We start from the raw sequence: 72,089 nt of genomic DNA, 5'->3' as shown, positions 1-72,089 counted from the left end.
AAAGTGTCTTCATCCCTTTCTCGCTCATATGGCCAAGCCTTTGGTGCCATAGGTTTGATTTTCCATCAGCATCTGCTACTGTAATGATATTATCTAAATTTGAGGTTATATAGAGAGTATCAGTTTTCTTACCACGAGCAATGACGAGTGCTCATTTAGTAATCTTCCATTCACAGCCTGAAAATGTTGTGCTAAATCCTTCACCATCAAGTTGTTCTACAGAAATCAAATTTCTTTTGAGGCCAGGAATATGTCTCACTCCTTTCAGCGTCCAGGTGGTCTGGTTTGGCAACTTTAATCGGATGTCTCCTTTTCCGACGATCTTCAAGGTTTCATCATCGGCTAGATGAACCTTCCCAAAATCACCACTGACATAGTTCTCCATGATTTCTCGGCATGGGGTGGAGTGGAAAGATGCCTCTGAATCCAAGATCCAGGATTCAATCGGACTGTTGACGCTTAGAATCATGGCATCATCTGTCTCCTCTGTCATGTTTACAGATTACTGTGCGCCGGTAACTTTCTTCAGTGCTCGGCAATCCCTTTTAAATTGACCCTTCTTGCCACAATTATAACAGGTAAAATCTTTCTTTCCCGTTCTTGATTTTCCCCGTCTGGATTTCGATCTGCCACGATTTGAATTTCTTTATGAAGTTCTCCCTCTGGAGTCCGTGTGCAAGGCTGAGGAGGTTGATGCTTCACCCGATTCTCTCCTTTGAATTTCTTCGCTCAGTACCAGATCCCGAACATCGTCGAATTTTAATTTACTATTTTTCGACAAGCTGCTAACTGCTGTAACAGTAGCATTCCAACTGTCTGGTAGAGATGATAAGAGAATTAAAGCTCGAACTTCATCATCGAATTCAATTTCCACGGAACTCAACTGGGTTGTGATTGTGTTGAGTTCATTCAAGTGTTGAGCCACTGATGCCCCTTCCGTCATCCGCAAATTGAATAATCGCCTCATCAAATGAACTTTGTTTGAGGCTGATGGCTTCTCATACATACTGGAGAGAGCCGCCATAAGACCTGCCGTGGTCTTTTCCTTTGCTATGTTGAAAGCAGCATTTCGAGACAATGTCAGTCGGATAACTCCGAGGGCTTGTCGGTCGAGAAGAGCCCAGTCTTCATTTTTTTATGCCCTCTGGTTGCTTTCCTGAGAGTGGTTGATATAGATTTTTCTGGTACAAAAAATCTTCGATCTGCATCTTCCAAAAGCCAAAGTCCGCACCATCGAACTTTTCAATTTTTACCTTCCCTTCGTCTGCAACCATCGCTCCCACTCGAATCTAGATTCGTTTGGATCGTTTCTGACAATTCTTGTAAACCACCGTATATTAGAACACCTCCGTCGACAAATTCGTATAGCCGACAAAATTTCACTATTCACGAAATTTACTATTCATGTGAACAGTAATGAATAGTAACTCGAAAAAAATTGACAAAATTCACAACTAAAAGCTCTTATTACCAGTTGTTGGGAAATAAACGAGTAACAAGTAATTTCCCTATAGCCATATTAGTGAGAATACGAAATAAAAGCGGAAAAAATAATACCCGAAAAATTGATAACGGAGTTCAACCAATTTGCTTACGTCTCCGGAATGCTGCAGATCTTTTACTAAAGAGAAAAAGTTACAGGTGTTTACAAAACACACTTGAGAGAGAACTAGAAGATTTTAGGATGATTTTGAAGCTAAATGAGCTAGGGTATTTATAGTTGAAGCTTAGGGACTAATCTTTGAAAATACCCTAAAATGCAATGACTAAAATTGCATTTTCCCCATTTTTATTTTAATAAAAAATTGGCTAATTTTGACCATTTAGCCGCCCATGCATTGTTTAGCCGCCCCACTTGTTTTCAACCGCCCATGCATTGATTTTCAACACTAAGTGGAAAGGTAAATCACTCATAACGTCTATATTGAAGATTGCTTGGTGTTCTTTCATCTACATCGTTTGGGAGGAAAGAAATAAGAGGATTTTTCAAGGAAGAACTCGTACTGTGGATGAAATATTACGGTCCATTAAGGGTATTGTTAGCACTCAGCTTAGCAATAGGGACTTCAATAGAATTGATAATATCAATTCTCTTCTTTGTAACAATTGGGGTATAGGCTAACTATTTTTTTGTTGTATATAGTTTCTTGATCCTTGATTGGGTGTTGTAATGAACGTTTACTTGGATAATAAAAATTTACTTATCCAAAAAAAAACATCTATTCGATAATTTAAAATGATTAGAATTCATAATTCTTTTTAATTATAAATAACCTACAACTACATTTGCTTAAACTCTAAATTAAAAAAAACAATATTATTTTCTTTAAATCTAATAATATGCTTCAAGAGAGTGTTGGGTGCTTTCTCATGTGATGACTAACTGAAGGTAATTTTGAGAATGTAAATTATTTTAAATATGATTGTTGAGAAAGTTATAGTATGTTCATTAAAATTATGAGAAAAATATGTCGATATGTTTGATTCATTAAATATATATGCGAATAGGACATAATTTTTAAAATTAAAATAAAATATTATATTTTAATATTTATTATTGCTTAAATATCGATATTTCAACATTTTCAATTTAATTTAAAAATTAAATTGAAAACAAAAAGCTTTTGGTCCGTCTTGTAAGCTTCTACTTTAAACAAGATGACCAAATTCCTTCCATGGAAGCCAAAGCTAACACTTATTATTCTCCTAGCCGACGTAAGGGCTAATAAGATGATCAGTGGTTTTTTGTCATAATATATATAGGGTAAATTATCTATTTGATCACCATTCTATTAATTAGTTTTATTTTGGTCATTCAACTATTTTTTTTTTTTGTAAAATGAGTACTTTGAATTAAACGTTCCAAAGTACACCACCCAAGATTTCGTTAAAAAACCTCTCTAAACCTAAGTAGAGAAAAAAGAGTGAACCTTGAGGTGGAAAGAATGATGACAAATGAAACAGAGCCGAAAATTACGCCACTAGTACAACACGTAACCAACTACAAGAGTATAGCAACGAACTACACCTAAGAGGGAAACTACACACGACACCAGAGGGAAACTACACACGACACCAGAGGGAAAACTGACAAAGGAGACTAAACATAGCCCCACAGACCACACAGCCCATACAAAGCGTAGCCCAAGCTTGAACAGAAGCACTACATTCGACAACAAAAATCTGTGCAGAGTGGAGCCAAAATCAAATAAGAGAGCACCCGAACCGAGCAGTCGTCATAAGGACCAACGAGAAACAGCTGAATCACTGCTACAATAAAACAGTGCAAAAAACCTTCAAAGGCAGGAGTAGTACAGAAAGCCTGATTCAACCATTAATATCTTTGTCAAAACCATTCGTAACATTATGTTTCAATCACTCGCTTTTAAGAAAATTAATTGTGATGCTAACATGATATTTTTTAATACTGGCATGACATTATCTTATGGTGATACATCATCATTATTTAATTTTAATTTTTTACGGACGAATTATCAAAATAGAATCGAAACGTAAAATTAGGTATATTTTTAAAAGGAAAAACAAGTTAAGTGACCAAAGGAGAAACTAAGTAATATGTGGTGATCAAATAGTTAGTTTACCCTAATATATATGTCCCAAGATGTTTAATATCTCTTCTCGCTTCCAAGTTCCAAATTAAATAACCAACGGCAGTCGTTCTCGAGATCAACCGGTGAAAGCTGTATGCGGCGGTAGCGGCCAAATACCGCCATCACTGTCGCTAGTCACGTAAGACAGGCATGACAATGGCACTAGACATAGACCTCGACTTTTGAGATCCCGCTGTGCTGCATCATCTTCATCCTCCATCGTTGAACCCTAAAGATCATTGAAACAAATTACATGAAAAAGTTATTTTCCGTTGGCAATAGTTTGTAGATAGTTTTCACTTACCACTTGTTTGGATCTGGATGCTTTGTTACGAGATGACTTCATATACGGAACGCTTAATGTCTGCCAAAAAGCAAATACATTCATCATTCAGTACAGATCTGAAAGTAAGGGCTGAGCTCTCAGTTTGTTCAGTGGAAAACAACCCTGGCAACTATTTTGCCTGAATATTTTAGGGTTAACTTCTCTTTGCAGTACCCCACAAGTGGCCGTTTCCATTGGATCACATATTGAGGTGGAAATAATATTCTAAGAATGCGTCAGAGAGTAGTAAAAATATAATAATCGAAAAATTCAAGGAGAATGTTTTGGGAAGGTGATAGTGATACTGAAGGTACCTCAACTTGATTTTGAAGGAATTTGATGTATCCAATAGCCTCCATTAGTACGGACGCTGTATCTGTCTGTGGTATTCTCCCCCACCACCACCGCATGCAAAAATAACCTCGTCATTTTCCACTAAACAAATCAAAAACCTTAAACAGACTAGTTCTATTACTAATAAATAGAATCCTTTTATCAGTATATGCAGCTACCGGTAGTAGCTTATTATTGTGTTTCTTTCCTCTTTTACCTTGCCAAAGGGGGCAACCAATTGTTGTAGAGCTGCAATTCTGTCCCTTAGTTTCTCTTTACTAACCTGTTGATGCAAAACCAAACATAATACTTCAGGTCGGAAAACATGTACATTAACAATCAATAGTATCAAAGTCTAAGGTTGTTGATCACCTTATTAAAGGGACTACAGGAGGCGCGTGACTCCAAACGAGATTTCTTGGCTGCTGTCGCCGCCGCCTTTGCTTCCGATAAAATACCGGATCTCTTTGCCTCTGTTATTTCAGTGGGGAAGGGTGACATCTTTCATGGAGTGCAAAGAGTAAAGATCAGTTGAATGATCATCCAAAAAGAACAAAATAAATAATTAAGGCATAAAGCTCTGGTAAAGATATAAGCATACATTGATTAAAGCTGAAGGGTGCCCCTATATTTGCTTTAGTAGGCATGGTTTTGATGGTATTCTTAGTTCGTACTTATGAATAAATGTTTTCAACTTTTCAAATCTTTTTCCTAAGAATCATTTAAGAAAATGTTTCACCAATTAATCATATTCTACTTATTATTCTTGTTAACTAATTCAGTATTAGATTGTATTATAGGGATGTTATAACTTGCTGAACACTTGTAAATACTGAACATCTAGCTAGTTGATCTTATAATGGTTTCGCCCAATCCTCTCTCAACGGAACTCCATGATTTATGTTCAATGCATTAAGTGAAAAAAAATAGCATTCTCTCTCTATATATATATATATGTCAGAGCCATGGCAGTGGAGTGTCGGAATTACAATAATGTTTTGTAGTTGAGGCATGGTTTGTAGTAGAAAATGAATGATGCTACAAGAAAGAATAGGGACTAGGGAACACTTACTTGACTAGGGGAATAAGCTGCTGACCTTTGATTTGACTGCTGCAAATTATGGTGGTGATGGAGACCAAAATAAGGGCTCATCTCTTTGTATATACCAAGACTATCATGATGATCATCTGATGGATAACTAAATCTACTGCTTCTTTTAAATCTCGCAGGATTTAAGAAATCCAAGGCCTCCAAATTCATGTCAAAGGAGCTTGGGATATTTCGGGGAGAAGAAACTTGGTTCAAACTTGAAATATTTATACTAGGATAAATCTGGCTGAAACTCCCTCTACTAGGTGAAGAACTATTACCAGGGAGAGAACAGTTCTGGGAACTTGAGTAAAGATTCGGGTCTGCAGAAAACATTGGGAAACCAGAAGATATTGTCTTGAAAAATAGTTTCTGGTTGAGATCATTCAAATCCATTTGCTCCTTATTCTCCAAGTAGTTTGCTTGAGGCAGCAGACGAGAATATCCAAATCTTGAGGAACTGTTAGCCCAGTCTCGGATCATGGAACTGTTTTGAGGAGATGCTAGCATGTTCTTTTTCGGCCTTGAGTGCAAGCTTTCCTCAGTATGATTTGGATTAAACTCACTGGAGTTCCTAGGAATAAAAGAGTGTGTATAAATTAGTAAAAAGGAAGAATATATGAAATACTATACTATACTTGGTGAAACGACAAGTTCTAGGAATCCAAAAACAATGCAAGAAAAAGAAAATATTCTCTCGAGGAAAAAAGCTGCCGATAAATAAGAAAATTTTGAATACATAATTCTGATTGATGCACATCAAATCAGAAGGGAGTTTAAGTTCATAATGGCTCGTGAAGTATGAAGACACACCTATTTGTAGAAAGCTTCATAAGAGAGAGAGATAGAGAGAAATGACAGCTTACAAAGTAATATTTGGGGTCCAAGAATGGGAGCTTGAAACTCCATGACGGGGTGAGATAGATAAAGAAGAAGATGGCCCAACAAGGTGGTCCTGAAGCTGGTGTTGGTGATGGGGATTTTCCGACTCCATAATGATAAATTTAAAAGGAACAAAAAAGAGCTTGAAAATCCCAAGATTTAGTAATTAAAATTTCACTACACTGCTAGCTTCCAGGAATCTCACTCTGATCAAAGAAAACAGTTCAGGTGACACCCACATATACACCTTGTACTTTTAACTATGCAACTTTTTCCATTTTTTCCTCTCTTTCCAATTTCCTCTTTCAGGTGTTCATCTTAAAGCAGTCTTTAAAAGAAAGAAAAGAGAGCGAGAGGAGCTTCAACAATTCCTTCTCCCTCGCCCCTTTAATTATTTATTTTTCTTTTCATCCACACGCACTTTTTTGCAGCTATCCCTCGATACACGATTTTGCTTAAAAAACACTCACTCACTCACTTTGTTTTTATTTAAGAAAAGGTCACTGCAATTACAGGCAGATGATTAATACTTCCTCAAGGCCATGATTAAGATCCCTGCCTTCAATCCCAAGACTTTCAACAAAGGTCTGAGAAGAGAAATGATAACAACCATGCTCTCTCTTAAGATATACATCTCTCATCTCCGCATGTCCAAAGTTCACCCCGCAACCACCCTTTTTATATATAGAATGCTTCTATTGTTATCTTCTATATATACTATGAACAAATATTATCATTTCTTCCCACAAACAATCACCTGTGGAATATGATATAAACTTATAAATTCTTCATCAGTTACATGATTGACAGACCTCACGTTATTTTTCTTTTGCGTCTCTTTGTGCTGTGGTTACTGGTTTTGTCTGAATTTTATCCCAAAAAGTTCATAGTTTGCCCCATAAAAGTATTACTTGGGCTATGATAAATAACATACATTTCTTTTGTTTTTTTTATATAAATAAGTATTTTAGACATGAAGTTATGCTTTGAACTTTGGCCTGCCCAATGCAGGTGGGATTGCACCTTTTTACACTGCCATTAATGGTTGAAGGAGGTGTTGCTTCAGATAGATATGTCCTTGTGATGCAGAGATGATCAGAACAAACCGTGTATAGTATAGAAATAGATATGGTTTTAGTGAAAACTAGCAACAGTCGGTGGCAAATTTCCCAAGTGAGAGGGGCCTCCCCATCCCAAAAACCGTATACATATATGGCTTGGTTTTTTTTTTTTTTTGACAAAACACATATGGCTTGGTGATTAAAAGATAAGAGGGTCTTATAATCCTTCCCATTTCATTATATATTGATTGAAAAAAAAATGAAAATATCCCTTTCCCTTAAAGGCTGCCTTCTCATTAAACTAGCGACAGTCGGTGGCAAATTTCCCAGGTGAGAGGGTTTTTTATTTGAGGGGAAAGAATAGGAAAATGAAGGGGAACGGAATGGATTTCTCTTGGTGTGTTATCATGATGATCATATATTAACCCATAAAGAATCATTAATTTGCTATTATTCCATGCTCCAACAAATGCCGCTTACTAAAGCTTACCCATGTATATACATGAAAGTTCATTACCTTCCAAGATTCATTTCAAAAGCTGCTTATACATGAAATTTCACTGGTAATATTTTATATATACACCATTTATGTGATTGAACATAAAAGATGAGCTACCACCACTTCCAAACTCTTCAAACTTGGTCAATATTCAAAAGCATTATTTGTAGTTAGATTTCACACACTCATGTAATTAGTATTCGAGTTTTAATAATTCATGAAGTTTTGTTAACTTCTCTTTACATATGAAACGAGTTGTTGTTTTGCATAAAAAAAAAGTTGTAGTCCTTTGAAAAGCAATTTTGGGCTATGATTAATAACTTTTTAGGGGTCCATCATCCTTTCTTGTTTTTTAAAGCTGAAGTTGCCCTTTCGAGACTAGGAAGTAAGGGTCAAACATCCCCTCCCTATATTATGCAGTATAAATTTATCCAAACTTTCACATAGTATTGGATTTTGTGATTCTAACTTTTCTTTTAATTCATGGAAATATTAATCCTAATTCCATGATAGTAAATAATTTTTTTAAAAATGTTTCATGCTCCAAAATTTCGCATTTAAAACGAAGAAACTCTATTTAGAAAACAATACCAAGATTATCCTCAATATTAATTATGTATATCATAATGTCCTAACTTGGAAGAATTACCATGAACACTGTTGATACATACCTATCTAATGAAAAAGCATCCAAGATCTTCCCACCCTATAAGGGTTTGCCTTTTCTTGACATGCAATCTAACATCATACTAAATGATTCACTATTATTATTATTATAATTATAAGAATTCATTTTTTCTTAAAATATAATCTAATATTATGTATGATGATGATGAATAATAGTTTAATTGAATGTTTGTAAAATCTGATTTTGATATATAACATCATATTAAATGATTCATTATTGTGGTTTCTTTTATTATTATGATGATAGCTTGATTCAATAACTGTATAATATGACTTTAGTATGATCATGAATCAATCTTGTATGTACGTAAGTAATACAAAAGTTGAGCACTCCCCTTCCTTCTTTAGAATTCTCCATTCTCCATTCTCCCTTTCTTTAGGTAGGACTGGAATATTAATCCTAATACTGGAAATTTTTTCCCCATTTCTTGTTTAACCTCATGTGTTGCTTATGATTTTCCACCGTCAATATTTATTTTCATACATGTATTGGAACTTTTTTTTAGTAAAAAAATTTAAAAAAAAATGGCAAAGCCCTTAAAAGGGGGTCTAAAGTTTTTTGTATGATTTAAAGGTATTGTCATAAGAAGACAAAGACATTGTCATAGCAGAATATATGCTTTCTATCACCCCCACCCACTTAACCCCATATCATCATCACATTTACATAGTTGATTTCTCTTGTCTTCATCCCTTTCTTTTCCAATAATAATGGTGCAGATTCTGCACAAGTTCTCTATCTTTGTTAAATATACATCAGCCAGTCGGCCCAATGATTCACACACTTTAGCTTGTACATGTGTCTGTTTCCATCTATGAACAGACCACTTTGATCAAAGTTTTATCGTTTGATTCTTCCAATATGAAATCTTTGATGGATCATGTTCTCCATTAACTAATGGTGCAGATTCTGCACAAGTTCTCTATCTTTGTTAAATATACATCAGCCAGTCGGCCCAATGATTCACACACTTTAGCTCGTACATGTTTCTGTTTCCATCTATGAACAGACCACTTTGATCAAAGTTTTATCCTTTGATTCTTCCAATATGAAATCTTTGATGGATCATGTTCTCCATTAAGTAATGAAACAAATATAGAAAAGAAAGGAGCTTTGTTTTAAGGATCTCAAATCTGAAACATATAAGACAGTTTTGACCAGATTCCTTTTTCTTTCAGCATATATCTTTTCCAGGGTAAAATTAAAGGCCACATAACTGTAGTTGTTGAGGAACTTGAAACAACACCCACATGGCTGCTGCCCGGGGGCTTTGGTGGGTTAAGAGCTTTATGTGCTTGCTTTTCACGGCAATTGGGGGTTCCACTCCCATCCCCACACTAAAAAGATTAGTGCTTCAATGTTTCTCTGCTTCTTGCTTGTGACCAGATTAAGTTCAACCAACTTATTTCTTACACAAGAATATTTAGCAATGGAAAAAAGGTTAAAAAGGAAGAACGATGGTTTCAGCTATAAATTCATTCAGTAGAACTAAGACCCATCAGAGGAAGTAAGTTATCGAAAAGAGACTTTCCCATCATAAATTTCAAAAAACAATGTTCATCCTTCTTTATGAACGACTTGTATTAAACGTAAAACACTGCTTTCTTTCTTTTGTTTCATTTTCCTTCATCTTATATATACGTATAGTTATATACATATATATATATATATATATATAATATTTCCATGCATATGCATGTACACCTACAGAAATGAGATACTACTTTCAGATGAAGAGGAAAAAGTTAGAAATTTACGCCAAAAGCAAAAGGCACAAAATTTTTCAGCCAAATTAAGAAAGACTCCATGTTTTCTTAAACTAATTCCAGTTTATAGATAATTTTCATAGCCCACAACAATAACATCCTGCAACAAGCGTGGTGTTTCCTCGATTTTTAAATAAATTAAACAACACGATAAATTAACAAACAATATAAATAATTACATACAAAAAAATATATAAATAATTGTGAGTCAATTTTAATAAAAATATATTTTTAAGGACTAAATTGAACAAACAATAAATTACATACAAAATAATTAAATAAATTAAACAACACAAATGTATGAGGCATCAAATCGAAATATAAATAAGTATGGGCCAATTTCATAGACAAATATAATTTTAATGACTAGATTGAAATAAATTACAAAAATATAAATAAGTATGAGCCGATTTAATATACAAATATAATTTTAAGCACTAAATTAAACAAATATGAAATTACAAATTAAAATTTAAATAAATTACACAGCATGTAGGGACCACATCCAAAATAATTGTAAAATGTGAAACTGAAACTAATATAAAAATGGACTGAATTGAATTTATTTTAAAAGTTAAGGACAAAATTAAATCAATTTTAAAAAATATATATATATATATATAATGTTATGCATACAATATAAGTATATACTTATATAAATATATAATATATATAACAATACATTATACTTATAAGTATATAATAAAAGTATATATATACTTATACATATGTATACTTATACCTATATATATAATTATACACACATACACACACACACATATATATATATATAAGTAACTATATATAGGTATGTATATAAATATATATAAGTATAAAGTATAATATATAAGTATATATATATATATATATAAGTATATAAGTAACTATATATATATATCATTAAACATAAGTGACTATAATAAAAGATTCTAAAATTAATATTCACATTTAATAATTGTGCACATTAAAAAGAAGAAGGAAAAATTAAAAGTAATTAGAATGTATACAATACTAAATTGCATTGAATTGAAAAATTCAAGAAAATATCCAAATTACAAAATAGAAAACCAGTGATTATTAGATGACCGCATTTCTAATTAACCCAAAACATCTACTGGGAATTAAAAAAGTACCAACATTGTAAAAAAAAAATCTCTTCCCTTTTTTAAATTCCCAACAAATCAATTTTTTCCTCTTCTCTCTTCTAAATTCTCAAAAAAATCAATTTTCCCTCTTTTAAATTTTGGCAAAAAAAATTCAATTTGTCAAAATTTGACAATTCTCTCTTCTAAATTTCTAGACAATCAATTTTTCCCTCAAAAACAATCTTTAATTTTAAAAGTTATCCCACCACTCATGTGAATATATATATTATTTATTTTAAATTGATGATTAAATTTTAAATTTTAAAATATTTAATATCAAGTAAATTAATCTTTTATATATTTTCTAAAATTTTAAGTTAAATTATTAATTAATAAATAAATATAAATAAATTTAACTTATAAATATTTAAATTAATTTTATATAATCTAATAAAATAATGTTCAATAAATAAATTATTTCATGAAATTAATTTACTGTTTATAATTAAGATTTATAATATAAGGATTATAATTAATATAGAAAATAATTTATTAATTTAATTATCATAATTAACAATTTATATTAACTTTTAAAGAGTAATCATATTAGTTATCATAGTTTATTTAATTGTCAAAAAAATTATCATAACTAACAATTTGTTTTAACTTTTAAAAAGTAATCATACTAATTATCATAGTTTATTATAAATTAAAAATCTCACAACTTCATCAATGGTAACTTATAAGTCAAGTAAATATCAATTCAATTTAATAATAGGTCGGATCATTTACATATTGAGTCAATTACATATCAGGTTTATTATAGGCCAAGTTGATAACAGGTAGAGTAATATCAGTTATTTATTGTGTTAATATTGGGTTCATGTTCATATCAGGTCGGGTTTGATTATCACATTATCAAGTTCAATTCGGGTTCAAGTCGTTCTCAGTTCAGGTGCAGGTCGTAAATTTTCAGGTCCAACTCGGGTTAAGGTCAACATCAGTTCGAACTCGAATTGATTTCGGACCACCACAACCTCGGGTCATAAACAGTTTTGACTCAAATCGATTTCAATCAGTTTTGCAGGTCGGGGTCAATTTTTTACATCCCTAACAACATCATAGCCTAGAATAGTTTATAGGAAAATCGGGTTAAAAGGAATTTGGAAACAAAAAAGTTACTTTCATTGAAAGTTGAACTCAAGACCTCTCTTAGTAATAAGATTACTATCAAAGTTTCAAGACTAAAATTAGACAATTTTTACAAACACTTGCAGGTCGTTTCAATGGAAAACCAATAAACGCAAAATTAAAGGGAGAGGAGAATCGGTTTGTCATGTCTTCGCTTTGCATCAACAGAGTTAAGAGCAGTATCGATCACTTTTATCAAGGCTTGATCTTCCTTCACTTATGGAACAATCATTTTCTCATTAAACTTTAAAATATCAACATCGTTGTATTTCTCATATACCCAAGCCTTCATTTCGTTGGGCACGACCTCCGATTTGGTTGCTTCAGTTACAGAAGCAGCTTGAGACTCACACTGAACTTTAGCGGAAATCGAGCGAAAGAAGGCAGTGATGTGCCTTTTGGGATAAAGGTGGTGCTCGGAGATTTTCTTTTGGTATCCGGGAAACCTAACGAGGATTTAAAAGAAGAGGGGAAGAACTGGAAGTGCGGCTCTCAATTTTTTTCAATGCCCTCCATGTCATTAAACCACGTGGAAATTTGAAAATATAAAATAATTTCACAAAAGTCATTCCGTTAAGATTGTAATGATGAAATATTAAAATAAAATAAAAAGTAAACGTTAAGTATTTTGAAAATAAAAATAAAAATATAGGTACTAAAACAGGCAAAAGTGATAGTTCAAGTATTAATCCTGTAGTTTACCCATTATGAAAAGCGTAGCTTGACAGCTAATTGTGCGCGTGAAGTGCGTTATCTGAGCGCGTGCTTTTGGTATCCAAGTTGGGTATCTAATCTAAGGCTATGTCGTGCATCCTAGAGTTCAATGGATTCTAATTTTTTTTTTTTGGATAAGTAAAGTTTTTTCATCTAAAGAGAGTAGCATAGCTGTTACAAGAGACATTTACAAACAACTAAAAGAGCCCAGCTGATTGATCTCCAATGCTTTAACCTGTATAGGTAACAATTAAGTACATAATTTATTAAGGGTTATTTAATGGTAGGGTTTAGGGAGAAACAAAACATATTCTAGGCTTTCAGGCACTAATGCACTGGCATAATATTGCAAATATGACTAATGGATCTGGTATGGTTATGCATTTTGTGGTTCGGCTTTATGCTGCATTTTGTTGAGTTTACTTTAACGGCATGAGAAGGCCAACTTACAAGCTGGCTCCTTTTTTTAACCCACCTTTATCTTTTGCTTTATGAGGGAGGGGCCACGTCCTATGAGACAAATGCTCCACTGAATCTAACCTCCAATATCCAAATGATGAAATTCCCAAATACGTATTATTGTTCCTCAGTAAAGCTTCACGTCCCATACAATACTTTGAGTGTGTGTCTCACTTTTACTTTTCTTCTTTGAAAATAATGTAAAATAACCTAGCTACTCTTTAAATATTATGAAGCGGATACTGGTGGATTGACTCGACATTTATTTCCGGGAAGAATTAGTTCTCTGTGGCTCTGTTTGGCACTCGGAAGAACTGAATTAAGTAAATATAGGACCAACAAAAAAGCATCTAATCGATTGATTGATATAATGATTCTTCCATGCCAACTTGTTTACAATAATCTTCTTTAGAAACCCTTATTCTTTAGGAGCAAATCAAATGACAGATTATGTGAACCTTTGAACTAACATTCTTTTGGGAGATATATGGGACAACATTAATGGGATGCAGATATGATAAGATTGCACTGTAAAAAGGGTAAAGGTTTATGGATTCTTTGTAAGCTAATGCAACCGGAACCATTTTTTCTTTCAAGGAATTTATCCACATGCCTATATTAATTAAAGAAATAACAGTTAGGCTGCATTAATTGACTTGTCTTTTTGGGTTTTCAGGCGGCAGCTTGACTGTAGTGAGGTTTGAGAAATGTATGAATTCGATTCCTTGCTCTTCTTTAAATTGAATTTTGTATTCTATATTCATTAGAAGCACACTTTGAATGCGATTCTCCTAATAATAAAAACAATTATTCTGTATGACATTTTAAATCAAGTAAAACAAAGAGAGTTGGTTTTTGGGTTCCATTCCCACTGTGATATCCTGTCATGTAGACATAATTATGACAATATTTCTAAGAAAGCATGCTTCTAGAAGACAATGGCTTAAAGTTTAAATCCCTTGTCTACTTTATCTCCCATCTCGGGGCAAGTGGAAAATTAATTAGCACTAAAATTTTGTCTAATCGTCTTTCTGTCAACTGTTTGGTTCTAGATTTTGTCAATACATATATCTAATGTGACATTATATCTATAATAATAATAAAATTTACTTGAGAATATCTGAAATAAAAAATATGAATGTTTCACCAAATATAGAAATATCATTCTCGGGTGCCTTCATGCTGAAGGCAGATTCATTCCAGATTCTGGAGTTGGATTAAAAGCATTGTTTTGAAAATCGGACTAGACCGGCCGGTTCAATCGGAAACCGTTGCTTAGTTCAGTTCAATTTACACCGGTTGAACCACTACTAGTAAATCGGTCGGAACCGCTGAACCATTTGAACCGGACCGGCTGAAAACAAAAAAAAACCGCCAATTTTTTTTTAATTAAACCAAACGACATCGTTTGTTAAACGAGCCAAGTCGAACTCGAGTATTGTTGAGCTCGACTCGAACTTGAAAACTTTAAAAGTAAGCTCAACTCGACTCAAACTCACGAGCTAAAAATTATCAAGTTCAACTCGAACTCGAAAAGGCTGAACTAAAAAAAATTAGAAGCTCAATTGAAGCCTAAATTCGAGCTTGATTAAAGTGAAAAAAATAGTTCACTAAATGCTCACCAAAAAGCTCCATGATTTTGAATGTCAAATTACCTCTATTATTTATAGAAGTTAGTTGTGATACTCTTCTATGTTTCTTAGCCATGTGAGATTGTTTTGTTCTCATATTTTTACTCTTTAGACTTTTGGGATGCTCTTCTATGTTTCTTAGCCATGTGAGATTGTTTTTATAAAAAAAATTAAACCAAACAATATCATTTTTTTTATGATTTTTAGCCCCAAAATTATTTTTTAATTATAGTTATATAATTATATTTATTATTTAATATATTTTACGTTAAATATTATGTTGTAGTTAATTTGAAACATTTTGTTTCACTTGATTTTATGGTTTTTAACTTATATATGTTATGATTTGCTTTGAATATGACTTGTGATATAAAAAAAATATTTTTTATTAAATATTTTTGATATTTTTATTTAATTTTTTAAATAATTATGACTTTGTCCGGTTCTTCTGACCGATCGAACCGATTAAACTAGTGAATCGATAGCATGATCGGTTCTCGTTCGGTTGTGAAAACCATGATAAAAAGAAGCCTCTGGATAGGCTATCAGGCATGAAGTTGGTACGGAACTGGACCAAGAATAGGTGACACCACAGCATCACCTATACTATTCCTCCCCTGCACGTACGATTGAGCGTGACTGGTTATAGGCAACCCCATGTCTGCTTTTTCTTCGTTTTTGAGAGAGGTTGGTGCCGTAAAGATGATAATTTTGAAGGTGGCATGTTCCCTTTTCACCTTTGAGAGGGTAAGCATTTGGGAGAGAGAAAATAAATTTTGCAGCAAAGCATGGGATTGGATGTTGTCATTTTCAATCTGACATGGGATCAACTATTGTAACAGAAAGGTAAAACCTGATGACATCAATTAGGGATGATTAAAACACAGCTTTGAAATTAAAACAGAAACAAAAGTTAAACATTTCTGTCAATTTCCCCTTGTCTTTATTAACAAACAAACTACAGAAATGGGTAATTTTAGTTTCTTTGGTGCTTGGTGACAGTGAAGTTTATTATTTTTTAAATTAGTACAATAATATTTGTGCATTAAAATTAAAAATTACTCCATTTTCCGTATTAATATCTAAACTCTTTCCAGTTTACATATTAGTATTTGAACTTGCCTATTTTTTCTACATCAGTACTTAACTTTTCTTCCTGATATTTTTCTATAAGATTTTAAAAGGGATGATGTGATATTTCGAGATTGTATCATAATCATCATTTAAAAATTAAGATTTATAAAAAGAAAGTAAGAATTTTCAAAAATTATAAAAAATTAAAACTGGTACACAAATGTTAGTTATCAACGTAAAAAGATAAGCAAGTTCATATATCAATATGACCTAAAAAAAAGATAATGATATGAAAAATAAACAAACTTAGGGATTAAAATGACTAAACGCTTAAAGTTAAGACCATAATAGGTAATTGTGCATATTTTGTATGGTGGTGACGCAGCCTAAATTGGAGGTGCTGCAAATTTCGTCTCATCTCCCTCCAACAACTCCAAAGAAGATTCTCCAATGCTCTTTTCATTTTTATTCGCATTTTAATTTCCCTATTACCTATTTTTTCCTGACTAAACTCACGATATAATGCTTTCAAAATAAATAATTCACGATCTAATGCACTCTCTATATTATTTGCTGAAATAGGGTGAAATTGTAACACCCCCAACCCGTACCCGACCTGGATTCGAGTCCGAGGTGTCACATTGACTTTTTCAAAACATTTATTTGTATAAAATAGTGAGTAATTTAAAACTTTTATACATGTAGCTTATTCAAAAGATTTCCAGAACTATTCAGAGCTTAAATGTTTTTGCAAAACCGTTCAGTGCATATACAATTCAGACATTTATTTACATGCCAACCATTTTCAATGTACAGTATACATCTAATTCAAAACATCTTTTCTGATCTGATCTTCGGTAAGAAGTAACTGACCTGTCTTGCTCCACATTGCTCTCTATATTCTTCTCGAACCTACGTGTGAAACAATCACACGCTAAGTCGATGACTTAGTGAGGCAAATAAAACATATAATAGAAATCATAAAACATTCCATATAACAAAACACATGAACATTTAATATTAACTTATCATACAAAATCATATACCTTTTTATATAACAAAGACACTCATATACATATATCATCATCTACTTTCTTAGCTTTATCATATATATTATTATCATTATCTCTATCATTATCATCGAATTATTTATCACATAATCTTGTACTTATCATTTCTGTATATCATATCACTCATATATCATTTCACCAAAAGCATATACATTATATATATTGTATTTATGTTATCTCTTTGATTAGCCCATGGTACACTTGTGAGAACTATCGATATGTGAGTCTATAGAGGTTGTGCACTAATGCTGTCACCACAGCTCGTATCATTGCACCGAAGTGCACGTAGAATTGCACCGTAGTGCCATATAATAATGTCCATAAGGACCACATATCATTCCTTAAGAATCATATACATATACTAAGGATCAAGTATGTGTCTTACAAGACTTCACACATGTTCCACAGAATATATATATATCCCGAAGGACCGCGTAGAATTGCACCGTAGTGCCATATAATAATGTCCATAAGGACCACATATCATTCCTTAAGAATCATATACATATACTAAGGACCAAGTATGTGCCTCAAAGACCTCATAAATGTTCCAAAGAATATACATATGTCCCGAAGGACCGCGTAGACCCTCGACTCTTGGCATGCCAACTATACCCCTAGCTCTCATGACACATAACATGGGCATTATCATTTATTTCATTTCAAATATTCACATAAACATGCAATTCACTTTCACATATCACGTATCACATAGTTTCTTTTCATATTATCACATAGTCACATAGTTCACTTACACGTAGATCATTTCCATATAATTCACATGTCACATATATCATGTTCTTGTATTCATATAACATATAATCACATAGATTACTTTCACATCACATAATTCATAGTTATGATTTCATATATTTACCTAATTACAAAGCTAATTCACATATACATGTTTTCATATAATTTCTATCATTTCTCACCCAATCACATTTATTCATGTAAACATACTTATCATATCTTGTTCACATATGATCATATACTACCTATAACATATATAAACACCTATAACACTTTCACATAGCTTATATCGTATTTCTAAATATATATATCATTTAATAGTATTTTTATTTAGGTAATAATTTAATCTATTTATTTAATTCAATTTCATAATTTCATTATAATCTTTTCATATATCTCCATAGATATTTAGCATATAACTTATCTTGCATATTCGTATCGTCCCTTTATATTCAAGTTTCCTAATTGATATATTATTCCCATTTCATTCTATAATTCGATCTTATTTAGTTCCCTTAACTCTCATTAAATCAAAAGCTCTATTATACTAATTCACATGATGGATCATATCACTATGTACTTGTCCAACTCATGTTTACCTAGTTCATATCACTTCTCATGAACTCACTCTCATCATCTTTTCCTATTCTTACATATTTTATCTCATAACCATGTATTCACATAGCCTTATATTTCATTATCATATTACTTATATTTGTTCTCCTATGACTCTTTATAAACATCTATTTTCATTTCCCTACAACTCTTGACTTATCTTCTATATTCATATAATTTCATAACTTATTTTATATTCTCTCATTAACACTTAACTGTATTTTTACATAAACCACATAGCACATACAAAACAAAACCTATCAATTCATATAATCGAACATACATACACTTCATATTGTTAACATACTTATAATCAAGACTTAATGAGCTATTACTATAGGAATAGACTTATCACACAAGTCCAATTTCCATATAATCTTATACAATAAGATGCACTCACCTGGGCCTCATTGTTTGAATCAATCCTAATCCTTAGTTTGTTCTGGAACAAGCTTTCATTCTATATCTACATAATAATACATTAATACTTATCAGTATACTGATTGATATATTCGAATCTATCACTCCTTAGGCTCAAAGAAAAGCCAATTTCATCTTTTAATGAAGGTATGCATCGATGCACTACTGATGCATCGGTGCATAAAATGCATTCGATGTTGTATTATTACTGAGATGCATGCCTTATGCATCGATGCACTAATTGCATTCGATGTTTCTATTTTAAAAGAGTGCATCGATGCATTACCAATGCATCGATACACCTTCAAATAATTTCTGAGTTTTAACCTTGATGCATCGATGCACTATGAATGTGCATCGATGCACTCTGCCCAGAATCCTCTTTTATGCCCGAAAATCCACTCTTTTCAGCTTAATACTTTATATATCATCCCATTTCTTATTTTTAACTTACATACTCATATTCAAACTCATTCCTATTCATTAATCACCTCTTTAACATCAAAATCCTATTCTCCATATGAAATTCAAGAATTACACTAAATTTTCAACATGTTCCAAATTCAATTCTATTGCTTCTAGCTTCTTAATTATACCCTTGACAAGTCAAATCCATCTTTAGAACTTCAAAAACCTTTCTATAACAAAATTTCATTTCTACACCCTTCATATCATTTCCTTTCTAATTCTCTATTCTTGATGTTTAAAGCTTATATAAGCTTTCCTTAAGCTTATATAATACTCCAAGAATCAAAATCAACTTATAAATCCAAGAATTAAACAGCTGAAATTAAACTCACCTTTAAATGAGGCTTACGGGGAGAAGAAGAAGCTGGAGAAGAAGACTCTGGATAATACTCTCCTTTCCCACGTGTTTTATAACCCTAAAAGAAAGATAAAAATCTTTCTGGTCAAATGACCAATTTACCCTTTATTTTCTTTAATAATTACTGAATAACCTTCATCATATTTCTAATAAATCATTGAACTATTCAATTATCCTACTTTAATCACCAATTTCTGAAACTTTATAATTTGGTCACTAACCCGGTATTGAGAATGTTACAAATCTCCCCTCCTTTAAAGAAAATTCGTCCTCGAATTTTCACTGAACAAATCAATAAGAACATATCTTCTATTGTTCTCATGTTACCTCATTTACTTACTTTTTCCTTCATGTATTTCTTCAATTATCTTTTTCCTTTATACATTTATTTTCTGTTACTTATCATAAACACAGTAACTCATAACCTCAATCCATTTCATTTCTTTATTCCATTTCTCCTTTATTTATTCCTTATGCATAAATCATATGTTTCCTTTCATGTTCACATACTCTTGTCTAATCACTTATACTCATCTTTATGTACCAATCTTCATTGCATCCTCATTACTCTGATAACCCATTTCTTATACATAACTTCATTTTTTATTATTTCTTATACTTGTATTTTCCTTCCTGAAGGTTCCATGCAAATACTTATCTCTGTTTCTACATCATAGCTATCTGCTCAGAATATACAACTACATTCAAATTCACATCATAATCAATTAACTCAACTTTATCTTTTCCTTCAATCTTATAACTCTATCACCTTTACTATAACAACTAGTCAATAACATATGTTCAATCTAGGGTACAAACCCTAATCAACCAAACACATACATCCCTTCAAATCGAAATTATCTTAAAATTCGTTTATTTAACTTGTCAATTTCACCTCCATTCTCATACATCCTGTACTTTTCGTTATTCAAACTAAACGTTCTGACTTCCTTTGTCTTATAAATTGATCATTGATATACCCATTCTTAAACTCTTCTTATCAATCCTCAGCTTTACTCAAATATACAACTGTATCCAGATTCATTTCATATTTGGTTATCATATCCTGAAAATATATTATAATCTTATACTTCCAGTATATTCCCATCATATATTCTTGTTAGCCAACGCTAACTTTTTCCTTCTAGAATGCAAAACAGTATCTACATCACTTGATCCATTTAAAATACTTCTTATTCTTCACTTTATATAATTTCTAGCAAAACTCTGAATTCATTCCTCCACTTTTATATATATATCTTTAACTTTTCATTCAATTATCCAGAACCAGACTCTACTACTTAAATGAGTCTGACTTTCCTCCAATTGATCTTTTATCTTGAAATACCACCAATTTCAATCAAGTTTGTAGTTGAAAATCATAATCTCTATCTCTCTTTGGTAGTGCTAATTTATGAAATACTAGTTCCCTTAATCATTCTGAGTTTTCTCCAAAACCTTAACACAATAACCACTTTTTGAAAAGGGACCCATTTCAACACCTACAACACTCCTTTTAGTCCAGGCACCAGCCCTCTACACATCACTTGCATGCATCATTTACATTTAAATTAGCTTCACAACCTTTCACTCTACTCATCAAACTATACTCTTGTTCATACACATTACGATTTCCCCCTGTATCAAACTCATAAACTCTAGCGTCATATACCTTATACACTTGTCACTGATGCACTTATCCTGGAACTCTTTTTCAATTCTCACTGCATCATTTGATCTTTTAACGCTCTTATGGTGACACTTGTTCACCATATTCTATCTTATCCGCATACTAACAAAACTAATTCATATAACTTTTCCGATTCAACACAATAAAGATCTTCTATCACTATTCTAATATGATTTCAATTTTCTGAAATCAACCTTTAATCTTATAAGACACTTTCTGAGGTTTCTGCTCTTCATCCTGCCTGGCCAGGGCAGGTGAATTGCTATCACCATCAGATTTGTCAGTTATCGATTTCCTTTACTTTGACAATTTCTATAATCAATTCCTACTATCTCATACAAATCTTATTCTATTAGCAAGACAGTATACTCCTTACACTATCAGATCAGAAATTTTCACTTTTAGTTGGCATGTACACATTTTTAACCCTCCTTTGACTCCGGTTTAAGCCTAGAATCAGCTAAACCTTAGCTCTGATACCATTAAATGTAACACCCCCAACCCGTACCCAACCTGGATTCGAGTCCGAGGTGTCACATTGACTTTTTCAAAACATTTACTTGTATAAAATAGTGAGTAATTTAAAACTTTTATACATGTAGCTTATTCAAAAGATTTCCAGAACTATTCAGAGCTTAAATGTTTTTGCAAAATCGTTCAGTGCATATACAATTCAGACATTTATTTACATGCCAACCATTTTCAATGTACAGTATACATCTAATTCAAAACATCTTTTCTGATCTGATCTTCGGTAAGAAGTAACTGACCTGTCTTGCTCCACATTGCTCTCTATATTCTTCTCGAACCTACGTGTGAAACAATCACACGCTAAGTCGATGACTTAGTGAGGCAAATAAAACATATAATAGAAATCATAAAACATTCCATATAACAAAACACATGAACATTTAATACTAACTTATCATACGAAATCATATACCTTTTTATATAACAAAGACACTCATGTACATATATCATCATCTACTTTCTTAGCTTTATCATATATATTATTATCATTATCTCTATCATTATCATCGAATTATTTATCACATAATCATGTACTTATCATTTTTGTATATCATATCACTCATATATCATTTCACCAAAAGCATATACATTATATATATTGTATTTATGTTATCTCTTTGATTAGCCCATGGTACACTTATGAGAACTATCGATATGTGAGTCTATAGAGGTTGTGCACTAATGCTGTCACCACAGCTCGTATCATTGCACCGAAGTGCACGTAGAATTGCACCGTAGTGCCATATAATAATGTCCATAAGGACCACATATCATTCCTTAAGAATCATATACATATACTAAGGATCAAGTATGTGTCTTACAAGACTTCACACATGTTCCACATAATATATATATATCCCGAAGGACCGCGTAGAATTGCACCGTAGTGCCATATAATAATGTCCATAAGGACCACATATCATTCCTTAAGAATCATATACATATACTAAGGACCAAGTATATGCCTCAAAGACCTCATAAATGTTCCAAAGAATATACATATGTCCCGAAGGACCGCGTAGACCCTCGACTCTTGGCATGCCAACTATACCCCTAGCTCTCATGACACATAACATGGGCATTATCATTTATTTCATTTCAAATATTCACATAAACATGTAATTCACTTTCACATATCACGTATCACATAGCTTCTTTTCATATTATCACATAGTCACATAGTCACATAGTCACATAGTTCACTTACACGTAGATCATTTCCATATAATTCACATGTCACATATATCATGTTCTTGTATTCATATAACATATAATCACATAGATTACTTTCACATCACATAATTCATAGTTATGATTTCATATATTTACCTAATTACAAAGCTAATTCACATATACATGTTTTCATATAATTTCTATCATTTCTCACCCAATCACATTTATTCATGTAAACATACTTATCATATCTTGTTCACATATGATCATATACTACCTATAACATATATAAACACCTATAACACTTTCACATAGCTTATATCGTATTTCTAAATATATATATCATTTAATAGTATTTTTATTTAGGTAATAATTTAATCTATTTATTTAATTCAATTTCATAATTTCATTATAATCTTTTCATATATCTCCATAGATATTTAGCATATAACTTATCTTGCATATTCGTATCGTCCCTTTATATTCAAGTTTCCTAATTGATATATTATTCCCATTTCATTCTATAATTCGATCTTATTTAGTTCCCTTAACTCTCATTAAATCAAAAGCTCTATTATACTAATTCACATGATGGATCATATCACTATGTACTTGTCCAACTCATGTTTACCTAGTTCATATCACTTCTCATGAACTCACTCTCATCATCTTTTCCTATTCTTACATATTTTATCTCATAACCATGTATTCACATAGCCTTATATTTCATTATCATATTACTTATATTTGTTCTCCTATGACTCTTTATAAACATCTATTTTCATTTCCCTACAACTCTTGACTTATCTTCTATATTCATATAATTTCATAACTTATTTTATATTCTCTCATTAACACTTAACTGTATTTTTACATAAACCACATAGCACATACAAAACAAAACCTATCAATTCATATAATCGAACATACATACACTTCATATCGTTAACATACTTATAATCAAGACTTAATGAGCTATTACTATAGGAATAGACTTATCACACAAGTCCAATTTCCATATAATCTTATACAATAAGATGCACTCACCTGGGCCTCGTTGTTTGAATCAATCCTAATCCTTAGTTTGTTCTGGAACAAGCTTTCATTCTATATCTACATAATAATACATTAATACTTATCAGTATACTGATTGATATATTCGAATCTATCACTCCTTAGGCTCAAAGAAAAGCCAATTTCATTTTTAATGAAGGTATGCATCGATGCACTACTGATGCATCGGTGCATATAATGCATTCGATGTTGTATTATTACTGAGATGCATCGATGCATGCCTTATGCATCGATGCACTAATTGCATTCGATATTTCTATTTTAAAAGAGTGCATCGATGCATTACCAATGCATCGATACACCTTCAAATAATTTCTGAGTTTTAACCTTGATGCATCAATGCACTATGAATGTGCATCGATGCACTCTGCCCAGAATCCTCTTTTATGCCCGAAAATCCACTCTTTTCAGCTTAATACTTTATATATCATCCCCTTTCTTATTTTTAACTTACATACTCATATTCAAACTCATTCCTATTCATTAATCACCTCTTTAACATCAAAATCCTATTCTCCATATGAAATTCAAGAATTACACTAAATTTTCAACATGTTCCAAATTCAATTCTATTGCTTCTAGCTTCTTAATTATACCCTTGACAAGTCAAATCCATCTTTAGAACTTCAAAAACCTTTCTATAACAAAATTTCATTTCTACACCCTTCATATCATTTCCTTTCTAATTCTCTATTCTTGATGTTTAAAGCTTATATAAGCTTTCCTTAAGCTTATATAATACTCCAAGAATCAAAATCAACTTATAAATCCAAGAATTAAACAGCTGAAATTAAACTCACCTTTAAATGAGGCTTACGGGGAGAAGAAGAAGCTGGAGAAGAAGACTCTGGATAATACTCTCATTTCCCACGTGTTTTATAACCCTAAAAGAAAGATAAAAATCTTTCTAGTCAAATGGCCAATTTACCCTTTATTTTCTTTAATAATTACTGAATAACCTTCATCATATTTCCAATAAATCATTGAACTATTCAATTATCCTACTTTAATCACCAATTTCTGAAACTTTATAATTTGGTCACTAACCCGGTATTGAGGATGTTACAGAAATCAACAGTGTTGCTGTAGGTCGCCATGCCTTCCGAGCGACCTACTACGTCGCCATGGCTTCCCGGGAGCTGCACAGAGATAATGGACGTCTGCATGGCACATGCACGTCCCCAACACCCCAACACAAGTCGCCATGTACGTCCCCAGCACCCCAACACAGGTCGCCATGCACTCCAAGTGACCTATAATACAAGGTCGCCATGCACTCCCATCGACCTACAAGGTCGCCATGCACTCCCAGCGACCTTGTAGGTCGCCAAGAAATCCCGGCGACCAAGCTCTGGCGACCAAACTTATCCCTGCTGGCGACCAAACTTAACCCTGCTCCCTCGTGCATGGGTTGCATCCATAGCTGGGAGATTCTTGCATCCATAGCTGGGAGATTGTAGCCAAGCTTTAACCCTATGTTCCCTCATGCATGCGTTGCATCCATAGCTGTGAGATTCCTGCATCCATAAGCGTTAATTTAGCTGCTAAATGCAGCAAATATTGATGTTGAATTGCAGCCTTTCAACGCTCTCAATAGTTACACGATTCAATGCTCAATATTATTTGCTTCAACAATCAAATTTAATGACGCTCTCCAACGCTCATTTTCTTTATATAGAGGATATGGAGGTTTAGGGTTTAGGGTAAAAGCAGAAGCAGCACATATAGAAACTTTATCGAGAGAAAGAAAAGGAAGAAAAAGAAAAGAAGATAAAGGCTCAAACATTTTTTTGAGGTAATTTTTTATTGTTTAATTTAGTTTATTATATGAAATTATTAGTTTGTTGGCTTAGGGTTTAGGGTAAAACTAAAATTTGGTTAATTAGTTTGTTAGTTTAAGTTATATTATATTAGTTTGTTAGTTTAAGTTATATATTATATTATATAAAAAATTCGTTAATTAGTTTCTTAGTTTAAGTTATTAAATATAAAAAAATTAATTAATTTGTTAGTATCTTTAAACGTATATTAGGTTGTTTGTTGAAGCTATATTATAAAAAAATTAATTAGTGCTCAATTAGTTGTTAGAAAGGAAAGGAAGAAGACACAAATACGCGGGTAATTTATTATTTTTTGTTGTCATTTTTAGTTGTTGTGTATGTGTAAATTAGTTAATTAGTAAGTTTATATTAGATAATTTGTGCGAGATAATTTATGTTTAAAAAAATATTGTGTTTAAAAATATTTAGTGTTGTTTTAAAAATATTTTGTTTAATTTATATTTATATGTGTAAATTAGTAAGGAGTAAAAATTAATTGAATGAAATAATCCGGTCAACGCATTATCTCACGAAATAATTCTTTCGAGAACATTATCTCGACAGTTTTGCCTAACAAATTTGTTTGATATTTTTAAAAAATAAAAAATATTATCAAACTAATCATTATTATTAGTAATAATTACTAAATGATTAGTATCAAATATAAATCATTAAATATTTATAATAAATAATTATTAGTAATCATGACTAAATCATATTATTATTAATTCATTAAATATCAAATCATTAGATTAATAATAATTATTAAATCATTATTAGTAATATTAGTAATCAATCAATCAAATTAAATAACAAATTTTATTTGATCATTAATATAATAGTATATTATATTATATTTAATGATTTATGAAATTATCTTATCTAATTTTTTAATCTAAATTAATTTATTTTTTTATTTGTAGAGAAAATGAGCAACAACTTTTTCACGATTGTCCATTATAATGGACATATTATGGAAAATGAGGTAGGAGTAGTTTTTCAGTCTGAAAAAACAATAAATATGATGTTCAAAAAAGACATCACATTTATAGAAATGAAACATAAGATAGAAAGAAAAATTCGAGATGCAGTTGATGGTTTGAGGTATAGGTTTATGATATGCCCCAACCCAGTCAGATATGCTGCAGTTCCACTTGAAGAAGATGATGATATTAGAACCATGGTTGGATTACATGAGTCAACCAATATAGCAGTTATTGAGTTATTTGTTGATGTACGTAACATATGTGATGTTCCTGGGTCATCAAGAGGTGTGGCTCAAAATCCATCTGAAATGGCTTTATATAGTCAGTTTGAGGAGCCGACATACAAGTTCCCGAACAGTTTTATGGCACTATTGGAAAGTGTAAATGAAGTCGGGGGGGACATCTGCAACAGCAGAGTATGAGACGAGAAACATACCGGAATTGGTTGTTGATATTGACGCTGAAAATCGATGGGGAGAAATTCAAGATGATTCAAGCGAAGATGAAGAAACCGAAGAACCCGTTTTGGGCGGCGACGAAAATATTTTTGGTGGAGGTACAATTGATGAAGTTTCGGCACCGTATGAAGCTACTCCTCACATGTACGAGATAGACTATGATGCGATGAAGGCACCTGAATTCCCAGACATGCCACATTTACCTCCATACCAAATGACTGAATCATTCGATAATTCTGGTGAATTTTCAGTTGGGGTGCAATTCAGAGGAAAAAATGAAGCTACGCTGGCGATTAAAGAGTACTGCATCAAATCCCATGTTGATGTCCATGTTGCAGAGTCCAACCAGAAAACCCTATACGCGAAGTGTGTAAAATATGGCCCAGAGTGCAAGTGGAAGATCAGAGTGTCGAAAAATCAAAGGCACGATGTTTGGGTCATCACGAGGTACAATGGTCCGCACACATGTTTGCGAAACTCCATCGAACAAGACCACCGACTATTGGACTCCGATGTAATATGTGAATACGTGAAGGCGATGGTTGAAAAAGATCCAAGGATATCTTGTTCAGTGTTAGCTACATCTATTCGAATCCAATTTGGATATCAAGTAAAATATGGCAAGGTGTGGAATGCGAAGATGAAGGCAATGAAGCTGACGTATGGAGATTGGGATACATCGTACAATGAGCTACCACATTTGCTACAAGCAATGAAGCAATTTATCCCAGGAACCATAGTGAAGTCTCAAACCATGCCCGCATATGACGAACAAGGTCAACTTCTGCGAGGGAAGAAAATATTTCATAGACTATTTTGGGCATTCAAGGCATGTATTGAAGGATTTTCATTTTGCAAACGTGTGATCCAAGTAGATGGTACGTAGCTGTATGGTCAATATAGGCATGTACTTTTGATGGTAGTTGCTCAAGACGGTGAGCAAAATATCTTCCCAATTGCATTCGCCATTGTTGAGGGAGAGACAACAGAGGCTTGGGATTTCTTTATGACCAATCTACGTCAATATGTCGTTCATGAAGATGGAGTTTGCTTGATATCTGATAGAGGAACGGGTATTTTGGAGGCAATTGAATGACCAGGAAGTCGTTGGATACCTCCGTATGCATATCCGACATTTTGTATCCGTCATATTGGCAAGAATAGTATCGACCAGTTTCATAACGCACATATTCGTAGCGAGATAGTCAGCATGGGTAAGTTTTATTTACAATATTTGTGCATTTTTTACGTGGTTTTTTTTAATTGCGGTTTAACAAAATATATTATGGAACAGGATACGAACTACGTCGACCAAATTTTGACAAGAGATTGGAGAATTTGAAGGTATTTTATGATGATCAGCGTGTTTGGAAGTGGGCTTCAAAAATACCGCGGGAAAAATGGTCGCAAGCATACGATGAAGGTCGGAGATATGGACATATGACCACAAACCTAGCTTAGGCCATTAATTCGGTACTAAAAGGTACACGTCATCTCCCAATAGCGAGTGTGGTGAAAGAGACGTACTTTAGATTGGCTAAATTTTGGTCGGACAAAGGTAAGAAAATTGGAGTCTCAAAAATAGAGGTCAAACTTGGGCTCCTACAGTGGTGAAATCAATGGAAGCAAATGAGCGATTGGCAACATCAATGGTTGTTCATAATTTCGACCGAGTTGGTCATACTTTTGTCGTGTCGTGCATACGCCGTAACGTCGGAGGAGAAGACCAAACATTTAGAGTTGATTTACGACACAAATGGTGTGATTGTGGTCGTTTTCAGGCATGGAAATATCCATGTGCTCATGCAGTCGCAGCATGTATGTATGCTGGTGTAAGCACATACACTTATGTTGATGAATGCTTCCACCTACGTAGGATATTAAATGTCTACAGCTATGCGTTCAGACAGATCCCGAATGAATCATATTGGTCCAAAAAAGATCATGATGAATGGCTACCAAATCCAATGCTTCGCAGAAGTCCGAATGGTCGACCTGAGTCCACTCGAATTCATACCAGTATGGATTTCCATGCTAGAGAGAGAGGTCAAGCAAAGAGATGCAGATTATGTAGGGGTGAAGGCCATTCAAAAAATAATTGTCCTAATTTACCAAGATATAGGCCTCATCATTAGTAATCATATATGTATTTCTATGTATTTATCCGGATTATGTGTGGTTCAATTAACGCCATTTTCGTTACATAACTAATATTGTCCCGACATATATACCAGAGTTTGTGCAGTCTGAGACACCCATCTATTATTAATATTTAAAGATTTGATAGTAATGATTAGTAATTATTAATAATAATGAAATTATAATAATAATGATTTACTAATAGGGTGATAAATTATTATATCTTCACATTTAAGTTGAAATTATGTAATTTTTGTCGATAAAATATTCGACCGGAGTTTTTAAATAGAGGGACCTAATTGATATGACATTTATAATTCGAGGACTTGAATAGATTTGAATGGACGTGTGGTTTAATTAACCATAAAAATGATTTGATAATAATCATTATAATGATTTAATAATGAATTTAATATTTAATGATTTGATGATTTAGTAATGATATGATAATAATCATTATAATAATAATTTGATAATAATCATTATAATAATAATTTAAATATTTAATGATTTGATGATTTAGTAATGATTTGATAATAATCATTATAATAATGATTTAATAATAATCATTATAATAATCATTATAATAATGATTTAATAATAATGATTTGATAGTAATGATTTAGTAATGATTAGTAATAATGAAATTATTATTAATATTTAATGATTTGATATTAATGATTTAGAAATGATTAGTAATAATAAAATTATTATTAATTTTTAATGATTTGATAGTAATGATTAGTAATAATAATTTATTATTAATATTTAATGATTTGATAGTAATGATTAGTAATGATTAGTAATAATAATTTATTATTAATATTTAATGATTTGATACTAATGATTTAATAATGATTAGTAATAATGAAATTATTATTAATATTTAATGATTTGATATTAATGATTATTAATAATAATTTATTATTAATATTTAATGATTTGATATTAATGATTTAGTAATGATTTGATAGTAATGATTTACGACTTGAACAATGAACAATGTTTGGTTCAATTAATCATATTTTCGTTACATAACAAGTAATGAAATTATAATAATGATTTAGTAATGATTAGTAATAATGAAATTATTACTAATATTTAATGATTTGATAGTAATAATTTAGTAATGATTAGTAATAACGAAATTATTATTAATATTTAGTGATTTGATAGTAATGATTAGTAATAATGAAATTATTATTAATATTTAATGATTTGATATTAATGATTTAGTAATGATTAGTAATAATGAAACTATTATTAATATTTAATGATTTATTAAGGTTTGAAAAAACTAGTCTAATTTCAATATTAAATTTGTAACAAATAACAAACTAGTTTATAATTGTTGCCGATGTCGGGGTGTTGTTGAATGATAATGTTGGGGCGGACGTCTGATGCGTTGTGGCCGTTGCGGTTGCTCAGGAGTATGGTACTCATCCTCCTCATTCATTGGGGGCATTTGAACTGGCATGTGTTCAAAGTCATACGCCGACGAAAACATGGGAGAGTAGATGGATGCATCAGGCTGCACAAACTCTGGTATGTATGTATCGTCGAACGGTTGTGGTGCGCTATTATCCACATCGATCATTTCCGCTTCAGGTTGTTGAGATGAACTCCCACTCCTACTTGGTAGAGAGTATTCAGCTTTACCAAATCTTTTCTTAAACCTCAAAAATTATCGCCTCTCTACAATTGTTGTCAAGAATGACTTTCCATTATCCAAAAAATAAGCAAGGTAAGCCGAAGTCTCAAAATTAAAGTCGTCGTCTTGAATGTCGTCAAGAGTTGTCATGAATGAAGCCCTATTGTTCCAAGCATTAATGTAGGTTGCATGCTTCTCAACCCAATTAACATTTTCTTTACGACGACCATCAAATCTGTGCAGCTGGTCATGCGTCTCAACCCAATTCACTTGACGACGACCATCTAAGATTTGGAGAAGGTCATGATCCCATGGACTCCGCGGAATAGGTTGGTGGAAGTGGAATTGCCTCAACACTCTATCCCCAAATTGGATCTCAACAAAAGCAAAATTGATCAATGGTGTAACACCACACCAATATTGAAACCCATCTAAAATATCGTGTGGTATCAACGCAAGTATTTTTTCATTCATGTATGGTCTCCAATTAAACTGTAAAATTACAAAAACAATAAAATTTATTTAAATTAAATAATATAGTTAATTTAAATAATAATTAAAAATAACAGATTATACATACCTCATTTTTTGCCTTAATGTCGATCTTCAGCCTGAACTCTTTAATGTTGTTGTGCACCAACCCCGTGCCTTCAATTTTATGCCTCCATCTGTATATCAATCAAAACAAAAATATGGTCATTTTTATTTTATAATTAATATTTTATATTAAAATAGAAAATTCATATTACCTTCCGGCAAGAGGAAAGTCAACCGCAGTCCGACTAATCGGTGTCAGAAACGGAAGTCTATGCCAAGCCCATGACTGTAGCAGCAACATACATCCACCGATTTCTGCTGTATTATTATCATTCACGACTAATGACGCCTTGCACATCTCACGATACAATAACGCCAATATCGCCGATCTCCAGCTATATTGCCTATTATTCTCAAAATTTCTTAAAAAAAGAAGATACTGAGTGTGAACATAACTACCGGATTTATCCGGCATTAAAATACCCCCAATCAACTGTAATATATATGCTCGTGTTGCATATATAATTTCGTGCTCCGTACTATTTGGTTGAAACTGAAATTCATTCTTCAACCATGACAACCTCACACGCCACCCTTTACACTCTGGTGGTACGGGCGTTTTCCCAAGAAACAAGCTACAAAGTTGTGCCACATTATTAAACTCATGTGACATTACCACTGTCATCCCATTTGTTTGGACCCCGAGTTGCAATGCCACATCCTCCAGAGTTATCGTACATTCGCCACACGTCAAATGAAACGTGTGCGTTTCTGGTCTCCAACGCTCAATCAAAGCACTGATCAAACCTAGGACCAACTTGTAATCTCGCACAAATGTTACATACCAAAATCCAGCCTCCTGCAAGTTTTCTTCTATCAATCTGTGTGGCTTGGGCACTTTATGTAGCCGAAGACGATGGACTCGCTGCTCGTCCTCCTGCAATTAAATATTTCAAAAAATTTATCACAATCATAAAATAATATTCAAATATTTATTAATTATAATTCATTAAACAAATATTTTATTCACCATTATTCCCAAATGACTTGAAATATGTTCATTGTCAAGTCTCAGCAGTGAAATTTGGTCAGTCATTGAAATGAATCTGTAAAAAAATTAAACAACAGTATTTAAAAAATCATTTAATATAATCTAATGTTAAGTAACTAACTAACTAACTAATTTACAACCCAACAAAAAAATTTAATATAATAACTTATAATATAATAAACTTATAAAGTAACAAACTAAACTTTTTAAAATATAACTTAAACGTGAATTTTCTTTAAACAACTAATAAACTATTCTTTAATATAACTTAAACTAATAAACGATTTTTTAATTATAATTCACTACTAAAAAATTAATTAACTAAAATTTTTATATAATATAAATTCAACAAATCATATGGCAACTTAACTATTTAACTAACACAAACTAATTACATATTTTTATATATAACTAACTACTAACAAACTAACTAATTAAGTAAATTTTTTACCCTAACCCTAAACTAACCCTAACCCTAACCCTAAACTAACAAACTAATAATTTAAAATAATAAACTAATTTAAATTAAATGAAATGAAAATTTACCTCGATGTTTGCTTGCCGGACTCCCTTTCTTCTTCTTCCTCTTAGTCCTTTCCTTTCTCTCGACACTCTTCTCCCTTTCTTTCTTATGCTTCCTTAACCCCATATCATACCCCCTATATATTAAAGGGTCGGCTGCCATGCACCAATAATTGAAGAATCACGAGCCGTTGATTCTCGTGGATTGCAGTAATAATTGTTGTATGAAGCAGCGAAAATTATGCTGCAATAATGCAACGAATAAAGGTGCATGGAGCAGCGGGAGCATGCAGCGGGGAGTAGGGCCAAAAACAAGGTCGCGGGGCGTGCATGGCGACCTACCATGTCGCCTGAAGTGCATGACGACCTCCTCCTTGGTCGCCCGGAGTGCATGACGACCTCCTTGGTCGCTCGGAGTGCATGGCGACCTCCTTGGTTTTGAAGCTGCATGTCCCATGCAACGTTAATTCGTTTTTTGATCGTTTTGAAGCTGCCACGTCGTAGGTCGCTTGGAGTGCATGGCGACCTACGGCCAACCTGTGCAATTCGTCCTATTTGAGCAATTAATCTTGAGAGTACGTTATCTCGTGAAATAAAAAACTCGAGAGCTTTATCTCATGGAATCAACCATTTTTTCCTCTATAAATTGCCTTATCACTACTCTCAAAAATCCCCTTCCCCTTCTGCTTTCTTCCCCCTCAAAAACTTAAGCTGTTTCTGCTATCTTCTTCCTTTTCGTTTCCCTTTTAGCTAAGCTTCTGCTGGTTCTTTTCTCCCCAGAGTATCCTCTTGGGAGGTATCTGCCCTTCTCCCGGGGGATTTTGGTCGTTAAACCCGAGATTCCAGACTCCATACCAAAAACCCACAAAGTCAAACTCTGGAAGAAAAAAAGCTGTGTCTTACAGCAAGAAAGAAAGAAATATCTTTTTTTTTGCTGATATTTTCTGCCAAAAAGAAGTTTATTTCTTCTGATGCTGTAAATCTTCATGCTGCATAAGTTGTTGTTGTTGTTGCTTGAGACTCATGTCTCCAGTCGTCAGTGAAATCCTCCGATCCGGGTTTATTATAAATTATTCCCTCAAACGCAGGACCCATCTCGTTCAATCTTTCTCTGTTGTCTTCCTCTATTGGTTCTATGTTTTTTTCATGAATAAGCCTTTTCTATATGATAACTATCCGTCTATATTAATTAGCTAGCGTGGGTGTCCTGTCGTCTCTGAGGTCATATTATCCTGAAATATTAGCGATCTTTAATTTGGTGTAAATATATTAATATGGCTTCGTCCAGTGGGAACTCCAATTCCACAAGTTCCTCGCAGCTTCAGAACTCTGGCTCCGAAGTGGAGTTGAATCAGATGAACAAGATGGATCAAAGAAAAAGAAAGAGAAAGGAATCGAACAGGGAATCAGCAAGAAGATCCCGGATGAGAAAACTCTAGCACTTGGATGAATTAATGGCCCAAGTGACTCAGCTAAGCCAAGACAATAACCAAATCCTGACAAGCATCAACTTCACCACCCACCACTATATGAACATCCAGGCTGAGAACTCGGTTCTGAGGGCCCAGATGGTGGAACTGAGTCAAAGACTCGACTCTCTGAACCAAATCCTGAGTTCTCTCAACACTCCCACGGCCATATGTGGTGATTTGGTGTATGAAACCGATCAGTGCTTTGGTGACCACGGTTTCAACAACCCTTTCAATCTGCCTTATCTTAGCCAAGCCATCATGGCCTCTCCAGACATCTTTCAGTACTACTGATCCATAATCATCCTCATCACCCTACTTATAACTGGATGAGAAAAATAGGGTCAAACCCAAGGGATGTCTTTGCATTCTTCATTAATATAGCTGGTGGGTGCTTTTTTCATGTTGAAAAGAGAGGGGGTATTATTATTATTTGCCCCTTTCTTTTATTGTTATTATCATTAATATGAGGAGTAAAATATGAGTGTTATTGGCAACTAGGCCTAGGAAGGTGATGTAAAAGATGGCATTAAGCAAGTGAAAACTGCTTGCTTGGGGATAAATTTATGGGCTTTTCCCTCTTATTTCAGATATACAATATGGTGTGAATGTATGTAATCTGATCTCTTACGTTATATATTAGTGTTCTTCACTTGTTTGGGGTCTTTTGCTTCCCTCCAAATTAACTTCTTCGAATAATTCGTTGGTGTTTTCTCTCTCTACCTCTTCTTTTATTCCAAACAACCAATAAATAACTTTTATATTTACACTCTAAATCACAAACTTCAAAATCATGATACTAAATTTTAAGTGGTATTAAAATGAATAGATTACATGATATGTATATGATCTTTCACAAACTTCAAAATCATTTACAAAAAAGAATTCCAAATCAGAAGAGGAAGATAAGGCCAGCAAAACATGATTACAATTACCCATTAGTATTTATAGTTGAATTTTTTATTTATTCAGATTGCGATTTTTATAAGCCCAATTATCATCCCCCCCCCCCTTTTTCAAATGTCTGTGTGCGTGCCAAGAACTTTACCTGGTTCTTTTGATTATAGACATTCAATCAACAACACATCCCCCCCGCGGTTCTTTTCGTTTTCCTTTTGATGGTAGGCCAAGTGATATGAAACTATCAAAGGCACTGACAGAAGATGGTGCAAGACTTTTGAAATAATTGAGTCCAAAGAAACATTGTGTTGAATTCATCCAAAAGAATAGCAGGTTACGGTTTCATCATCTCAAATCATCAAGTTGTTTGATAGGCTTCATGGAATCATTTTCAAACATAACCACAATTTTAATTCGTAATTCGAAATGACCGCATAAACTAAGTTAAACACCAGGTTCACCAGTCACGGGTATTGCAGATACAGAGAAGTGTTCACTTAATCATCATTAACTAAAGAAAAGGAGGTCCACTTGGAGAGGAAGGAAGCGGAAAGTAGGGACAAGATGCTTTGATGGATATACAGCATCAGATAAAACTTGAAGATTCCTATATTATAAAAAGGGGACCAAAGGCAATACTCAACCCAAAACATTCATAGCTGCCTGAAAATTTTCCCAAAACAAACAACACATAATGGAAATATAGAAAAGTTCGAGGTATCAGTTTTCCCTTGATCATATGGAATTTGGACAGTTTCACTAATAAATGGAATGTCAGTGTACAGGGCAGCAAGTGCACATCATATGCACTCCACAACAGTAAATAGATAAGGAAAAGTCACAGTTGTCCTAAATTGCACCAAACTTGCCCCTTTAGACTGCAGGTGGCATCCGACCTGTAAGGTAATCTCCTCCAATAACATGCACATAACCACGTGACGTGATATCTAAACAACAGATTAGATCTGCACACCTTGTTTAACGAAGGCAAACCCTGCAAGAAACTCCTTTGATCCACTGGAGTTGATGCAGCAAAGGTACATCAACAATACAGAACAGTTATATATAAGAGAAAGAAGAACAATTAGTATTTGAGACATTCACCAGTCCAGACCAGAACCACAGAGGGGAAAAAGGAATGGCGAGAGATTCAATAGTTGATGTACTAAATGATGTATGTAAAATAATAACAAAAAAATGGCATATATATACCTTCAACTGACAACTTCAGCTCCCATTAAGACCCCGAAGAACTACTTCTGCAATGGAATAGAGCTGTGACAGGCAAATGATCAAAAGCATGCACGATCGTTTGTGTTTCGCTATCAGTATTTTCCCCTTTTAATCACTGCTTCTTAACCTCTAATATGAATCTCAGCTACAATGCCAATCACCATATATGATTAAAATTACATTCACTGATTACCGCTGAACCCATAGGAGGGAACATGTTTACTTAAACATAATTCAGTTGCATTTACTTCTTGTGAATCCAACAAAAAGGAAGCGACCTTCCAATCAAGTTCGATCCATTTGCAATTCGAACCCTAATTATTGGGTTTTGGTCTTAATTATTTTACTTTTTATAATTACATTCAATAATGAAATATAGTCATTTAATTAATAAATTTTAAATTTATATTTTTATATAAGTATATTTCATTATATATAGTATATAAAAAAATACTAGAGAAACTCGAAACTAAAATTTAACGAGATTAAAATTTTAAGAATAAAGGAGTGAAAATATTTTTATATTTTATTTTAAATTAAATATAATTTATTCAATCTTTGTTTCATTTAATCTAACGTAACTTGACTAATTGTCTCAGCCAACTACGTATTAATCCAACGTTACACCCGCGGAGAAAGGATACTTCACAGGGAAGAAAGAATCACGATTGAAAATATGAAGGTCCGACCGAGGCAAAGGTCGTTATCAGCCTTCATTACAAAAGTTCACAATGTCTCGGACCGGACCCACCAAGTGGAAAGAAAGATAGGAAATGGTGCAATTATTCATTTCCAGCAGTATATATGTACATATATACATGCAAATATTATAAATACTGTCAATGGTAAAAACACGTGATGCAATTTTAACCTTTTTTTTGGAAAAAAAAAATCACTACAAAAATTAAGAGAGTCTGGACTCTAGATATGATAATATTGAGCATATATATATATAAACCTTATTACAACATCAAAATACATAGTACATACAAATTAGTATCTAAACTTTTAAATATTTTAATTTCATCCTTCCATTATGTCTATCATTCTAAATTAGTCCTCAAACTTTTGAACATTTTAATTTCATCCCTAAACTATGACCTTCTTCTAAATTAATTCTAATGTTTTTGAGCATTCCAATTTCATCCCAAAATATACTTATATACTAATCACATCCATTGTTAATAACATCATTAGGCCAGGTTACATTATTGTATGTTTGAAAAAAAAAATATAGGTTGATTACATATTTGGATGAATTTAGGGATGGGATTAGAGAATTTAAAAGCTGGGGACCCATTTAGAATGAGGGACATAGTTTAACAAAATTTTGAGGACCAATTAAGAATGAGGGTCATAGTTTAGGTATGAAATTAGAATTTTAAAAAATTTAAGGAGTAATATAGAATGAGAGTTATAATTTTAGGATATAATTGAAATATTCGAAAGTTTAAGGTCCAATTCAAAGTGAGTGTTATAATTTGGGGGCAAATAATGTAATTAACTCATAAAAAAATAAAAACAAAAGGGAAAAGTAAACTTAAAACGAGAGAGGGAGCGGAAAAAGAAGCAGTACTACATACAGACGAGGAGACACAATTCCCCATTCAGACCCCTTGACTCTCTCTTTCATTTTCAAACATTACTCCCTTTTCATCATTTCCGTCGCGACCGTCGTCTTCCTCCCTGCCCTTCCTCAACATCCGCCTTTGAAATTTTCTGCGCCATTCAAATCTCGCCCTTCCCTATTCTTCTTCAGCTCCATTATTCTCTAATTATTCCAATCTGTAAGTTTCTTCCCTCTTTTTTCATTAAAAAAATTAATGTTAATGTGTTTATTTCAGGTTTTGGGTGGGTGATAGGTTTTTTTTCTTGGATTTTGATAGCTCGAAATCAGTTCTGAGAATGGAGTAGGTGCTAAACCGCTCGCACCCTTGTTTAAGCTGCTTTTAAATTTTTCCTGGATTTTCAATAACTTTTTATGCCATTTTTTGTTTGTTTGGTAGAACAGTAAATGTTCGGAAACTTTGGCGTTGTGGGGGTTTATGCCTTTTCTTTGTTAAAAAGTGAAATAAAACTATGCTCTGGAATAGTTGAACTTTGAAGACTTTAATTATGCAAATATTCGTGACTTAAATGTTTTATTTTACATTATTCTTATTCCGTCTTTGAAGAAAGCCATGTAATGATTAATTAATTAATTGAGGATGATGCTTTGCACTAGCTGGAATTTTCGCGCATAATGTTGTACTTTAGTAACCCTGCTATCTGCTACTAATCTATTTTTCACTTATACTATTTTTTATTTATTTTTCTTGATCTCAAAGAGCACTTCAAACTGAATATAAAATAATATATACGGCTCCCATGCAATTTACTCTTTTATTATTTTTTATTTATTTTATTAAAACTGATCTTCATGGGCTTTTATATATATAATATTGTTAGCTCTAATTTTTACCCTAGGTTTTGATCATGGAGTTAAGAGCGAAATGAAATGAAATTGTAAAATTGCTCTTTAGAAAAATGAAACTTATCCAGTCAGTTGTGGTTAGCTAAAGTAGCTATCTTTTAAGTTTGTTAGGTTGGTTTAAGCTGTCTGTTCAATCAATCTTCGGCAATTTTAGATTGTGATTTCTTTTACAGGCAATAATCGGTTTTATCAATCTATGCAGCCTTTTCCCTTGAGTTCATAGCTTGAATCGGTGTTGCAATTTCGTAAAAAGAAAATCACTTTCGGGTATTTGAGTGATCATGGGATCCGCTTGTTGTGTTGCCGCAAGGGACAGAACCATTCCAAACAGAACAGGACTTGAGACTTTGAATAGAAATGTGAGGCGTTCGCCATCATTGAGCCTCTGCCGAGATAATCGAAGGCGTGTAGCTGGTGAAATTTATGAGCCTTCTTATCAGGTGTCTAATGGAACTAGCACAAATGTTAGCATGGAGATAAAGGGGTCATTAGGATCTGATAGAGGTAATCTTTCTGATCAGGGAAGTCTACATGAGATTGAGGCATATGGAACACCCACTTCTCAAAAATCACCAGTCCGTGAAGAAATGGGTGAGAATATGATGACCCATCCTTCAGGTAAAATCACTTGCTAATTGAAATAGCCCAAGGCCCTAAAGGGGTTTAGGAAATCTTTGCTAGAATTTTTGTTTTATGTTAATTGTTTCATTTGGAGATTATGTAATTTATGCAAGTTCGCCCATGGATGCAAAAGGATACAATGGTCTTCTGTCCTGTTGATAATGCCTAACCTTTAATATGCAGGGTAACATGTCGAATAAAAATAAAACAGACTTGTTTATGTATATTCAACTTGCGTTTATCATGTTATTGTCTACTTCTATCCTTTTTCTCTCAATACTGTTCTGAGTAATGAAGCTGCTAGCCTGTTCCCTCTATTTTGTGATTTGTTTCTGTTGTGTTTGATATTGTTTTATGTTGTTGGTGCAGGCATATCAAGAGCAAGCAATTATTCAGTTGATGTAAGTTTGATTTAGCTGATATTGACTTTACTTGAATAGCCTTTTATGCTTTGTGTGTTTCCTGTGACTTGTGGTGATATACTAGCCTATTCTACTGATGGCTAAAATACCTTTCTGGTTTTATTTCAGGTGAAGAATTTGGCAGAATCTCCTGATATCATTGATTCATCTTCACTAAAACCTTCATTTTGTATACCGTCATCATTCTCACCACCAATAACAGATACTTTGTCTAGCCATGCTCATTTGCTGCCTCCAAATTCAACCCCATCACCACAGGCTCGCCATTCACCTGGGCAACAGTTATCGAGGCAGGTTTCTGATAGTCGAATCTTGGTATTGAAGTCGCCAAATAATTATTCCACGTCTGAAGCAAGGTCATCTTTCATGCTCTCCAGATGTAGCAATGGTTTAACAGCTGGGTCTCATGGTGGCTCTTCTGATGGCTGGTCTGTACGCACTTTTTCAGAGGTTGTGGCCTCTTCTCAAGGAGAAAGGTGGTCTTTTGACAGTGAACACTTAAGTTCTAGTTATGGCAAGACAAATGGATGTAGCAGGAGATTTTCATATTCTACATCCATAGATATGCGAACTTGTGGTGCTTGCTCGAAGCTTTTAGCTGAGAGATCTGCATGGAATAGCAATGAGATTTCAGTGGTTTCTGTGCTTGTCTGTGGACATGTTTATCATGCTGAATGCTTGGAGACAATGACGCTAGAGGCTGACAGATATGACCCAGCCTGCCCAATATGTATGGTTGGAGAAAAACAGGTCTCAAAGATATGCAAAAAAACTTTAAAAGCTGAAGCAGAGTTGAAGGCAAAACATCTTAAGTTGTTCAAGAATAGAGTCATAGATAGTTCTGTTGATGATTGTTGTGATGATATTGAACACGTAGAAAACAACAAACGAGAAGGAAAAGATACAAAGTTGGAACCCAGTTCAAGCCGGAGAAGCTCCTTGGCAAAGCCTTTCTTGAAACGCCACTTCTCGATTGGGTCTAGGTGGGGTAGATCACTATCTGAGAACGATTCTGCTAGGAAGAAGGGGTTTTGGATAAAATATCGAAAAGATTGAGTTTCCTCTTTTTCTGGCAAGAGGTGAGGAGCCTGCCCGTTTCATCGTAGAAGTTTATCAGACAGTGAATATTCTTATGTTAAGGGTTTGTGAGTCAGGCTTCCACAATGCAGCCTAGTCTCACCTTCTTAAGTTAGAGGTTTCCTTTCCAAGCTAATACCATCAACAGGAGTGGCATTAAATTTCCACTAACCCACTTTATAACTCTAGCCCTATACATTTTTCGTTTGCCCATAGTTTTGGAATTTAGATACCCAATGGTGGGTTTTGGGAGTTCAAAGTAATCTAAAAATGAAGTTAGTTTCTTGATTTCTAGAGAGCAAGTAATGTTGTTCTTTGTAGATTTTACATGCCATTATGGATGACTCTGATATGATAAATTTAGACTTTCTGGCTTCGGCGCACGACAGATAAACTCGATGAAGAATTGAATTGATTAGTAAAAGTAAGCACTAAGAAGTTTACTGTACTTGGCCTTTCAGCTATTCTTTGCTGTATTTTATGACAGTTTCGACCATTAAATACACAATGTATTGTGCACTTGTCGTTCTGTGTTGCGCTGGGGCTGGAATTTACGGAGAGTAGAGGACTTAATGTCTTCCTAAGAGCGCTATCAGTTTCTCAATTTTCAGAACCCAATGGTTCATTTCGCTGCAACTGATTTCAGCATTGTTTGGTCAATAATCCACTCTAATTCGGATTTGTTACTCACACAAAGAAGCTGTACCTGTACTGCTAGTTCAGTTCTTTCTTCACATGTGCATTATAAATTCGTTACTCGCCTATTGAAGTTGCCTTGTGAATTAATAATTTAATCAATTTTTTACTGTCACACAAACAAGAGTTGAGAACAAAACAAAGTTATTTGTGGCATAACACGTTAACAGTTACAAGCGGATCCAACGGAGACAATAAGTATAAGATAAAATGAAGGTAAAGCTTAATAGTTAAATCATTAACTAATGTTGCACTTATAATTTGTATCTGAAAGTCGTGTATTGATGATCATGCTGCTGCCATCTTCTGCAAAGTTGCAGATTTCTTATCCTTGAATTGAAACTGACTTGAATCTTTGAAGTTAAGTTGAAGAGGGAGTGGGTTTTGGCTGAGAAAAATTGTACAACTGAAAATGCTGTCCTTTTTTTGTAGTTAAAGTTTAATATTCAAAGAGGACGTTCTTAATCTGGCGAAGCAATCTGTCATATTCCTGGCCTTAGGATATGTGCCCTACCAAATCAAAGTGTTTCTTACTCTTCTTAGTTAGTTTATTTGTGGTGGTTGGTTGTCGTTTCAAAGAAGGGAAATAATGATTTCCATAGTATTTGAGGTGGATTAAATTGGTTTTTTGGCTGAGTTTGTGGGTCAAATTAATTTTTTCTCTATAAAAATTTATGGATTTTTTTTGTTTTTTTAAATAAAAAATATTTCTAATTTAAAATAAAAATATAAAAAAATTACTAAAAATAAAAAATATATTATTATATTTTACCTCGAATTTAACCTGATTTTTTTTATATAAACATTATTTTTTTCCATCACCTACAAATTTTATTTTATACATTTACTTCTAATCATCTTAAACTCTAAATGTCTTTCTAATTCGAAATCACTATATTTCAATAAAATTTAACTGAATAAATATTATAAACTCTTATAAAAATAAAATTATAAAATTAATATTTATATATATTATCATAAAGTATATAATTAAGAAAATATTTAAAAATAATTCTACAATTAAAAAAGAGTGTTTTAGTGAATATAATATAATAGAAGAAAATAAAATTCATTAAATATGAAATCGTGTTTTTAATATTTTTTTATTATCCCTGATATTAATTTATTTATTTAATAGAACATTTTTCTCTATAAAATAAAATAAAATTTACATTAAAATTGATAAGTGTGAACATTTATAATTATAATGTTAAATAAAATTAAAATTGCCATTAAAATTTGTCTCTAAATTGAATGAATCATTTAACAGTAACATTTTCAATCATTCTGATTAATAAATTATTTTATTTTTTTTAATAATTTAATTTTTCTTCGAACATTTTAACATTTAATGTTTACAGTATAATTTAAAATTTTAAAATTTAAAATATTTTTCTGAAAAAAAGTCAAATAAGTCCTTTAATTTTTTAAAAAACCAGTTTAGCTAATTTATCACAACATCACTCACGTCACCGGTCATTGTGGATTGTCACGTTAGCAATATGAAGTGCAACGTCAGTACTGTAACAATTAATAACGAAAATCATTAGTCAAAGAGTCACATTAGATATAAAAAATAGAAGGTCACAATAATTTATTTTAAATACGAGCGCTTCATATATCCTCTTATCAATTTTAAATTTTCTGGGAGACGACTACCTCACCCGTCGATTGGTCCATCCAGGTTAACTCACCATTACACCCAGATTTAAAGCACCATAAATGTTACAGAGTGAAACTTAAAGTACAAAAATGCATAATAAATAAGGGATAAAAATAGTTTGTAATATTACAACAAAATCATTAATAAAACTGGTACAAATAATTAAAGCATGCCTTAATGCGAGGAATTGGATCTCGTAAAAAGGAAAAATAAATTCATGGATTTAAGTATTTTCTAACAAACAACAGATAATGATTTTTTTTTATACGAGAGGCAATAATCAATTTCAAAAGTAACCTAAAATTAAAGTATATTGTGGTATATGTTTAATTTTATAAAAGCATACAATTAACATTTTAATTGAAATATTAATATATCGCATTATAATTTTGTTAAGAAATTAAGACCGTTAATGAATAAGTGATTAACGTGACTTTTTGAACACGTATAAACTCATTAACTGTGGACCTGCTTGCCATTATGCCTGGCCTAATGCATGATCCAGCAACTCTTTTATTCCACAACTGCGTTAGCGTATATACTGCAGAGTATAACATCCCAATTTAAGAAACAGTAGACGATAGACGCAATTTAAGAAATTATTTTTTATTTTGTTTTCAGAAAATATTTTTATTTTTATTTTTTTAAAAATTAAAAAAACATGTTTAGTTTATATAAATGAAAAGTTGAATTTAGAAATAAAAATAATAAAATATTATTATCAGCAAGACACACGAAAGTGTCATTGAAATAATATATATATATATATTTAATAGTATTTAAGGTTCTAAAACTTTTGAAGAAAAATTAATGTAGTCTATGATTTTTTTATTTTTTTCTTTCACTAAATGTGACCTTAATTTGAGAAAAATCAATCTAATCTTTTGATTAATAGAATCAAATGTTGATCATCAGGACGCTTACATAACAATTCACAAAACTTATATGATAACATATAATATTGATGTGACAGTTCATGATGTTGTTGTGATAATATACGTTGGACGATAATGTAATAGATTGACTCAATTGATTTTTTGACTAAGTACAAGGGTCTAATTGATTTTTTAGAAAGTTTGAGGAACTACTTAATTTTTTAAAAATAAAAATTTTTAAAATTTAAAATATAAATAATTATCAAGATATTCAATACATTAAATATAAAAATACTACAAAATTAAATTATTAAATAATTTAATTTAAGGACCATATTGAGTATAAAAAAATTAGGGACCACATTTATTTTTTTATTTATTTGTAAAAAATTGAGGGTTTTCGATACCATTAAGTCAAAAAAAATATTTTTAGAAGGATTTGAATCTATGTAAGTTAAGTTAAAAATCTAAATCTTGTATTTCCTATTTAAATTTTAAAAATAATTTTAATGAAAATATTAAAAATGTATTTTTTATGTTTTTATATTTTCACTTATTTCTATTTTCATTCTCCATAAATCATTTTCTAATTTTACATTCAAACATATTTTCTTCAACGTTTTTATTTTATAAGAAAATGAAAATAAAAATATCTTATATTTTATAGAATTAAACAGACTCAAACATTTTTATTAGATGCAACCTAAAATATTAAATTTTCGGTTGATAACAAAAAATGTTATCTTCTTCATAATATATTTGAATCAACCGAAAATATAAAAAAAAAGTTAAAAAAATAATATTATAAATTATTTGCAATAAAATATATTGTATTTTTATAATATTTTTAATTACATCCATTTTCTATCATTTTTAATCTTAATTTTGACTAACAAACTACCCATATATATGCACACGCTTTACTCAAAAAAAGAAAAAAGTATATACGCACACGCCATTCATGGCATTAGATGAAGGGGGGAGTTATTGTTTGCCGTAAAATGTTCCAGACTTCCAGTTTGCTTTTCCCTGTAAACTTATAACATAATCAAGAGTAGGGTGGACCTAGGCGAAGTGGTGGTAGTTTCTAAAACTTTTAGTTTTTTTTTATATATTTTAGATAATTTTATTTATATTTCTTTTATAAAAGATTTATTTTTTTCTTCTAAAAGTTTAAAATTTTAGAAATGTGTCCGTGTGCGATAAGGGGTTAACTTTTATTCAAAAAGTTGTTTCTTTTGCCTCATTATTTAGTCTTTGTTGGGTTAGCTTTGAGTTTGGAAGAAAGTCATGGGGGAGGAATACGAAGACGTGAATTTGATTGTGTTGGGAGTAGTCTCATGGGGCACACTTTTTGTTTCAATCAGAAAAATCTTCTCCAAACGCTCCTTTGGGTACTGCAGCCGCATCGTTTCTACAATTCATGCTATTTTGGCTGTAATTTTAGCCTCGCTCTCCGTTGAAGATTGGAGCTGCCCCGTTTGTCCTTTGGCTTCCACCTCTTCTCCTAAGCAGAGGCAAGCTTTGGGTGTTACGGTGGCTTATTTTATATATGACCTGATATGCTGCCTCTTTGACGAGCGCTACAGTTTTGACAACGCAGTTCATCACTTGGTCGGCATCGTCGGTCTTGGTGCTGGCCTTGCCTTTCGAAAGGTCTTCATCCTTCATTCTTTTTTGCTTTTCACTTTCTGTTTCTTCGTCTCAAACGAACTATTATGACGATTTTCTTTCGCGTAGTTTTACAGGTGTTTACAAATTACATCTACAATTTTTTTCCAAGAAGAAATCAAAACCCAATTTTGTAAACGATTTTAGAGGAAATAACTCTTCTCATTTCCAAAGTTCATTTGACGAAAATCAAAGTCCCATCCCAAGATTCTAAACATTACTCCATTAGAGGATTAAGCGGAGTCGGTTAGGCCATGCATGGTTTCTACTAGATTAGCTTATCCAGTAAAACCAAGTGGTTATATATTATGCAGTGTGGAGCAGAACAAGTTGCAGCATTATTCATAACGGAGATCTCAAGTCCTTTCCTCCACGCCAGGGAGCTGCTTAAAGAACTTGGTTACAAGGACACCCACCTCAATCTAGCAGCAGATGTTAGTTTCCAAACTCTTAAATGTTTTTAAAGTTTTTTTTTTTCTTTTTTTGCTTTGTTTCAGTACTTGCACCTAACCTAATTCCGGTAATTTATTAATCATTAACTTTTGGTTATATCATCTTTGAAGTTTTTAAATAGCATTGAATTATTTAGCCTAGTGAAGTGGAAGATGAATGGTAGTTTGAGTTTTGAACAGATCATATTCGCCGTAATATTTTCGGTAGCAAGGATGGTGGGTGGACCCTATCTCCTTTTTCTTACTCTATCAGCAGCCAGTAATCCTATACTTATCAAGGTATTACTTGTGACTAATTAACCTCTTCTTCCTATAAATCGATCATCGATTAATATCTAACTGCCTACTAGTATTGACGTGTTGTTACTCAGGCAACGGCCGTAGGACTGCAGTTAGTGAGTACTTTCTGGTTCTACAAGATTGTAAGGATGGTGAAATACAAGCTTACTAAGTCAACGAAGAAAGTGAGCCCTGCTACTACTTCCCTGCAAACTGCAAAATGGACTAATACTTTACTAGGATTCATTATCGTGCACTTTTCATGGTGTTTTAATCGTTCTGCATAAATATGCAGGATTTATCGTACAAGATTTGACTTCAATTTTATGGAGTAATTAATAAGAATTACGGTTGGCATTGAAGCTGATTTTTACTTGAGAAAAACATATAGATTCATACACTCATTGTTTTATTCTTTCAGCCAGATAACATGTAATAAGAGTTAATAAACTCCAACAGTTCCAGTTCTTCAGGAAAGCATAGCTAATAGTTTTAATTAATCGATTCAACAAGAGTGGTCCAAAGACCACCGACAGATGGCAAACGGAAAATGTTTGTTACGATGATATTAACCTGTCACTTCAGAAAACTGCCAACTAGGGACAATAATAATGATATAAATAGACACTTGGTGGTGGTTGAAAAATTCAATTTAAAATATATAACCACCCAAACGAATGCTCAAAAGACATGGTTTTCAAAACCGGACCGATTAATGAACCGGTCATGCTATCGGTTTATTGGTTTAATCGGTTGAACTGATTTGATCGGTCGGAATAACCGGACGACGTCATAATTATTTAAAAAATTAAATAAAAATACCAAAAATATTTAATAAAAAAAAATTATATCACAAGTCATATTCAAAGCAAGTCATAACATATATAAGTTAAAAACCATAAAATCAAGTGAAACAAAATGATTCAAATTAACTACAACATAATATTTAAGGTAAAACATATTAAATAATAAATATAATTATATAACTATAATTAAAAAATAAATTTGAGGTTAAAAAAATCATAACAAAATGATATTGTTTGGTTTAATTTTTTTTTTAAAAAAACAATCCGACATGGCTAAGAAACATATAAGAGCATCCCAAAAGTCTAAAGAGTAAAAATATGATAACAAAACAATCTCACATTGCTAAGAAACATATAAGCGCATCACAACTAACTTCTATAAATAATAGAGGTAATTTGACATTCAAAATTTTGAAGCCTTTTGGTGAGTATTGAGTGAACTATTCTTTCACTTCAATCAAGCTCGAATTTTAGGTTTCAATCGAGCTTCTAATTTTTTTTAAGTTCAAGCCTTTTTGAGTTCAAGTTTCAATATTATATTTCGAATTTGAGTTGAACTTGATAATTTTTAGCTTACGAGTTTGAGTTGAGTTGAACTTACTTTTAAAGTTTTCAAGTTCGAGTCGAGCTCAGCAATACTCGAATTCGACTTGGCTCGTTTAACAAACGATGTTTTTTAGTTTAATTTTTTTAAAAAAAAAAACAAACACAAATCTTAGTTTTCCCCGATATTTCTCGATTTTCAGCCAGTCCGGTTCGAACGGTTCTGACCGGTTCACTAATAACAGTTCAACCAGTTTAAAATAAATTAAACTAAACAACGGTTCCAGTTGAACAGGCCGGTCTGATTTTCAAAATAAAGTCAAAAGATACCATAATTTCAGGGTAAAGTAAATCAATTACTACGACATTCAAAAGCCTCCATCACACGTCTCCCGAGGTACTGTAATAATGCGCAACCTTTTTGTCATACGAAGGGCAATGATATTTAAAACAGTACAATTCAGAATATGTTGGATACAAAAGGCGAACATTTAACTCGAGTTGAGGTGGACAAAGAAAATGTAAATATGCACTGCCAGGTACTCCATGGCTTCAACAAGCACAGAAGCTCTACTCTTTCCCAAAATCAGTACTGTAATGTGCAGTCGATTCCAGTTTCTTGGCTTCGTTCAATTTTCTTACTGCCTGCAATTTAACCACATAGAAGCACGCACATCTTTAGCAGCTATCCAAATTTTTGTAATGCCACACTACTGGAAAATGGGGAAATTATCATTTCCATAAAGCTCTGCACATAAACCCAAATGAAATGGCATTCTTTAAATTTCATTGTTATATAATATACCTTCATGAAATCTTCATGGATGACATAATCACGTTCAGCACGGATTGCTGACATTCCAGCCTCCGTGCAAACATTTCGCAGATCAGCGCCATTAAAGCCCTAAAGCAATGGAGACAAACTATATTAGTGATGAGAATTACACCAATGAAAGAGAGACAAGCCACACCGTTGACCAACCTCAGCAAGTTTAACAACTGCCTCATAGTCAATTTCACCATGCTTGGCAATGCCAGCAGCATGAATCTTGAGGATCTCCATTCTTGATTGCTCATTTGGCAATGGAATCTCGATCTTTCGGTCTAGCCGTCCAGGGCGCAGAAGGGCAGGATCTAGAACATCAGGTCGGTTTGTAGCCATGATCATTTTAACCTACATGAAACAATTTTAAGTTGACAATGGTTTTGGGAACAAAAGAACAAACCCAAGTACTGAGCAGCAATGAAGGTTAAAATAAGAGAAATTTGAGCTTCAGTCCATATATGCATTAAATTAAAAAAAAAATCCATGCCACCTGGCAAACACTTGATGACAATAACGGGTAGGCCTGTTTTCCGAGGACATAAAAGAGATAAAACAGTAATTAAAGGCACTTAGAAGTTTACAGAAACAAGCTACCAGAATACGCCACTCTTTACCCACACTATGGCATGTAGAATATATGCTTTAGATCACAATATTGAACTATGTTTATGACAAAACTGTTTACCTTCCCAAGTGAATCAAATCCGTCAAGCTGATTAAGCAACTCCATCAGTGTTCTCTGTATTTCACGGTCAGCGCTTGTTCCCTCACTGAAACGACGCCCACCGATGGCATCAATCTCATCCATAAAGATGATGCAAGGCTGAACAAAAAGAAACAAACATAAGAATGACAGTAACATTTAAAAAGAAGCATAAAGAAACATTCATAACTCCAGGCTCTCACTTGGTGAGCACGGGCATATCCAAACATTTCTCGTATCAGCCTTGCACTTTCTCCAATGTACTTGTCAATTATTGCACTTGAAACAACCTGGATTCAGTTGGAAAAAATAGGTAAATGCAATCATTTAGGGACAGGATGAGAAAACCACAAGGTAAGTCGTAGGTACAAAAATACTGACCTTCAAGAAATTAGCATCATATTACTTGCTATTGCTCTGGCTAGCAATGTCTTACCCGTACCAGGAGGTCCATAGAGTAGGACACCCTGCAAATAAAACAGGCAATTTCAGATGATCATCAACCATAAAACACTCGGTCACAGCATGCTTCCCCTGTCACCCTACACAAGCACACCCACTGAAATTCAGGAATCAACAGAGATGGAGACAGGAAGCAATAATCACCTTGGGAGGTTTAATTCCAACTCTAAGGAAAAGCTCAGGATTCATGAGAGGGAGCTCGATAGATTCCCTTAGCTCTCGAATTTGATCAGATAAACCACCAACAGCTGAGTAGCTGACATTACCAGGGTCTTCATGCAACATATTGTAAACAACTGGATCAACCTGTCAATCAATGATGCACCATGGTTTCAGATATCTGCAAGGTGATCTTGCTTTTATAGATTTATTTACAGCTGAACCAATTAGGATGTGCTAATACTTACCTCACGAGGAAGGGCCCGCATTATTGTAAGTGTTGTCATATCAAGAACTACACGAGTTCCTGAAGTTAGCTTCTCCTTATCAACTTTGCTGCGGCAACCAACCACATAGCGAGGGCCACTGCTTGCTTTAACAATCACTGAAATTTCATATAAACATCCAATTGTCTAGTAGCAATCAAGTCTAGTGAAAAATGAACCAACAAACAACCTAAATTTCAAATGCAACTACTCAGATGCCAAATTGTGCAATTTTATAAATAAGAATAACCAAACAAACTTTATATGTGTCCAATGCAAATATTGATGATCCTTAGCCACTCGGACTAATGTACCGACTACCAACACCAACGTTAAAAGATGAAAAAAAAAAAGAGGCAAGGCAGGGTAAGAAGCACTTACAGCGTTCATTATCAAGAGGCCTGAGAACTTCTCCAATTATCTGTCCAACACTCTGAAGAGATTTCAAATCATCTTCTGTTTTGTTGAACTCCTTCTTAGCACCTCTCAGATTCTCCCTAGCTAAACATTCAACAGAAAAACAAGTCAAAATCATGTTAAGCGTGCGCCATATTAATAAGATAAAGAACTGGTCTTCAAACAACTAATACACCTTCACGTAACCAAAGACTACAAGCATTCTTTTCTTTTGTTTAATTTTCTCAGAAAGCCAAAATTTCAATTTCATCCAAACATAAACAAAATACAATCATCAGCCCAAGTCAAAGTCACTGAAAAGTATAATCTCAGTTGAAAACAAGCAGTTATCTATAGCACCAACCAAAGCATAAAGTATTTCGCCAAATTTTACCTACTCAAGCTGTCTCCATAAAAAAACCGAATTTCCAAAGAAGCTATATTTGTAAATCAAACAAGGTGTTGATATAACAGAGAGAGAAAGCAAAACCCCAAATCCTAAATCGTAAACGGACGAACAAAAAATAATAATAATTCAAATGGAAATAAAACGAGGCCCAAGGAAAAGAGAAAAGCGACCCCAATTAGGGTTAGATTGTGGGAATTATGATAAAAGTGGGAGGATACCTGATCGAACCCTAGATTCATACTCTTTGTGTTGAAGGAGTTTCTTCCGGTACTCCGCAATAGCATTACGGCGTCGTACGGCATCTTCTCCGTCGCTCATTGTCACGATCTCTAATCGGAGTTCGAAGGGGTTTGATTTTAACGAAAGCCTTGTGTTTGGGCATTCACAAGGTTTCTTGAGGAAGGAGTTGTGCGATCTGGGGACTACCTGTAATCGTCTGCGACTATATATATATATATATATATGGATTCCTTAAGCCGCCTATAAAGCAGATAGGTCTAATAATGAATTTAGTACTTAAAATTTATATCTTTTATCTATTCAGTCTTTAATTTTTTAATTAAATTTGAACGTTAACCTTTTAAAAATTTGAATTTCTCCCGCAATCTTTCGAAAAAGTTGAATCAGTATTTCTTTTAATAAAAGACTCCTTAAATTTTTATTTAAGATATTGATAATTCATATATATTTTTAATTTTTATAAATCACTAGTGTATGCAATTGGTCATTCCCAAGACGATTATGCTTTGCATTAAACAATTATGTTTCCCTGCCAATGAATCCAACAATCTGGCCTTCATTCATTTTGTTAGTGAAAGAAGGCCCTTGTTTCCGTTTGCTGGTGTGGAATGTTAGTGACTTTATCACATCGGGCCCCATGTCCATTAAAGGCGGGAAGGTTCCGTGATGTGTGTCAAAATCTCAGAGGAATAATCAAGTAAGAAACTCATCTGGAAAATCAAGTTTGACCTAAAAGGAATTTATATCACACAAAGAATATCATCTAAGTGAATTTTAGTACCGTCCACTATATATATATATAGCAAGCTATAAGAATTAAGATCTGCCACTTCACGATGAACCTCAAATCTAATGAATTCTATGCATTTTAAGATTCTACCCCATAGCTTTTCCAATCAAGTATCAACCTAAGCATGAGATGACTTGCATGACAAGTATCCTAAAAGACACTAAAGTCGGTAAAATTACTATTTAATGTGATACCTGCTATTAAGCATGGTAATCAATAGTTGTTTTCGTGAACTTGTTATCAAAATCAAGGAATGAAGCCTGACCTTATCTGTCTTGGAGCCTCCATTTCCTCCATGCTTCCTTGACCAAAAAAGTTCCCCTTATGATCATATTCGATCTGGATAGAGTCAATGCCGGATCCATGAACTATCAACAATTGCCTTATCGTGGAGAAAACCCCGTCATCCCAATAATATCCTCCTTGGCTTCCCCATGGCCCAACTGCTACAGGTTTCTGATCATCCTCGATACTCTGCCAGCATCATACAGGAGAATTTAACTCACTAGAAAATCGATCAATAAACTGAAGAAACAAATAGTTAAACCGAAATAATGTCAATTACCATTTCTCAAGGAGCAAAGGCTTGACTGATTACTTGACAGGAACGGGGGTAAGAAGCTGGTTTTGAGCGGCACTGAGGAAGTGGATGAGAGATATGATTTGTATTTATAAGCAGAAAAAAAGGGGCATTTTGGAGTTGAATTATGATATCGATCAGATATGGTTTTGATTTTTTCAGTCTGTATACTGCAGAAGCTTATTCTGTTTTCCAAATTCCTCTATGAAGGGAACCGATTCAAAGGAAAGGAATCGGATGCACCAAAAGCAGTGCCTTAATGAAAAAGAGCTTTCATTTTCTGCCAAGAAATGTTCCACCCTTTTGACGGTCAGGATTTTGTGTTAAGTGAAAGGAAACTGTCATGGAGGAGAATCTTCAGTCATTAATTCCCTGAATTTTAAGATGAGTTTATTCAGCTATCCAAAACTTTTTCAACCTTTCTAACAACTTACTCAGCTTATTCAGAAAAGTTCCAAAACGTTGGTTATTAGTCGGTAATGGTTAAGGGGAGGATTTGCTCCTTGTCATGAATTGGCAGCGATCCCAATAGTGATTTTAGGCACACAAAGAAACTCTACTTATCGATACTTCAGTTATCCAGTGAGCCAATGTTGGAGGGAAAAGGACCCTGTGAAGGATGCGAGGTTTAGTTATTGATTTCGGTTAAGGTTTAGGGAAATCGAGATTTTCATCGGAGGCTATTTCATAAACTCTCAAGAAATTAGAATTGTAAATTCATCATTTATAATGGAAAAGATTAAAGTGAAACTTCATACAGGATAGCTGAAGTTCAAAGCCAAATGCAGGCGGCTGGACCTTGGAGTATATGTTGTTGCATTGAAATTTCAAGGTTTGAAATTTCAATTGAATCTCAACAATAAATTGACAAGTACCCTTCCTTGAGCAAAGGATATTATTCATTGTTATGGACAGAAAATATTAAGATCTTTATGACCGTAGATGCTCCACAATGGCAAGGATCATTCAAAGTTTCCTGTTCAAAGGACAACGAGGTGCATTTAATCCCTCTTCCGAATGCATTATGTGTCTAAATTGAGGCAAAGTCTAGTCGAATTATCTCTAATTATTGTATAAATTTCAGGCATATGTCAGGCGCATGTCTTAACCTCATCTCATTGAACTTTTTAATAACATTATTTATACAAACTAATTTGGTTATACTTGATTTCATGTTGTCCTACATACTATATAAGTAATTTAAAGTGCAAGAGTTGAGTTTGTTTGGATTTAATGTTTTTAAAAGCAAGCTCTTTCCCAGTCGTGTTAAGGCCCTTTGAAAAGGTCCGACCAAGACATTACGTTGTAAATTAAAAATATATAATTTAAATTATACTTACACTTATTAATACTATGATATATATATATATATATATAATATCATTTAAACTATAATAAGAATATAAAAAAATATTTTAAGACAACTCATTAATAATATTTTTATAAATGAAATATTTTATTAAGAATAAATATATTATCAATACTTTTTAACACTTTGAAATAAAATATTTTATTAATATTTCAATATATAAATCATGAATTTTATTTAATTTTAAATAATTAAAATAAATTATTAAATAATAAAATATTTTATTAATATTTCAATATATAAACCATGAATTTTATTTACTTTTAAATAATTAAAATAAATTATTAAGTAATAAATTATTTTTTAACGAGGATAATATTAAATAATTAAAATAAAATATAAATACATAATTGAATGGACTCCATACATTAATAAGAGTAAAATTATATTTTGTTACTAAGCGCAAAATTGGAAATGAAAAATCTACAAATTTTAGCTTTTGTGACTGGTTTGAAGTCACTATTTCCACCGTATTTTTTATTTTATTTTTTACCCGTTTGATATTGATTTTACGGTAAAAATATTTTTTTTACTAAAAGTGCGTTTAAAAGTCATGCCATGGTTTTCAATTTAGAAGTACTCTGAATTTTCTCGAGGTGTGAATCCTACTTGGTAGAAATTATTAGATGAAGTCGATTCACCTTGTCATCTATGGTCTCGACCAATAATATTTGTCCGTATCATTTTTTAAGGTAAATTTTCACCTCTTTCTTACATGTAAATAAAAAGTGAATAGTTATTTTAAAATTATGACTTTTATTTTCTAGGTTCACAAAAGACACGATCAGAACCATCAAATAATTCCTCCATACAAACAAAGGAGCCGATGTCTTAGGGTAATGCTGTTGACCAACCTTAGATCTTGCTATTTTTTTACGAAACATCCGAAGCAGAGTGTCATTAGATAAATGATGTATCTGACCTCTCAAGTTTTCTCTTTATTCACTTTAGTCTCTAAAAAAATATTTCATTTTAATTTGACATGATATATTTTAATTGCTCAAAAATAATTTTGATGAACTTTCTAATGATATGAATGAAATAATAACAAAATAAAATATTAAAAATAAAATATTTTAAAAAAATAATTTAATAAAATATACAATTTAAGAAACAAACAATTGACTAAATATGAATAAATCACAAGTCTCACTGAAAATACACAATATCCTTGAAGCTTTTTCTAAGAATAGCAAGTCTACCTACTCATTTGAGAAATTAGAATAAAATAATTGGGCAGCAAAACACATGACATGCCAGATGGTGATAGAGGGCAGTCTGCCGCACATGTACTGACAAAAAAACACGATCGTATGTCGCACGGCAGCGTCACGTTCATGGTATTCAATTTGGGTACGGTTGAGAAATTGCATTATCCAAAAGTGAACCCCGGAGAAAACGAAATACTAATACAGCACATGCAAAGGGTATTCTCCATTATCACATTTGGTGTAGAATTTTTTAGACAAGGGGTGGTCGATTGACATATGCATGCATGATTTTGATTGATTTAAACTTTAAAATGACTGTAAGACCAAAGAAAATCATTCGAAATAATTCAGCTTTAAGCTATAGATTAGAAGACAGTAACCTTTTTAGATAATTCTGTCACTTTTCTACTGATTTTGAAGCATGAATTGCTTTCCGTTTAGTTATCCCTTGTTAACTCGCCTGTATTTACTACACTTGAAATTCAAGGTTCATTCATTGCATTCAATGGCAGTGGCCCCTATACATCAAATTATAAATACCAGTAAACATAAAAAACAATGAATTCCCGTGTTTCTTCGCTTGACATTAGAAACAAAACAAAAAATCATATTCCGAATGGAACTTGAGGATAAAGAAACATAATTACACGAAGTTTAGGGTCCAGCCCCTGTTATTTTCCATTTTCCTACCTCTAGTCTGCTGCTATGTCCCATGGCAAATGGCAAAGTGTAAATGTAATCATGATTTTGGACTGCCCTTTCTTTTTCGTTACTTCCATTCCAATAAAACTCCAACCTTTTATCTACACTACTGTTTCCTCAGAGGATTTCCCGTTTGGCTAAAGTATGTTCCTGGTATCAGCTTCAGAACTGATAATGAGCCCTTCAAGGTGTCTCTTCCCCCCCCCCCAACCCAATTTATTCTGTTTATTACTTTGAATTTCTTGAAATGGAAAGCCAATATGCTTTTGAGTTTCATTTTTCCCCAACAGAGGGCAATGCTAGGATTTACCCAGAAAATTGTCCAAATGATGAAGGCTGAAAAACTTTTTGCATCACAAGTTGGCCCCATCATCTTGTCTCAGGTATGAGATTCTTGATATTTGTGGCATCCATGGTTTCTAGTTTTAGTGGGTTTGATTTGCTTGAATTAGCTAAGAGCCTATGATGCCAATAATGATGGATTTTTTCGTCTTACCTAGCCTAATATGTTTAAGCTTGTTAATCTCTTTTATACTATTTTTTTCGTTTTTGAGCAGATTGAAAATGAATATGGACCCGAGAGCAAGGCACTCGGAGCAGCTGGTCATGCATACATTAATTGGGCTGCAAAAATGGCTGTTGAACTGAATACAGGAGTCCCATGGGTAATGTGCAAGGAAGATGACGCCCCAGATCCTATGGTAAGGAATGATCTGCTTTACTTAATCATTTTTTTTCTTTACCGAATTTCATGTCATGTCGAAAGACCTTGACTATGTTTTTCCCTCGTATATTGGATTCAGATAAATGCATGTAATGGCTTTTACTGTGATGCATTCTCACCCAACAAACCTTACAAACCTACATTGTGGACTGAGGCTTGGAGCGGCTGGTGAGTGCGATCCTTGCCGATCATCTAGACAGGTGTTTCGAGATAAAGTTAAAATGCTCATTTCTCCGGTACTTCATTTGATATTTGTCCCCCCAACATTGTGAAGGTTCACAGAATTTGGTGGCACAATTCACCAGCGACCAGTTCAAGACTTGGCATTTGCCGTTGCTCGTTTCATGCAAAAGGGTGGCTCATATATCAATTATTATATGGTTAGATACCATGTTTGTTTTGGGTTTTAATTGAAAATTTGTCATGGTACCAGCAACAACTTCTATCTTACAGCTTATGCTATTTTTGCCTTTGATAGTATCATGGAGGGACCAACTTTGGACGGACTGCTGGTGGACCATTTATTACAACAAGTTATGAGTATGATGCTCCAATCGATGAATACGGTGAGCTGTTACTAGTGTGACTGACAAGTTCACCTCATTTAGGTTTGAACCGGGAACCTAAATACAGTCATCTGATGGAGCTTCATAGGGCTATTAAGCTATGTGAGCATGCTTTAGTTTCCTCTGATCCTACTGTTACTTCGTTAGGCACCTATCACCAAGTAAGCTTTTCCACTCAATGATTACTCTTTATCCTCTGTTGATGATAGTAGATATTTTGCATAATGCTCGTAATGATTACTTTTCAGGCCCATGTATTCTCATCAGGGGAAGGAAGCTGTGCAGCTTTTCTCTCTAATTACCATATGAAATCTGCTGCTAGGGTGACATTTAATAATAGGCACTACGATTTGCCCCGTTGGTCTATTAGCATTCTTCCTGACTGCAAACATGTGGCGTTTAACACTGCATCAGTAAGTAAATTCAGAGGCCACTATTTTGATGTAGTTTAAGGCTAACTTGTTTAAATCTTTTGATTTTTTTATGGAAATACTTTTCCTATGTGCATTAAAGCTAACATGTTCTCATGGGAAGCCTATGATGAGGACATTTCTTCTCTAGGGGAAAGTTCGACAATCACAGCTCCAGGACACTTGGATCAGATTAATGTTACGAGAGATAATAGTGACTACCTGTGGTATACAACCAGGTGAGGCACTGCATTCCAAGACACTTGAGGTTTAATATTTAATTTAAATCGGTCCAGGCAACACGCTAATAAAATTATATCTTCTTGAGTAAATTTTGTTCCAGTGTTGACATTAGTCCGTAGGAATCGTTTCTAAGAGGAGGACAAAAACCCTCTCTCAATGTGGATTCAGCTGGCCATGCTCTTCATGTCTTCATAAATGGAGAGTTCTCTGGTTGGTTGTAGAATTACTCATCAAGTAAAATGGTTAACCTACATTACATACAGAGAGCAATGTACTTCCATATCTGCATAAGTCATTCTAAGGCATACACTATGCATTACAGGGTCTGCATATGGAACTAGGGAAGATCGGGGATTCACATATACAGGACCAGTGAACCTACATGCTGGAACAAATCGCATTGCACTTCTCAGTGTAGCCGTTGGTTTGCCAGTTAGTTGCTCGACCCTTCTTATATGGATACAAATGTTAGCTATCACATAATTCAAAATATTCCTTTACATTTGGGCTACCAAAACTTTAAACTTAATACACTATTGTAAACTTTTTCTGTTGAAGAATCGAAAAAGAAAAACGAAAGAACACAAGAATTTTAACGAAGTTCGGCAATGTGCTTACGTCATCGGTGCCTAGGCGGCGCTAGAAGTTTTATTCAATGTCACATAGGTTTAGGTTACATCTCTATTTATAATAAAAAACCTGGTACATAATTAATCTTGTACCGTACCGCGGGGGCTACGCCCCCAACCCACATAATCATAACCCCTTCTACGAGACTCTCTTTGTAAATATTTATGAGCCATAGCTATCAAATCTCCACCTTGGCGAATATCCTACCCCTTGGAAACTTCAATGTGGGTTGGGTTACCTTACTTTTTTAACAACTCGAACACATTCAACAAGTCCAAGCAATGCTTGAACTTGTCTGTCGTAACTGGCTTGGTGAACATATTAACAACATTCTTATCAGTATGTACCTTCTGAAACAAAACCTCTTCAGATGCAACCAACTCTCTGATCTTGTGGAACCTTACATCAATATGTTTAGTTCTAGCACGATACACCTGATTCTTAGACAAGTGAATAGCACTTTGATTATCACAAAGCGACTGAACTCCACCTTGTTGAACACCCAACTCCTTCACTAAACCAGTAAGCCTAAAGCTTCTTTTGCAGCTTTAGCCATTGTCATGTATTCAACTTCAGTTATAGATAGTGCCACAACAGATTGAACAATAAACATCCAACAAATAGGCCCTCCACCAAGAGTAAACCACATACCCTGTCGTAGATCTTTTTATTATCCAAGTCACCTACATAGTCTGAATCCACATATCCTACAACCAAAGGATTATCCCGCTGACTACCAAAAACAATTCCATGTCCCACAGTACCCTTTAAGTACCGAAAAATCCACTTGACTGCTTCCCAATATTGCTTACCAGGTTTAGACATGTACTTACAAACTTGACTAACAACATGAGCTAAATCAGGACGAGTACATACCATTGCATACATCAAGCAGCCAACAGCATTAGAATACGAAACCTTTGCCATATCTTCAGCTTCCTTATCTGTCTTCAGGCACTGTTCTGATTAGAGCTTAAAGTGATTCGCCAATGGAGTGCTAACTGGTTTTGTGCTGCTCATCGCAAACCTTTATAGCATTTTCTCAACATAACCCCGTTGAGATAGCCACAGTTTCCTTGAGTCTCTGTCCCTGCAAATTTCCATTCCAAGAATTTTCTTTACAGCACCTAAATCTTTCATATCAAATTCCTAACTCAATAAGGTTTTCAAACCAATAACATCATCCATGTTCTTCGCAGCAATCAACATACAATAACAGAAAAATAAAAGAATCATCATCAAGGCTCTTAACATAGACTCAATAATCATACTCACATCAGTTGTAGCCAATCTTGATCATATAGGAGTTAAACCGTTTATATCACTGTCTCGGAGACTGTTTCAACCCATACAAAGATTTCTTCAATCTGCAAACTAAATGCTCATTTCCAGGTTGAGTGAAACCTTCAGGTTGCTACATATAGATCTACTCCCCTAAATCACCATGCAAAAAAGCAGTTTTAACATCCATCTGCTCTAAAGGCAAATCCCAACTAGCCACCAATGCAAGTACTACTCGAATTAAAGTGTGCCTGACCACAGGAGAAAAGATTTCATCATAATCAACTCCTTTCTGCTGTGAAAAACCCTTTGCTACCAAATGAGCTTTGAATTTCTCCCCCTCTTTTTCTGTTACTGCTGGTTTCTTTTTATACACCTATTTGCAACCAATCGGCTTCTTTCCATCAGAAAAGGGAACTAAATCCCATGTACGATTGTGATTCAAAAACTCCATCTCCTTAACCATGGCAGCCATCCACTTATCGTTTTCCTGACTAGTAACGGCATCATGAAAAGTAACCGGATCATCACTGCTAACAGTAAGTGCAAAAGAGACCAAGTCTTCAAAACCCAATATGCTCGGGGGCTTTATATTCGTCCGTCTCACTCTGTCTCTGGCGAGACTATAATCCTGCAAATCATCCGTAGCAGAACCACCAGAAGTTGGTTGAGAAGTTTCTGGTTTCTCAATTGGAAACTGCTCGAAATCCACCATTGTCGTGTCTTTCTTCTGCTGCAACATGGATTGTTCATAAAAAATAACATCTCTACTGATCACAATTTTCTTCGCAACTAGATCCCAGAACTTGACTCCTTTGACACCTTTCTTGTAACCCAGAAAATGCACTCTTTCGATTTTGCATCAAGTTTGGATCTCTCATCAGCAGGTACATGCACATAAGCAGGACAACCAAAAATCCGTAAGTTATCAAAACTAACATCATGACCAGTCCATACCTCTTCTGCAACTTTCCCAGCCAATGATGCCCTTGGCTATCTGTTGATAAGATAACACGCCATGTTAACAGCCTCAGCCCAGAAGTGTTTGGGAAGCCCCGCATTCAACCGCAAACATCTGCCTCTTTCATTCAACGACTTGTTCATTCGTTCCGCAACACCATTATATTGTGGTGTCTTGCGCACTGTAAAATGCCTCTTAATCCCATGCTCCTTACAGAACTGTAGAAACTGTGAATCTGTGTACTCCGTACCATTGTCAGACCTAAAACACTTGATTTTTCGTCCTATTTGATTTTCTACCTCAGCTTTCCACAGCTTGAACTTCTCAAAAACATCAGACTTATGTTTCAAAAAATATACCCAAACTTTCCATGAAAAATTGTCAATAAAAGTAACATAATACCTAGATCCACCCAAAAACGATGTCGTAGAAGGCCCCTATACATCCGAATGCACATAATCAAGAATCCCTTCAGTTGTGTGCTTCACAGTCTTGAAACAAACTTTAGTCTGTTTACCAAGAACACAATACTTGCAAAAGTCGAGCTTATAACTTTTAACACCATGCAACATATTTCTTTTATGTAAAAAACTTTAGTCTGTTTACCACGTTCACTAAGATGAGCAAGACGCATATGCCACAGTTTGGTTGTATCATCACATGACTCAACAGAATGAACTCCACCTACAACGGTACTCCCTAACAATTTGTAAATATTCCCTGTAGTCATCTTTCCTTTCATCACTGTCAAAGCTCCTTTAACAATCCGAATGGTCTCCCTATCCTCATCAGCCTTAGGGATAAAACCATTCTTGTACAAAGTGCCCAAAGAAATCAAATTCTTCTTCAAATCTGGGATATGCCGTACACTACTCAATGTCCGAACAGAGCCGTCATACATCTTAATTTTGACATCACCAATACCAATAATATTGCAACATCGATCATCACTCAAAAAAACAGAACCATAATTAACCGACTTGTGTGTCGAAAATCATTCCCTATTTGCCGTGATGTGATAAGAACATCCAGAATCAAGAACCTACGCATCTGTCAATTGAGTCGTTGAAATAGAAAGCATATTACCCTCACTGCAATCAGAATTGTCATCCTCGACCACGTTCACAGACTTGGATGAAACATCACGCTTTTTATCAATCTACTTTTTCAACTTCGGACAGTCTCGCTTCATATGTCCCGCCTCCTTGCACTTGTAATAGTGAATTGTCTTCTTATCCCTAGATCTGGATCTGTAATTCCGCTTGCCAGACCCTGCCTTCTCTGGCTTCTGTCCACGGTCTCGATTACCCTTGACATATAAGTTATCGGCTTGAGAGTTTTCCCCTACATTCTGCTTCCGCTGGTTGTGAGCCAACAAGGCTGCAGTAATCTCCTCAACGTTGATAGTCTCTTTCCCATATGTAAGAGTAGTCACCATGTGTTCGTAAGAGGGAGGCAACGAACACAACAAAATCATCGCTCTATCTTCATCCTCAATTTTCACATCAAGCTGAGCCAAATCAGAAACGATTTGATTGAAGACATTCACGTGTTGCGCCAAATCATGATCGTCCTGCATCTTCAGCCCATACAGCCGCTGCTTCAGATACAGTTTTGTCGTTAAGGATTTGGACATAAATTGACTTTCCAACTTTCTCCAAATTTTGTCTGGAGATGACAGATGCATGACGTGATACATAACCTCGTCCGTCAAGCATAATCGTATGGTTCCTGCCACTCGCTGTTGCAATTCTTCCCAATCGTCCTCCTCCATCGACGTCGGCTTTGTTGGTCGTAAAGCCTTCAGGATCCCCTGCTGCGCCAACAGATCCTTCACCCCTCGTTTGCCATAATCTGAAGTTACCCTGACCATCAAATTTCGCAACTTCGAATTTTGCTCCTGACATCTGATACTAATTATTGAAGAATCGAAAAAGAAAAAAAAAAAGAACACAAGAATTTCAACGAGATTCAGTAATGTGCTTACGTCCTCGGTGCCTAGGCGGCGCTAGAAGTTTTATTCAATGTCACATAGGTTTAGGTTACATCTCTATTTATAATAAAAAACCTGGTACATAATTACATAATTAACCTTGTACCGTACCGCGGGGGCTACGTCCCCGTACCCTTAACCCACATAATCGTAACCCTCTCTACGAGACTTTCTTTGTAAGGACAGTTGATGTTCGCTTCGCTCACTCCGGTCCATCCCCTCTCCTCTTTACTGGTATATTTATGAGTCATACCTATCATTTTCAATTATTGACACGAATTTGTGGTGGTGTGAAGAATGTGGGACTGCATTATGAGACATGGAAAACTGGAATTCAAGGTGTTTCGTTGCATAGCCTTGACCGAGGAAAGAAAGACTTAACGTGGCAGAAATGGTCATACCAGGTTTGACAACTTGCATTCATTTGCAGAAACTACTATTTGCCTGTTTCGATGCTTAGCGAACTACTCTCACACAGATTGGCCTAAAAGGAGAATCAATGAATTTGGTCTCTCAAAATGGAGCCTCGTCTGTTGAATGGATTCGAGGTTCACTAGCGACGCGGAGCCGACAGTCTATGATATAGTACAAGGTAAAAAAAAACTGAAGAGATAGGGGAATTGGCTTGGGTTTAATTTTTTTCCCCTATATCAGTAGCTAAATAATGGCTTGGAAATTGTAGGCATATTTCAATGCCCCGGGAGGCAATGAACCATTAGCTCTGGATATGCAGAGTATGGGAAAGGGTCAAGTATGGATCAACGGACAGAGCTTAGGAAGATACTGGATGGCTTATGCAAAGGGTGATTGCAGTACTTGTAGTTATTTGGGGACATTCTGACCTACAAAGTGCCAGAGTGGTTGTGGCCAGCCAACCCTAAGATGGTATCATATTGTTCTTAAACTCCATAAATGACTAGGCCTAGAATATTTAGCTTAAACTCCTCATTATGCAGTTAGCATAAAATTCGATTCTATTCAAATCCTCCTAAACTCTTAACGGTCTGGATATTTTAGGTACCATGTTCCGAGATCATGGCTAAAGCCAACACGAAATTTGTTGGTAGTCTTTGAAGAGCTTGGTGGAGATGCATCGAAAATCTCTCTTGTGAGGAGAACTGTTTTATAAACATCACCTAGACAACATGACAAGTCAGGGAGCTGTGAAGAAGAAAAAGGAGTAAGGATATAGGTGAAGAAGAGATTCCAGTTTCACTATTGTTTAATTGCAATACCTAGACAACCGGCATTAAGTTCATGTATGAATGCTCTGTAAAGAAGTGGGTGGAAACTAGTGACAGTATCGTCCAACATTGATTGTAAGAAATGAATCATTATTGTTTCCAGATTTTAGTTTCCATTGATGGGGAAGCTCAGAGTAGTGCACTGGATTCTAAGCCCAGAAAACAAACAAGGACTACTTTTTATTTCATACTTCCAGCACCAAGTTAAGAGGAGTGCATGGCTAATGGATTTGTTTTCCTCAGGATATAAAAATAATCCATATAAACATTGCATTATGACATATGATCCATGGAGTCTTTAGTGTCATCATATACTTCTTCAACGGTTGAAAGTTGATAGGGTATACTGTAACTAGTAAGAGGCTAAAGGATATAAAAATAATCATTTTAATAATATTGAAAAAGATTATCTGTAGTTATTTTCAAGAGATTAAGAAACAAAAGAAGGCATGGAAATGATTAGTTAGTATCCCATTTGTCAAGATTTCTTTTTTGTTGCATTCTAATTGAAAATGACCCAAGAAAGATGAAACAGTAGCACCACTACCACAATTGTAAGGCAAAATAAATGGGCTTCCCATGATAATAGCTATTTTGTAATCGTAAGTGTTTTCGGCAAATGGGAAAGTGGAGCTAATGTCAGTTTGATTTTTAATCTCGTTTACGCAAAACTTCAAACAGTTTCTGCTGCTCCTTCAATGGCTCTCCCTCAGCTAATACCTTCTCTCTCTTCTTCTTCGCTCACTCACCAACCTCCCATAAACCCTCACGCAGAAAACCCATACCCCATTTTTAAGCCCATTTTGAAATCGTCATCTCTCTATCAATCGCTCAGGTATCACAGGCTCAACTCTCTCCGGTGCTCCGCTTCCTCTTTCTCCGAGAATCACCACACTGATCCTTCAAAATCAGACGACGTCGTACAGCTCCCTGTATTTCCTCTCCCCTTGGTTCTCTTTATTAATTTTTGTTTCTCATTTGAGGAGGAATCAATTTCCGATTCCGTTTTCTTTTTTGTGGGGAGTACATTCTAAGGCGCGCCCAGAGAGCAGCAGGCTTTACTGGAGTTGGAAGATACTGCCACCAGATTGAAAAGAGAGAAGGAAACTTTAAGGAACACCCTTAATTACTTGTCCGCCGCTTCGGCTGTGAAAGACGTGTTTCCCTCTTCGTCATGACGATTTAATCAAAATATCGAATCGATAACCTCAGTGAGCATATAGATATTCTGATGCTTAATTCGTTATACACGAACTGTAAATTATGGATATCGAAGCTATGCTTTTTTTTCCGTTAGCTTTTCTTGTTAGCCTCTTGAATGAATGGCCCATTTCTTTTGGATATGTTTTGAGTTCCAGTTTCAGAACAGCAATAGCTGGGGCTTGCCAGGCCAGTTATCTTCAATGTATTTCTTTAAACAAGTAAATTCTCCCCTTTTTCCACGTAAAACTAAAATGCATTTTACACTAGCCATTCCTATCATTATGGGCAAATATGTTCTACAAATACAACTCTGAATTTATTCTATCAAAGCCGTGTCCCAACAAAAGGATCACCAACTGCTGAACTTTCTAAAGTACTGTTTCTTTTCAGATGCTTCCGTTATAGTAGCATTCCCAACTCGCTGCAAGCATGAAATGCCCATCAGTGAGTAGTCAAACTCCAAAAACTAACCAAAATCATTAAAGAACAAAATCCTCTTCTGCTATGTCCTGCTTCAGTTATTTAAGATATGGAACCATAAGTGTGTACTAGTGAAAGAACGTTCATACTAACCTTGAAACACTGATTGTTCTTTGCAGCGCACATCGGATAATCATGGGGGCAGCAGTGACGATTGTCTTTGCAACACACGGCTGAATCCAACTCACAGCACTTCCACGAAAAGCATATTCCGAATAGCCGATGTTTACAGCAACAGGTTTCCCCAGCTGAACAGTAAGTGAAGAAACCACACTTAGTTGGTCCCGGAGGAGATGGAGGAGGGGGATTAGGGCTAGTCTTTATTGGATACGAAGCCAACATGTTAATGCCACAAACCCCTTCAGAATTGCCACTGTTACGTATCATATGAATATAGCCATTCATTCCCCACCTCGAACCCCACGAGTTTTTCACAATCCAATAATCCAATCCATTTTCCGAACCATAACCCACAATCAACACAGCATGATCTAAGGAAGTCGAACATGGACCGGTGAATATCCCCTGTCCACATAAATACTCGATAATCATAATCATAGTAGATCAACAAAAGTAAACTTCTTCAAAACAACCATCAGAAGTTAAAACCTAAAACCAACCTTGGAGTACAATTGAAATGCTCTCTCGCTCCCGCAGATACCGACACTCACAGGTTGAGTTGCCACTGCTTGCAATAGCTGTTTCTCATTGTTCATAGGCACATCAGCATAATCATCAATTGTTACCACTTGTTGATTTATCTGTAATATATACATCAAAACTGAAGTTACTGAACAAACTCAAACTTTTTGACAAGAGTAAAAGATGAAAGGAATCAGAAAAGCATTACTTTGTGTTTGTTGCAAGTTTTTTGCCGACCTTGATATGGGTAATCTTGTTCGGTGTCTATTCCATGGTTATCAATGACAAACTGATATGCATAATCCATCAACCCACCCTCACATCCAGTATTGTAAGTTCTGTCACAATCAACCAATTCTTGTTCAGAGAGGCTAACAAGAGATCCAGTGACAATTTCATTTACACCTTCCATGGCTCCAGTTGCCGCAAATGCCCAACAAGCACCTGCATAAAATTAATATTTAGAATTTCCCCTCCATCTAAATTACATAAGAAACAAGTTTAACCTACATCTTGTAACATTGTTGGAATGGTCAATTCATAATCATAATACAAATTGAAAAAATAGGCAACGCGATCCAGACGCTTAAATCGGTTCTTGTTAATCACCCAAAAAAAGAAAGTACAAAAAAAATGAGCTTGTCGCGAAGAATTTATCAAATCAGTAACAAAAAATAATAAATTAAAAAAATATAATATGAAAAAAGTGAGTATATACCACAACTTGCTTGATCTTTGACATGGGTAACGGCGCCTTTGTTCCTCCAATCCAGTGAAGCCGGAATATCTCGAACAAGATCGGGCTCTCGAAGGTTGGGTCGCCTAAACTCAATGGCAGCAGCGGAGAGACCCAAACGAGAGGCCTTGAACTCGTGGTTAGTGAGATCAGCCAAGGCGTTGAGAGCCAAAGAATAAGAAGAATTTGACATATCATTGTGCTGAGTAACAAAGGCGTAGTTGTCTTGGAAGACACTAAGCCTGTAAGATTTTTCCTCCACAGAGGAGTAGGTTTTCCCATGTTGATCGCACCAAGATTCGAAGAGCTGGGAGATATGGGAAGGAGAAGCAGCAGAAGAAGAAAGGTCAAAGAAAAGAAGGAAAGATAGCAGAAAGGGAGCGAAGAGAGGTTCCATTGTTTTTGGTTAGAGAGAAAAGGAGGGGGGATTTGGGTTCCCCTAAACGGTCTATCTTCTTTTAGCTGACTGCAGTTGCCTAAAACTGTGGGCGTGTGTCCAAGCAAATAGGAAGTGAAACACACATGGCTCTTTTACCATGGGTAGGTAGTTCTCCGACACGATCACCTTTTTCTGATCAGATCAGACTCGAAGGTTAATGCTCCGGCCTTATGTTTATCGGTTTTTTCTTTTTAATTTCGCAATATGCTGTGAATTCTTTGGTGCAAATTTGCACAAGTGACAGGCTCTAGAGTCGGCCGCGTCAGATCAATTATATCGCTGTCTGAAATCTGAACTATTTAAGCTATAATTAGATATAAAAAGCTGTAATTAGATATTAGTTTTTTTTTTCAAAATTAAACTTGTATGAGTATAAATGTTTAAATCTCCAATGCATGTTATTTTTTTAACTAAATGATACTAAAATTATAAGTATGAATCAATTGAAATTAAATGTGTAAGTTAAAAATAAATATACACATATATTAAAAGAATTAAATATCTAACTGTATAAAATAACGAGGGCTACATTACACATAAATATTAAAGTTTACCTTTTCAAAATGATAAATATAATTGTCGAGATGCACGACGCAAAATAGAGTGTAGCGACAGTTTACGTCTCATCAATCAATTCCTATAGAATATTTGATATGGATGCGCTCCATAGAATTGATACGCGTGGAAGCACAAAGATAATTGGTTGAGGAAGAATGTTGTTTATATTGAGTAATGAAATCAATGCCATTTATCGGTCCATATGTGTTACGAGATTACACCTGTTGACCTTGATTTCTACATTTCTCCCTACCTCCGAAATTATGAAGCAAAAGAGAAACCATATTTAACGACATCGAAAGAGATGGAAGAATAGAAACAAGGAAAGGTTAAATTCACAAAAGCTATATTTATCTTCGTTTTCTGTCAATTATTTTGCATTTCATACTAGTTTTTTTATCCTCCATATCATGCTTCAAAGGAGACTCAGTAGAATTGGGTTAGAAGTTCATGGGATGCAATGCAAATCACTCAAGCATCTTCAACAGAATATGTGAGTGTAAGTGAATGGAATCATATTTTATATGGTCAGCAAGGTAACCAATTCGAGTCAATGACGACAATGTCATCAAATATCATAAGCTTATCACCGTATTTTGAACATGTAACTTATACAAAGTGTTGTCCATAATATGGGAGCAATTCATCTACCAAATATTTTACTCTCAAAAGTTGAAATTAGAAATATAAACTAATTGTGATATCAATTTCTGTGAAGAAAAAAGTGCTTAACGGGGGCAAAAGATGTAACACCCCAACCCGTATCTGACCCGAATACGAGTCCGAGATGTCACATTAACTTTTTGAAACAATATCCTTGCAAGATAACAAAACATTTGAACTCATATTAAGAAAATACAATAATATTCTATTAAATTATGCTTCATTCTAAAAATTATGCTTCATATTGAAACAATATTCTTACAGTACCATGAACAGTGAAAAAATTCGAATATAAATTATGTATCGATGCACTGCTACAGTACTTTCGTAAAACGTTCATAAAACTCGTAAAAATTTAATCGTTCATTACTATACATTTACCATGTACATATATACTTTAAAACATTACAAAATTCAATCATATAATTTTGCAAAACCGATTAGAGCATATCAGATCCAAATCTTTGTTTACATGCCAACCACTATCATTATTACAAAATACATACTATATATTTATTTTCTGATCTGATCTTTGGAAATGAGAAACTGACATGTCTTGCATAACTTTTATCAATCTTCCTCTTCTCGGAACCTACATGTGAAACAATCACACGCTAAGTCATTGACTTAGTGAGGCATATAAAACATATAACATAATATAATTCATGTAACATATTTCATATAACCGAAAGCATATACATTACATATATTGTATTTTTGATTGTCTCTTTATTAGCTCATGTACACATGTCATTAATTCTTTTTATCATATAAGCATATACTAAACATTTCTATACACATCATAAAATACATATATCATTCACAACAAAACACACATAGTATCATATCAATTGATTTATTTACTCTCTTTCAAACCCATGTATTAGCCCATGTACACCTGTGAGAACTTAAGGTATGTGAGTACATTGAGGTTGTGCACTAATGTTGTCACCACAGCTCGTATGGGTCTCACTAGGGCATATGAAATTTGTCTCGAAGGACCTATGTAACTGTCCATATGTTCCGTAAAACATAAGTAACCCTCGACTCTTGGCATGCCAACTATACCACTAGCTCTCATATCATATAACATGGGCATTATCATTTATACATTTCATATCACTTGTTCTTTATCTTCTGTCACATACCACATGTATGTGTAACCATATATCTCATATCATATCACATGTATCACAAGTGCATATATTCACGTAGATCATTCTTATGGCTTTTATCATTTCTCATTGTTCATGTAAACTTGCATGTCATATCATGTAACATAAATCATATGTTGCATTTTCATGTAAGCATGTAAATCATGTAACATATAATAGCATACATCCATTTCTATGTACTAATACACACATATTAATCACATAACATTTTAGAAGTTACTTCTTACCATAGTAACTCAATCATTGGCTCATCACAAGCCAATGTTTGATCAATCACATAAGTACAATTTAAATTGCACTCACCTTAGTCTTGTTTGCTTTGATTCAATCCTAACTCTTCGATTGCTCTGTAACTCGTTTAGGCTCGATATCTACATAACATAAATTTCGAGATGATTTTCAGAAGCCTAAACCTTATAACTTGGTATTAATAACTTAGGCTAATTTAATAAACCAAAAATTCACTTTTTCTTTAGGAGTGTACCGATGCACTATGTATGCATCGGTACCCAAAATAACTTCGAAATTTCCATACATCGATGCACCCCTTAATGCATCAATTCACCTTCAAAATTGTCTTAGTGCATCGGTGCCCATTCATAGTGCATCGATGCACCTATCCATAATAGTCTATTTTCATGTATAAAATCCTTATTATGCTATTAAACTCATCTATAACAACTTTAACTAATTTCTATTATTCCAACACTTTATAATCTCCCATATTTCATTCAAATTCTTAAGGCTAAGAATCATACCAAATTTTCCATGTTAACCAAACTTAATTCTAACACTTCTAACTTCTTATTCTCATATATGACAAGTTAAATTCCTCCTCCAAATTCATTTAAACCTTTTTATTCAAAATTTCACTTAAAACCCCATTTTCTTTAATCTTTCATAACTTCTTCATCTTTTGATTTTAAGATAACTTAAGCTTTCCTTAAGCTTAGTTATCATCTAATGATCAAAACACAACCTTTAATTTAACAAATAATCAACTAATTAAGAAACTCACATTTGCTTGCATGCTCCACGGTGGAGAAGAGAAGAAGATGAAGAAGATAAGAGAATTGTGTGGAATCACAATAGATTCCACGTGGGTTTCCCTTATTTTATAAGG

The 72,089-nt window shown here is 33.9% G+C and overlaps 4 protein-coding genes and 3 pseudogenes across 5 annotated transcripts; 4 read left to right on the top strand and 3 right to left on the bottom strand.

Annotated features, from left to right (window-relative positions):
• Window positions 1-3,610: 3,610 nt before the first annotated feature.
• LOC120168219 (transcription factor bHLH110-like) lies at window positions 3,611-6,518 on the bottom strand. The gene is made up of 7 exons (XM_039177015.1): window positions 6,226-6,518; window positions 5,342-5,933; window positions 4,647-4,770; window positions 4,487-4,554; window positions 4,251-4,316; window positions 3,916-3,975; window positions 3,611-3,840 (listed from the first exon to the last, which is right to left on the bottom strand). Exons 1-7 carry the CDS (start codon window positions 6,351-6,353, stop codon window positions 3,688-3,690), a joined length of 1,191 nt encoding a protein of 396 aa, XP_039032946.1. The 5' UTR covers window positions 6,354-6,518; the 3' UTR covers window positions 3,611-3,687.
• A 28,406-nt stretch (window positions 6,519-34,924) lies between these two features.
• Window positions 34,925-35,527, top strand: LOC120168138 (annotated as a pseudogene).
• Window positions 35,528-38,900: 3,373 nt separating this feature from the next.
• LOC120168205 lies at window positions 38,901-42,247 on the top strand. Its single transcript, XM_039177005.1, has 4 exons — window positions 38,901-39,114; window positions 40,003-40,418; window positions 40,791-40,822; window positions 40,952-42,247. Exons 2-4 carry the CDS (start codon window positions 40,082-40,084, stop codon window positions 41,897-41,899), a joined length of 1,317 nt encoding a protein of 438 aa, XP_039032936.1. The 5' UTR covers window positions 38,901-39,114; window positions 40,003-40,081; the 3' UTR covers window positions 41,900-42,247.
• A 4,151-nt stretch (window positions 42,248-46,398) lies between these two features.
• LOC120168149 lies at window positions 46,399-47,852 on the top strand. Its single transcript, XM_039176970.1, has 4 exons — window positions 46,399-46,810; window positions 47,140-47,259; window positions 47,458-47,556; window positions 47,649-47,852. Exons 1-4 carry the CDS (start codon window positions 46,445-46,447, stop codon window positions 47,841-47,843), a joined length of 780 nt encoding a protein of 259 aa, XP_039032901.1. The 5' UTR covers window positions 46,399-46,444; the 3' UTR covers window positions 47,844-47,852.
• A 1,591-nt stretch (window positions 47,853-49,443) lies between these two features.
• On the bottom strand, window positions 49,444-52,568 carry LOC120168194 (annotated as a pseudogene).
• A 4,460-nt stretch (window positions 52,569-57,028) lies between these two features.
• On the top strand, window positions 57,029-65,046 carry LOC120168176 (annotated as a pseudogene).
• A 1,435-nt stretch (window positions 65,047-66,481) lies between these two features.
• LOC120168239 (zingipain-2-like) lies at window positions 66,482-68,757 on the bottom strand. Of its 2 annotated transcripts, none has more exons than XM_039177028.1 (5): window positions 68,120-68,757; window positions 67,604-67,839; window positions 67,374-67,514; window positions 66,847-67,278; window positions 66,482-66,694 (listed from the first exon to the last, which is right to left on the bottom strand). In XM_039177028.1, exons 1-5 carry the CDS (start codon window positions 68,526-68,528, stop codon window positions 66,623-66,625), a joined length of 1,290 nt encoding a protein of 429 aa, XP_039032959.1. In that variant the 5' UTR covers window positions 68,529-68,757; the 3' UTR covers window positions 66,482-66,622. The 2 variants fall into 2 exon arrangements, with proteins under 2 accessions (XP_039032959.1, XP_039032958.1); XM_039177027.1 differs by having other exon boundaries at window positions 66,483-66,694; window positions 68,114-68,753.
• Between the last annotated feature and the right edge of the window lie 3,332 nt (window positions 68,758-72,089).

Source organism: Hibiscus syriacus, unplaced genomic scaffold (assembly GCF_006381635.1).
Source record: "Hibiscus syriacus cultivar Baekdansim isolate YM2019G1 unplaced genomic scaffold, ASM638163v2 tig00111715_pilon, whole genome shotgun sequence".
Lineage (NCBI taxonomy): Eukaryota > Viridiplantae > Streptophyta > Magnoliopsida > Malvales > Malvaceae > Hibiscus > Hibiscus syriacus.
The sequence above is the reverse complement of the archived record's forward strand: the minus strand, read 5'-3'. Positions and strand labels throughout refer to the sequence as shown.

Coding starts and splice junctions, on each gene's coding strand:
- LOC120168219 (XM_039177015.1), bottom strand. CDS start 6,353: ATGGAGTCGGAAAATCCCCATCACCAACACCAGCTTCAGGACCACCTT. Junction 5,934..6,225: donor TGGACCCCAAATATTACTTT/GTAAGCTGTCAT, acceptor TTTTATTCCTAG/GAACTCCAGTGAGTTTAATC. Junction 3,976..4,250: donor TCCTTCAAAATCAAGTTGAG/GTACCTTCAGTA, acceptor GCTTTTTGGCAG/ACATTAAGCGTTCCGTATAT.
- LOC120168205 (XM_039177005.1), top strand. CDS start 40,082: ATGGGATCCGCTTGTTGTGTTGCCGCAAGGGACAGAACCATTCCAAAC. Junction 40,419..40,790: donor TATGATGACCCATCCTTCAG/GTAAAATCACTT, acceptor TTGTTGGTGCAG/GCATATCAAGAGCAAGCAAT. Junction 40,823..40,951: donor CAAGCAATTATTCAGTTGAT/GTAAGTTTGATT, acceptor GTTTTATTTCAG/GTGAAGAATTTGGCAGAATC.
- LOC120168149 (XM_039176970.1), top strand. CDS start 46,445: ATGGGGGAGGAATACGAAGACGTGAATTTGATTGTGTTGGGAGTAGTC. Junction 46,811..47,139: donor CTGGCCTTGCCTTTCGAAAG/GTCTTCATCCTT, acceptor TATATTATGCAG/TGTGGAGCAGAACAAGTTGC. Junction 47,260..47,457: donor ACCTCAATCTAGCAGCAGAT/GTTAGTTTCCAA, acceptor AGTTTTGAACAG/ATCATATTCGCCGTAATATT.
- LOC120168239 (XM_039177027.1), bottom strand. CDS start 68,528: ATGGAACCTCTCTTCGCTCCCTTTCTGCTATCTTTCCTTCTTTTCTTT. Junction 67,515..67,603: donor AAACTTGCAACAAACACAAA/GTAATGCTTTTC, acceptor TATATATTACAG/ATAAATCAACAAGTGGTAAC. Junction 66,695..66,846: donor AGAACAATCAGTGTTTCAAG/GTTAGTATGAAC, acceptor TCATGCTTGCAG/CGAGTTGGGAATGCTACTAT.